The 72,089-nt window shown below is 41.2% G+C and overlaps 2 long non-coding RNA genes across 2 annotated transcripts; both read right to left on the bottom strand.

Moving 5' to 3' along the window:
• Nucleotides 1-30,531: 30,531 nt before the first annotated feature.
• LOC113894529 lies at nucleotides 30,532-63,387 on the bottom strand. The gene is made up of 2 exons (XR_003511611.1): nucleotides 63,286-63,387; nucleotides 30,532-30,769 (listed from the first exon to the last, which is right to left on the bottom strand). It is a non-coding gene; the product is annotated as an uncharacterized LOC113894529 (long non-coding RNA).
• On the bottom strand, nucleotides 56,091-62,025 carry LOC113894531. The gene is made up of 2 exons (XR_003511612.1): nucleotides 61,586-62,025; nucleotides 56,091-56,462 (listed from the first exon to the last, which is right to left on the bottom strand). It is a non-coding gene; the product is annotated as an uncharacterized LOC113894531 (long non-coding RNA).
• Nucleotides 63,388-72,089: the final 8,702 nt, after the last annotated feature.

Raw genomic sequence — 72,089 nt, 5'->3', positions numbered from 1 at the left:
TTAAGTTCCAGTAAGTAAGTAAGTCAGTAAAGTCACTCAGTCGTGTCTGACTCTTTGCAACCCCATGGACTGTAGCCTACCATGCTCCTCCGTCCATGGGATTTTCCAGGCAAGAGTACTGGAGTGGGCAAGGGAGCTAGTCTTTCATACTCTTACACAAGACCATCATCGACAAGTCACCCCAGTGACTTCTGGCTCTCTGTGCTGCATACAGGCCAGTTTCAATAGCCTAGGGTCTCAGTATAAGCCCTTAGAAGCAAAGACACATGGGAGCTGGGACAGAGATACAGAGAGAGTGAAAAATTCTGAGTGAATCTGGGGTTCTTCTAGCACCATCAAGGAATGTATCATAGTCCGGACAAACATGATTGGAGAGATGTAATTATGACTTTTGGAAACTCTGAATAAAAATGAGTTTCCTATGCCATGCAAGCAAAAACTGAAATAATCAGCTTTCCTTGGCATTGAGGAAACCACTCACTGTAGTGGAGACACTGGTTTGCTTTCGGTGCAAACTGTGTTTTATCTTTCCACGTTTCTGCTCTATGAACCTTGATCACTTCACTAACTACTTCTTCTAGTTTACAATCAGTCATGCACAAAGGTACCCCTGGCATCAGGGCAATCTGTGATCAGTGTGACTAGCAAGTATTAATTATTTGCCTTGTTTCTTCACTTGGTTGAGTCTTTTTGTGACCAAAAACCTTCAGGTGCTGCAAATAGCAATTGGTCATAAATATTCAAGTCTATCTACAAAGCGACTTTCAATAAAGCTACTACAGGTGAAAATCATACTTTGCAGTAGGACTTCTCTTTATCTTTGTCTCATATGTTTATCAATGTCAAATTCAATTTACATATCAGAACTAAAATAAATCCATATTGACATACCAGTTTATGTATCTGCTTTCAGCCTCGTCTAAAATTTCTTACCATCAAGGCATAGCACATGGCTAAGATTAAAACAGCAGTTTACATGGTTAATAAGAACATCAGAGTGATGCTATTTTCTTACTCAATTAATTGATTCTATCCCAAATAGAACCAGACAACATTAAATGACTCTCACTCAAATGTTACGTGTTGTGATTATGCATATTTTGACTTAAAAATTGTCTCATCCTTGAAGGACATAAAATTGTATCAAATTTACTCATCACTTATCTAAGAACACAGGAAACTGTAGTCCTTTAGAATTATTAGAAAGTTTAAGTGAGAAATTTAGGCTAATATTTGTTGCAATTAATATTTAATGTATCTCTAGAAAATATTATTCCTTCCCATGATGACTTCTCATGGGCCAAAATAAACACTAGTTGTGTGCTCATCTTTATTCCCCAAAATTTCCAGAAATGTTTTTTGCAACTTATAAGATAGTTTAAGAGAGGATTGCAAATGTCAAAATAGAGATAAAGAATGTTGGCAAACAATAAGGACAGGGAGAAAGTGAAGCTAGTAAAAGCACAAGAAAGCATGTTATAATGGTCTGCATAATTACTGAAGATTGAGAAGACTCTTGAGAGTCCCTTGGGGGGAAAAAAAATATATATAGTTTTTCTCTTTTGTTTATAAAACCATACACCAAAACACAGTTCAAAATTCATGCAAAAAAAAAAGTGTGACTATTTTTTTCAACTTTGGCTGTTATAAAAGAGTTAACAAATGCTTAATATGTGTCTATAATATGATACTGAACAATGGACTGGTTCAACATTAGGAAAAGAGTATGTCAAGGCTGTATATTGTCACCCTGCTTATTTAACTCATATGCAGAGTACATAATGAGAAACGCTGGACTGAAAGAAACACAAGCTGGAATCAAGATTGCCGGGAGAAATATCAATCACCTCAGATATGCAGATGACACCACCCTACGGCAGAAAGTGAAGAAGATCTAAACAGCCTCCTGATGAAGATGAAAGAGGAGAGTGAAAAAGTTGGCATAAAACTCAACATTCAAAAATCTAAGATCCTGGCATCTGGTCCCATTACCTCATGGCAAATAGATGGGGAAACAATGGAAACAGACAGACTATTTTCTTGGGCTCCAAAATCACTGCAGATGGTGACTGCAGCCATGAAATTAAAAGATGCTTGCTCCTTGGAAGAAAAGCTATGACAGCCTAGACATCATATTAAAAAGCAGAGACATTATTTTGCCGACAGAGATCCATATAGTCAAAGATATATTTTTTCCAATAGTCATGTATGGATGTGAGATTTGGAATGTAAAGAAGGCTGAGGGCCAAAGAACTGATACTTTTGAATTGTGGTGTTGGAGAAGACTCTGAGAGACCCTTGGACTGCAAGGAGATCAAACTTGTCAGTCCTACAGGAAATCAGTCTGGAATATTCATGGGAAAGACTGATGCTGAAGCTGAAGCTCCAATATGTTGGCCACCTGAAACAAAGAGCCAACATATTAGAAAAGACCCTGAGGCTGGGAAAGATTGAAGGCAGGAGGAGAAGGGGACAACAGAGGATGAGATGGTTGGATGACATCATTGACTCAAGGAACGTGAGTTTGAGTAAGCTCCATTTGATGGTGAAGGACAGGTAAGCCTGGTGTGCTGCAGTCCATGGGGGTCACAAAGAGCTGGACACAACTGAGCAACTGAACAATACCAACAACATATCTATTGGGGTAAAACCAACCACAAAACATATTAATTTGTTAGTTAGGATAACTTTTCAGGAAAATGTAAACCGATCAGAGGAAAACAGGCTTTCTGCAAAAGCAGTCAAAGAAAAAAATTGCTGTCTATAAGAGAAAATTAGCATCTGATTGTATAACTTTTATCTCACAAGTATAACATTACTTACCCACACTCGGAAGAAAATCAAATTCTATTAAAGTCAATGCTGAGTAAAGATTAACTGACAGCCCCAAAGCAATTATCTTAAAAAGACATGGAATTAAAAAAATAAATAAATAAAGGTTGAAATAGGCAGTTTTGTGGAGCCCCATGAAGGTAGCATAAATCATCCTGTGGAAAGCTGAGTGGAGGCAAAGGAGGAAGCAACAACAATGACCTTTTGGGGATTGGGAAAAATATGCTTATTTTAGCATGAGTGATGGAAATCTTTGGTGGCACTGTCCTGCTTGTCTCATGGCCCCTTGGTAGGTTAGAACATTAAAAAACCACATTATTGTATATACTCACACAAGGGTGGGCTTTATAATGAATAAGCTTTGTTGAACAGGAAAAGATGAAACCCCCAAAACCTTGGAAGAATCCGCTCTCTAAGTAAAACCTACTGTGGAGGAATCAGAAATTTAGCCTGAAGATTTTTGGCAAGCAAAACAAAAATAGAAAGTATATCTGTTACAAGATTCAAAGTATTCATGAAATAAAAATAAGCCAGTGGCTCAGGAGAATTGCAACTTTCCTTGATGCTATGTTCTTATAGGAATTTCTCCTAGGGGTTCTCATTTAAAAAAAGAAAGAAAGGAAGGAAAAGAAATCTTGTAATATGACTACAGTGACCTGTACAGTTTCCTTACTGTAAATCCCACCAAGGTTTCAGAAGGCTATTTCTCATAATATCAAAATAGCCTGAACAGATATTGCAGCAAGATGAAGTTCAGTTTTTTAAGCAAAAATCCTTCTAGGCAAGGTCTTGGACAAAGCTCTTCAGCTATTCTATGTGATCCAGGTGTATACTTAAGGATTTCTGAAAGAGAAGACAGAGTGGTGTATCTCAAACAACCCTCCCTGGATACCATCTCTCTTGCCTCATCTTTGTGTAAACATGGAGTAACATTCAGCTGGGCACAGCTCCTGCGTGTGAGATGCCTTGAGTTCAACTTGCTACTTTTCTGTGGCATACAGAACTGTGTGCTTGAGAGACCAGCAAGACAAAGGCAGGGAAATGAGCATTTATGAGAACTGAAAACAGAGATTAGACCAAGTGTCTGAATGTAAGTCTGCTGCATTTCCACCCAGAAGAGAGGTGAGGGGCAGGATTCACACAGATTATTTCCAGTCTGCTCATGAAGACCATGTGACCAGCTAACTAAGATCCTGCATTGTTGAAAAAAAAGATGGGACTCAGAAGATACCCATCTAGGACAAAAACAGATAAATACATTTTTAAATTTTATTTTACACAATTTTTAAAGCTTACTTCCCATTTACAGTTATTACAAAATATTGATTATATTCCCTGAGTGGTACAAAACCTCCTTGAGCCCATCTTAAACCCAATGGTTTATACCTCCTGTTCCCCCACCCCTGTTTTACCTCTCTCCTCCCAGTGGAAATCGCTAGTTTGTTCTCTGTATCTGTGACTCTATTTCTTTTACATTATATTCACTAATTTGTTGTATTTTTGTTCTTAGATTCTACATATAGGCAATGTCTTGCAGTGTTTATCTTTCTCTCTCTGACTTACTCTACTTAGCATAATGTCTCTGAGGCCATCCATGTTGCTGCAAATGCAAAATTTCATTCTTTTTTTGACTGAGTAGTATTCCATTGGAGATATATATATATATATATATCACACCATTCATCTGTTGATGGACACTTAGGTTGTTTGTGTCTTGGCAATCAAAAATTTGTTAAAAAATGCTTTGATCAATAAAAATTTTTCAAAAAAACAAAAATTTTAAATACTTTAGTAAAGCACCAGATATATGGGCTTCCCTGGTGGCTTAGTGGTAAAGAATCCGTTTGCCAATGCAGGAGATGCAGGAGATGAGGGTTCAATACTTGAGTGGAGAAGATCCCCTGAAGGAGAAAATGGTAACCCACTCCAGTACTCTTGCCTGGGAAACCCCATGGACAGAGGAGCATGGTGGGCTGTAGTCCATAGGGCTGCAAATAGTTGGAATGACTGAGCATCCACACATATATCAGTTCAGTTCAGTTCAGTCACTCAGTCATGTCCGACTCTTTGCAACCTCATGAATCGCAGCACGCCAGGCCTCCCTGTCCATCACCAACACCCGGAGTTCACTCAGACTCACGTCCATCAAGTCAGTGATGCCATCCAGCCATCTCATCCTCTGTTGTTCCCTTCTTCTCCTGCCCCCAATTCCTCCCAGCATCAGAGTCTTTTCCAATGAGTCAACTCTTCGCATGAGGTGGCCAAAGTACTGGAGTTTCAGCTTCAGCATCATTCCTTCCAAAGAAATCCCAGGACTGATCTCCTTTAGGATGGACTGGTTGGATCTCCTTGCAGTCCAAGGGACTCTAAAGAGTCTTCTCCAACACCACAGTTCAAAAGCATCAGTTCTTCAGTGCTCAGCTTTCTTCACACACACACACACATATATATATAGTCAGATGTATAAGTTTGGGTTATTCTACTTTCTAAAGGGCTGCCCAAAATAAACTATTTAGGAGATATACAAGCAAGTAATTCCATGAGGCAATTTGTTGAAGGGAATTATGCTGTATAAGCAATGTAAAATGACTGTCCTGTATTGCCATTCTAATTTACATTCCCCCATCAGTGAATGTTAGCATCTCCAGTCCACACCTTGGCCAACACTTAAGTGGAGGATAATTGTGCCATATCTTCTGAAAATAAAATGGATGTTTCTGTCTACTCAATGATTCCATTTCTAGGAATTTACGTATTTACATGCAAACATGATGAAATGTACCAAGTGAAATATCTGCTTCAGCATAAAGCTGGAAACAATCCTATCCATTGAAGCCTGAGTAAAATTTATTCATACAATGAATTCTACACTCCTAGAGGGGGTAAGTTTATATGGACTGCTGGGGATATATTTATTAGGTAAGGTGCACAAGTGTGCATGGCATAACTATGATGCATATGTATATGTGCTGAAAAACTACTGCAGCAAATAATAAATAAAGAGGGTGTGTGGGTAAATGACAAACCAGACTCAGCCCACCATGTTTCTTACCACCAAAATTTGTGCTCCTTCCACCCCATGAAAGCATGGATATGTCTGGCTTTCATTTTCAAGCCACTCAGCTAGTAGATGGTGTATAGGTTAGGTTTAGTCACTCAGTTGTGTCCGACTCTTGCAACCCCGTGGACAGTAGCCCACCGGGCTTCTCTGTCCATGGGATTCTCCAGACAGGAATACTGGAGTGGGTTGTCATTTCCCTCTCCAGGGGCTCTTCCCGACCCAGGGATCGAACCCAGGTCTCCTGCATCACAGGCAGACTCTTTACCAACTGAGCCACCAGGAGATGGTATATGGATACCTGTTAAATGACAAGCCCCATGCTCTATCTCCCCTTACACTCTTTCCTATAACCATTGCTATATCTTAGAGGGTTTTTTAACTGTCAGAGAATCAAATCTCCTAAAGGGCAGGATCGTCATTTCAAAGAAGCATCATCCCAACCTCTTTTGGGTCATGTTTTCTGGCAGAGATCTTCATTTGTTGCTATTATTGCCTTAGTTCAAGATGTATTATCACACCCAGGGCAAGCGCAACTGTTCAGGAAGAATGCACTCCCGTCGGATGGATGGTCTGACCTTTGATCTTAACATGAACATCCCACTGATGCCCTGGTCTGTCTTCAGTAATGACCCCCATCTTCTCATGGCATGATTCACAAACCCAGACAAGTGTGTTCTCACAAACACCCAACAAGCCTGATTATTCACAGTAGGTTTGCATTCAATAAGCCTTTCACTCACTGATATTATGCTTGCCCATATTATAGACTGCCTTATGAAATTATTAATTTATCATAGAATACTTGTATTTTTATAGGGATTATGTGCCGAAACCACGGAATAAGGAGAAAATCAGAGATGGTCCCAAGGACCCTGCACAAGGATCCAAGCACAAGATAGGGTAGTGACTAACGTGGGGGGGATATCTTCTATAAAGTGATAAGACAAAGACTATATTAGAATCATATTATAGAGTTACATAAAATCTTATGATAGTGAATTATTCACACTATAAGAGGAATGAGGGAAACCACTGACTGAAGGATGAGCAAACTCCCTTAGGGCACATTGGTGGATATTTCAATCATTCTTCAAAAGTCCACATATTTCTAAAATTCGGTTAAGCAGCCCTTTGACTTGGCCCTTTGATGCTAAAGTGTCTTTTGTCCTCAACATCTACACTGTCCCCCAAACAAGGTTGTAGTCTATTTACTTTACATGTACTATTTATTTTCATGTAAACTTTAACAATCAGAGCTCTTATTTTCATTAGTAGACGTCTTAGTCATTCTGGCTGAAATAACAAAGTATTGGTTGGCCAGAAAGTTGGTTTGAGTTTTTCCATAAGCTTCTCTGATATCTCACAGAAAAACCCAAAAGAACTTTTCCTGCTAGCCCGATGCCATAAACGGGGTAGCTTATAAACAACAGGTTTGGAGGCTAAAAGTTCCAGATTAGGGTGCCAGCATGGTCAGGTTTGGTCAGGGTCCTCTTCTGGGATACAGAGGACCATTTTCTCACTGTGTCTTCACACAGTAGAAAGAAATTGAGAGCTCTCTGAGGTCCCTTTTGTGCTCAGTCACTCAGTTGTATTTGACTCTTTGTGACCCTATGGACTGTATGTAGCCCACCAGGCTCGGCCCCTCTGTCCATGGGATTTTCCCAGGCAAGAATACTGGAGTGTGTTGCCATTTCCTTCTCTAGAGGTCCCTTTATACAGGCACTAATCCTTTTCATGAAAGCTCTACTATCATGACCTAATCACCTCTCAAAGACATCCCCCTCTAAAAACATCACATTTAGGACATTGCAACTTGTGAATTTTGGGAGGACGCAACATGAAATCCATTGCCGTTGAATACTTACCCTTGTTTGGGTGCAGTGATGTTTTAGTTCCATTCAGTTCAGTCATTCAAATGTGTCCAAGGCTTTGCAACCACATGGGCTGCAGCACGCCAGGCTTCCCTGTCCATCACCAACTCCCGAAGCTTGCTCAAACTCAGGCACAACGAGTCAGTGATGCCATCCAACCATCTCACCCTCTGTCGTACCCTACTCCTCCTGCCTTCAATCTTTCCCTGCATCAGGATCTTTTCCAATGAATTAGGTCTTTATATTAGGTGGCCAAAGTGTTGGAGTTTCAGCTTCAGCATCAGTCCTTCCAATGAACACCCAGGACTGATCTCCTTCAGAATGGACTGGTTGGATCTCCTTGCAGTCCAAGGGACTCTCAAGAGTCTTCTCCAACACCACAGTTCAAAAGCATCAATTCTTCAGCGCTCAGCTTTCTTCACAGTCCAACTCTCACATCCATACATGACCACAGGAAAAACCATAGCCTTGATAGACAAATCTTTGTTGGCAAAGTAATGTCTCTGCTTTTTAATATGCTATCTAGGTTGGTCATAACTTTCCTTCCAAGGAGTAAGCATCTTTTAATTTCATGGCTGCAATCACCATCTGCAGTGATTTTGGAGCCCAGAAAAATAAAGTCTGACACTGTTTCCACTGTTTCCCCATCTATTTCCCATGAAGTGATGGGACCGGATGCCATGATCTTCGTTTTCTGAATGTTGAGCTTTAAGCCAACTTTTTCACTCTCCTCTTTCACTTTCATCAAGAGGCTCTTTAGTTCCTCTTCTCTTTCTGTCATAACAATGGTGTCATCTGCATATCTGAGGTTATTGATATTTCTCCCAGCAATCTTGATTCCAGCTTGTGCTTCTTCCAGTCCAGCATTTCTCATGATGTACTCTGCATAGAAGTTAAATAAGCAGGGTGAAAATATACACCCTTGATGTACTCCTTTTCCTATTTGGAACTAGTCTGTTGTTCCATGTCCAGTTCTAACTGTTGCTTCCTGACCTGCATATAGGATTCTCAAGAGGCAGGTCAGGTGGTCTGGTATTCCCATCTCTTTCAGAATTTTCCACAGTTTATTGTGATCCACACAGTCAAAAGCTTTGGCATAGTCAATAAAGCAGAAATAGATGTTTTTCTGGAACTCTCTTGCTTTTTCCATGATCCAGCGGATGTTGGCAATTTGATCTCTGGTTCCTCTGCCTTTTCTAAAACCAGCTTGAATATCTGGAAGTTCACAGTTCACATATTGCTGAAGCCTGGCTTGGAGAATTTTGAGCATTACTTTACTAGCGTGTGAGATGAGTGCAATTGTGCAGTAGTTTGAGCATTGCGGCCAAACTTGAAGTTTGTGCCTCTTATCTCCCTTACCAATTTCTCTTACTTCCCTATCCCCTTCCCCTCTGGCAAGCACCTGTTTGTTCTCTGCAACTATGACTCTGCTTCGATTTTGCTGTTTGTCAATTTGTTTTGTTTTAGACTTCCCACATAACTGAAGTCATACAGTATTTGTCTTTCTCTGTCTTATTTAACTTCACATTATACCCTCTAGGTCTATTCATATTGTCACAAATGGAAAGATTTCATTTTTTATGGCTGCCCTATAGATTTCTTAATCCATCAAGAACATCACATATTCATGATGATATGTTCCATCAATATTTATATCCATATTATCACCACAGATATAATTTGTCTTTTGATTGTATTTTAAGTAGTGTTTATAATAATGTCAGATATGTCATCTTTGACAGAATGAAATTCCCAAAGCTTTACCCTGATTTATTAAAAAAGTAAACAATTGAACAACTATTGGGATGATATTAACTAATTTGTGTTTTACTTGAAAAATCAGATTGTGTCCTTTTACTATTTCCAAAATGTTTTTCTTCTAATGGAGTCAACATATTTGCAGCTATGTTTTCCATTTTTGGTACATATACAAGAAAAATTAAAAAACAAAGAAAATAAATTTAGAGCAATACTCAATTGATCTAAATAAAAAGCCATGTTTCACACCATCTCTGACTAGAAGTTTTAATGTGTCATATCTCTGCAGAGTCTGCAGCCAGTTATATCACCATGTTCTTCTTGGTGGATGGCCAAGTATCAACAAATACACTGGGCAAATTCCACAGTTGTCCTTAGCTTTCTAAAGAAATTTGAATGCACTGCATAATATTACATCAAACATTCACTTTTGTTTTTTGCTGGCAAAAATAAAAGTGTATCACAAACTGAGCAACAGAAAATATCAAACAATAAAATAAATAAGGTTAAAAATTGACCCTGAGGCTTCCCCAGGGGCTCAACAGTAAAGAATCCACCAGCAATGCAAAGACCGCAGCAGACGCTCATTCGATCCCTGTGTCTGGAAGATCCCCTAGAGGAGGGCCTGGCAACCCACTCCAGTATTCTTGCCTGGAGAATTCCATGGACAGAGGAGTCTGGTGGGCTACAGTCCATGGGGTCATAAAGGGCTGGACATGGCTGAAGTGATTGAGCACGCAAAAAGATCAAAGCTATCAAACAAATGTCAAAGTCACTGTAGCAAGGAAATAGAACTACTGTCTATGTGTTCTACCTTGTGCTGTTCGGTGCCTACAACCTGAAGTGTTGAAGGAATAGGTAGCATATAATTTGCTATGTTCCCCATGGATGCTGCCAACCAGAAAACCAAGTGGCTGGCAGCAGAAGCATCAACAAAGACTTCTCCCATCTCCGCCGGAGAGCAGGACAAATTAGCTGTCTCTCCTAGCATTCACATCCAAACACTTCATTTCACCAGCAGATGCCATGCATGCTATCCTTGGAAAGCAGGTGTTATTCTGCAACTGAGAAGTGAGATAGGTTATCACCACTTGTCCTTCAAATTTAACCACATGTTAGCTCAGATGGTAAAGAATCTGCCTGCAGTGCAGGAGACCCGGGTTCAATCCATGGGTTGGGAAAATCCCCTGGAGAAGGAAATGGCAACCCATTCCACTATTCTTGACTGGAAACTCCCATGGACGGAGGAGTCTGGGCTGCAGTCCATGGGGTCGCAAAGAGTTGGGCACGAGCGACTAACACTAAGAAGAGAAGTCTGTTCTCTGCAGCTAGCATTTTATGTAATTGTTTACATAAAACTAGCGTAATTAGCTGAAGGTTCCCAGAGTGAGTGATATACTGACATATGACCTCTTTTTAGACCAAGAAACCCCCTTTTTATTTTTTTTAAATTTTGGCTCTGTTGGAGAATAGTTGATTTACAATGTTATATTAGAGTCAGGTATATAGCAAAGTGATTCAGTTAAATCTATACATGCATTCATTCCTTTTTAGATTCTTTTCTTCTATAGGTTATTACAGAATATTGAGTAGAGTTCCCTCTGCTGCTCATAGGTCTTTGTTGCTTATCGATCTTATATATAGTAGTGTGTGTATGTTCACCCCAAGCTCCTGATTTATCCCTTCTTCCCCTCAATGTTTCCCCTTTGGCAACCATAAGCTTGTTTTTGATATCTGTAAATCTGTTTCTGTTTTGTGAGTAAATTCATATGCACCATTTTTAAAAAACTATATTTCACGTATGAGTGATATCATGTGACATTTGTTTTATTTCTGTCTGATTTACTTAGTGTGATAGTCTCTAGGTTCATCCATTTTGCTGCAAATGGCAGCAATGTATTTCTTTATTTTTTTATAGCTGAGTAAGAAACCCCCTTTAAATGAGATGTAGCTGTGAGCACAAAATGCTTTGGTCATTTCACCGAAGATGCTAACCTGATGGAATGATGGATTTAGTGCACCAGATTAGAGATGATGTTTTGAAAAGATGCCATGTACCTTACATAAGCAGTATAGGATGTTATGTTCTCCAGTAGGTAGGGTACATAGGTCAAGGAATGTAGGTGTGGAAAGAGTGGTCAGCATTCCCAATAACTCAGTAGGAAAATTTACGCTTCATTTCCTCATGGATCTTGACACTGTGAGTGTAGAGTTTCTTGTCCCAGTAGGAGGAAGATTTTCATGGGGTCACACCGGAAACATCTTCCCCAACTTAAAGTCTTTTTAAGACTTTAAATCTTAAGACTTTAAAGTCTTTTTAAGATTTTAGTCTTAAGACTTGGTCTCCTCATGCCTATAAATAGAAGGAAAAGAAAGGAATTTCCATTCTGGCAAATGTAATGGACCCCCATCGTCTTAAGTAGGTAGGCTTTATGCTACACAGACGAATAAGGAACACAAACATCAGGTGATCATTGGTCCCCCTGTCCAGTTTTATTATAATTGGGCAAATACAGCAACCAGGATTAAAAACTCAGAACAAGGACAGAGAAAGAATGAATAATTGTGAACTAATAATACCATCTATCACAGCAAATTAAACCAGAAATCTTTTGATTTGCTCTGGACTGAATTTCCTCCAGGTTCTACTTTGGGCTTTTAATTACTTTCCATTATCATTAATAGTTGCCTTACCAGAAGCATTAATTTCCCATTTATCCTCTTATAATACTAGGACAATGCCAGTTAACACTGCCCAGGCTCAGCATAACATTGCAGAAGGAGATTAGAATGCTGCCTAGATTATTAATTTTTCTTTATGGAATTACTTTCAAGACAAATTGAATTTCATTGTCTGAAATGAATTTTTATGTTTTTGCAGAGAAGGGACAAATAGGTGTCAGATGTTACAAAGTACGGGCGATGACATAATTGAAAGAAATCAAATGGGTTTTTATACATGAGACTCAATGTTATCTTTGAACGAGCTTAAGGAGGTTTCTGTCAAGGTCCGAACACATGATTCATCCCTGCAGAGTACAAGTGACAAAATTAGGATTACTGTTTCAGTGGAGAGATAAAGGAGGGTGATTCTCATCATCACAGCTATCTTTCAAATTCAAGAACAAAGACTGCCTTAGAGTGAAGAGAACTGAGGCTTCTCCAACAATTACTCCACCCTGAAATCTATATGAATCCACAATATGGGTTATTACTTATTATTAAATAAGCTTTCATTAAAAAATGCAACAGGATTGATGAAGATATACATCATAGAACACAGGAGGTGTCTTTTCACTTGAACAAGCTCTCTTAGGCTGGGTCAGTCCTCTCTGGGGTGTAACCTCCTTCAACATGAGGGCCACCAAGAATGATTGTTTGATTCTCATTTGGACAATCAGGCTCTCTGTGTGCAGTTGGAGGAGGATTGGTTGTGGATGACGAAGGAAGAAGAATTGAGAATTTCTCCCAAGTTTTTGGCTTGACCTGAATAGATATGATGTCATTTGCTGAGATAAAAGGGACAAAGGAAAGAAAAAATCACAGATCCATCATAAATATACCTTCCTACTTCTTTCTATATTGAGAGCTAGAAGTTTTGCTTTTTCATCAGGTTTTGATGATGGACTGTTTGAGAGGGAATTACTTGTCTTTCTCTTCTGCAATTCTCTGGATGGGACTGTCTGAAACACTCCAGGCAATGGTTCTGAAGCTTGTTCTCTCTTCTCTGCATTCACCAATTTCGCTCGGGCTATTTTTGTGGGTTTTTAATTCTTTATTTTTTCCTTTGAAGAATCCTGTAGTGATTGTGTTGTCTCATTCAATTTCAACTATCTCCTCAAGCTGAAATGTGTGCATAAATTTGCAAGACAGTATTTCAAAGGCCAGACTTACTGATGGAAAACAGAAGACAAAACAGAAGGTTTCTTTTTATACAAGAGAAGTTATATGAATAAAGGTGATGTATCTAGACACATGTAGGATCATAAGTAGCCTTATTTATGACAAGAAAAAATACTGAAATCTGAAAAAAATAATTATAACATCTGATTTTTGGAGTTTTCTTTTTATTTTTTATTGAAGCACAGCTGATTTACAATATTGTGTTAGTTTCGGGTGTACAGACAAAAATATCATATGACATTGCTTATATGTGGAATCTAAAAATATTTCAAATGATACATATAAAGTTATAAACAAGAAATGCATTTATGAAAAAACAAACTTATGGTTATCAAAGGGGAAAGGAGAGGGGGGATAAATTAGGAGTTTGGAACTAATACATCTGACTTTTGCTCCCAGATATCAATTCTATTGCCTTCCTTCACTCTCCAGTTTTGTTTTGTTTTTGTTTGTTTTCTCTAGATCTTCAAAGTTGCTCTTCAGTGAATGGTATTTTTCCTCCTTGATAATCTTTAATCTTTTCAAAGACTGTGGCCCAGGAAGCTAAATGTACTGGCTTTGAGCAGAAATTAGGATCAAACTATTCCCTCTTATCATCTAAAATAGAACCAGGAAATTGAACCACTGAGAGTGAAGGCACAAAGCAAGATCAGCAAACAACTGCTGACCCGACCATGAAGATATTATTGAAATTAGTCCAAAGATAGTTCACTCTCCCCGGAAACTGGCAGCCCTTCATATTCATCTAAGGATTGGCAGTCCTTCAAGAACTGAAAAAAATAAAAGGGAGAAAAGAAGGAAATATTACAATGTTCTAACAAGGCAACAGAAGGCTACTGTGGTTTATGAAATTCTTTATGTATATTAGAGAGTTTAAACTTGACAACAACCTTTTGAGTAAGATGTTAACAAGAGTTAGAAGCAATTGCAGAAGCTAGAAAAGTTACACACTTAGCAGTCAGGTAGGTCAGATTAAGACTCAGATCTATGTATCATGTTCCTGTCACTCTCTCTAGAGGAGAGGTGAATGAGCTACAGACCTTGATCTTAAAGGTATTGAAGAATATTGAACAACAACTATTTTCAGAGGAGGAGGTAAATTTACCACAAATTTGAAACTATCAAAAAAAAACCCAAAAACCCGAGAGTGTGTTAGGACATTCCAAGGATATAGAACCAATAGGAAACTGATAGCTAGCCATTTAGATAGGTGATTAAAAAAAGATAAATAGATTTATACACATACACACAATGGAATATTATTAGCCTTATAAAAGAAGGACATTCTGATACATGCTATAACATGGATGCACCTTGAGAGTATTATGCTAAATGAAACCACCAGTCACCAAATGGCAAATACTGTATGATTCCACTTTGTGAGATACATGGCATAGTCAAAATCACAGACAAAGAAGGTAGAAGAAGGGTTACCAATGGCTGAGGGAGAGGAAGGAAGGGGTGTTGTTATTTAATGTATAGGGCTTTTTGCACGATTAAAAATGTTTGGGATATGAATGATGATAGTTGCACAACAATGTGAATTCCGCCTACACTGCAGAACCTTGCACTTCAAAAGATTTTTTTTATAAAACAAAAAAATTTTCAAAAGCACTAAAGTTTGCAGCCTGAGCTGTTATGAGTAGCTAAAGTAGAAATTTGTACAAAGTACAAACAGAACAAGGCATGAGGGTCCCATCAGTCCTAGGTTAGACCCTGTCCAACCTTGCAGGGTGTTAGTTTATGAGTGCTGCAGCAGTGAGCGTAATGAATCATTTACCCAGTGGACATCAAGGACATACCAAGTGAGGTAACTTTAAATAATTGGCTTGGAGTGGCTAGTAGCTAGGAAGTGGCTTTTAGAGATACCCAAGGTTGAGAGGGTATTTTTTTAAACCATTTGCTATAGATGTTGAAAAGGTAGGGTTTGCCCTCTTCATGTCTACTCCTTCCAAATAGATGTATACAAAAAAGCTGGTTTTTTCCCCCCATTCCTCTACTCTTGCCACCCTGTTAGAACAAACAGGGATTTACAACCCTCTCATTACATGTAAAATTTGTACAAAAATATCTTCTATGAAAATGATTTGTAATCTGTAGACTTAATACCTGGGAGATGTCTTGAGATGTAAAATCCCATCCTTTGGGTTTTGGGGTTTTTTTGTTTTCTCCAATAAATCTGATCTTTAAAGTTCAAAAATAAATAAATAAATAAAGAAGAGAAACTAATATCACTGAATTGTACACTGAAGAATAAAGTAGATTTTTATGCATATTTTGACACAATAAAAAATGTTTTAAATGTTAAAAAAAAAAAGAAATTAAGATGAATAAATGGGGTCAAGAAAGGCCTCATAGAAGACTGTAAGAGCTGATCTAAAAAAACATGATCTAGAATTTAACCAAGAGGAATAAGCCAAAGGGATGCTCCAGACAGAGAGAAGGTACAAAGCTGAGGACTAAAACATCAAAGGACAATTTTGGCCATGTACCACATAGAGAGAAGTCTAGCATGGGACAAACCCAAGTCATTCCACGTTGAATGTTGACTGTGTATTATAGGTTTAGCCACTCAATCTTTCTAAAATTCACTCTCCCCAACAGTAAAATGAGGATAACAGTGCCTGCTTTATAAGGATATTTTAATAATTAAATGTGTTTAGGGATATTTATGGGCTTTCCAGGTGGCTCAGTAGTAAAGAACCTGCCTGCTAATACAGGAGATGCAATTTCAATCTCTGGGTTGGGAAGATGCCCTGGAGGAGGGCATGGCAACCCACTCCAGTATTCTTGCCTGGAGAATCTCATGGACAGAGGAGCCTGGTGGGCTACAGTTCATAGGGTCACAAAGAGTCAGACACAACTGAGAGACTAAACATCAGGGACGTTTAGTGTGGCATTGATGATGTCACATGGGAAATACCCACTCAATTATAGCTCTTGCAACACAATGACTATAAACAGTCTTCACAGAGTACATGCCAGATAAGCTTCCTGGTTGACCCTCACAACCTGTCTGTTGGATATCAGGGCCACAGCTGCCATGGAAATTGCTGAAATGTCCTGTTGAAGAGGGTGATCCGTGACTTTCCAGGTGAAAGTTTAGTGAAAGCTGTAGAAGGCCACCAAGGTCTGAAGGGGGTACTCCATCTCCTAGCAGATGCCTTCTGAGCTATTAATCAACCCCCTCCACTCCAGCCTTGATAACTTTCTGTTTAGCCTGAAGGCTGTTTTTCTTTCTCCAAACCAAGACATGGCATAAGTTACTGATTCTAGTTGTAGGGCCGGGTCAGATGATTCTAGGTGTAGGGCTGGGTCAGATGACCTCTCACATAGCAGGAAATACTGACCTAGAGGGGAATGTGCATCCCAGTAAGAAATTCTTAAGCATGACGCAGGCACTGAGCTTAAAACAACAAAACTACAAACAAGATCTCCAGAGTCCACATTCTCCTTGAGGGTGGAAGTTCTTCCCAGTACCAGCAACCTTAGCCTAGTTTTTGTCTAAGCTTCCTAACCCCATTCCCTACCTCTCCCTTTCATACCAACCTTCTGAAACTACTTCCAGGTCCTCAAATATTTACTTCTATTTCACATCTCCAAATAGTTGACGGTGAGAATTCCTTGGTATGGAACACTTGTCCACTCCCTTCAGCTAATTAAGTTCTATACACCCTTCCAAAGACCCTGAAGCTGGGAAAGATTGAGGGCAAGAAGAGAAGGGGGAGACAGAAGATGAGATGATTGGATGGAATCACCGATTCAATGGATATGAGTTTGAGCAAACTGCAGGAGATAGTGAAGGACAGGGAAGCCTGGTATACTATAGTCCATGGGGTCACAAAGAGGTGGACATGACTTACTGACTTGAACAACAGCTATCCTTCCAAAAACACTCAGCTCAAGTCTAACCTCTTCTCCAAATCATTTTCTTGGACACTCTTTTCCCATCCGGATTCTGATGTAGCATCTCTGGGCTTCTGCTGCTGCTGCTGCTAAGTCGCTTCAGTTGTGTCCGACTCTGTGCGACCCCAGAGATGGCAGCCCACCAGGCTCCACCGTCCCTGGGATTCTCCAGGCAAGAACACTGGAGTGGGTTGCCATTTCCTTCTCCATCTCTGGGCTTCATCACCCACCAACTGGCAATCCTGATATTCTCATGGTATTCTGTGCATGTTAACTGTCAAGTAACATCACATTGTTTTATAATAATTTATTTCCCTGCCTTTCCTTATTCCTTTAATTAAGGAATACTCCTTGATGATAGGAGCCAAGTTCCATTCATACCAGTTTCCTCAATGCCTAGTATAATGCATTCCATATATGTATGTTTTCCTTCAAGTTTTCCTGAGATTTAATTGATATACAGCTCTGTGTAAGTTTAAGAAGTACAGCATAATGATTTGATTTATATACATCATGCAATGATTATCACAATAAGTTTAGTGAACATTTATCACCTCATATGGATACAAAATTAAAGAAACAATAAACAATCTTTTGTGATGAAAATTCTTAGGATTTACTCTCTTAATGACTTATATAGCATAAGCAGTGTTAATTGTATTTGTTATGTTGTACATTACATGTCTAGTACTTATTTACTTTACAACTGATAGTTTTTACATTTTGACTGCTTTCATTCAATCCTCTCTCCCCTACATGCCCACAAATCTGATCTCTTTTTCTATAAGTTTGTTTGTATGTTTGCTTTTTTTTTTTAGATTAATTGACCTACAATACTATGTCTGTTCTTGTTACACAATATAGTGATGTTTTTCTATACATTTCAAAATTATCACCATGATAAGTCTAGTTACAGTATGTTATCATGCAAAAGTACTACTTCTAAAGTAAATAAAAACATTAATTATGTTCATGCATCATGACAGTACTTACAATAACCAAGATGCAGAAACAACCCAGCTGCCCAGGAACAGATGAATGGATAAAGAAAATGTGATGTATATATATAGATAGATATATATAATTCCACTGTACATATAGAATGGGATATTACTCAGCCATAAAAAGAATGAAATCTTGCCATCTGTGACAATATGGATGGGCCTTGAGGGTATTATGCTAAATGAAATAAATCAGACAGAGAAAGACAAATACTATATTTCACTTAGGTATAGAATTTAAAAAACAAAACTAATGAACAAACAAACAAAAACAGAAACAGAGTTATAGATACAGAGAAAACCAAGAGGTTCCCAGAGGAGAGAAGAGTGTAAGGGAAAGAAAGAGGTGAGGAAGATTAAGACGTACAGACTTCCAGTTGCAAAATAAGTGAGTAACGGGTGTGAAATGAACACCATACTGAATGTAGTCAATAACTAAGTAACATCTCTGTATTGAATGATGGTATATTTCATTCAATGCATTTTTAAAATTTCTATTGGAGTATAGTTGCTTTACAATGTTATGTTAGTTTCTACTGTACAGCAAAATGAATTATCTATACGTATACATATATCCCCTGTTTTTTGGATTTCCTTCCCATTTAGGTCACCATGGAGCACTGAGTAGAGCTCCCTGGGCTATACTGTAGGTTCTCATTAATTATCAATGAATTTTAATGGACAGATGAAGGGATAGACAACAGGAAGGAAGGGAGCAGGAAGGATGAATCTGTCAAATCGCCCGCCCCCCTCTACCACCTCCTACCACAATGGACAGATCTAGGTTCCCAACCAGTTTCCTCTTACTGAAGGGATCCACATCTTGCTTATCGGTGCCCTTCCATGGAAGCTTTCTCAGTGCTATAATTTTTTCTAAACAATCATCCCTTTGGACATCTCTTGATATGATATTACAGGAAAAGCATGTGTTCTGAACTCCTCCAGACATCTGTTTAATCCTTCTCCACTGCATAAAATCTCTCTGATGTTAGGAAAGTTGTTTCACAGGTTTGCCTCATTTTCCTCATCTGTAAAAACATTATTTATTATACCTACCTTGAAAATAAGAGTAAAATGACATGAAGAATGTTTGCGTGGTGGGGGTTTTTATTAGAGCCTAAAGGAATCAGCAAGGGATCTCTCCACCCTTGGAGTTATTATGAGGTTTTCTGTTTCATTCACTTTTTGAAACCCCAAGGAAGTTTTGTAAGTAAACATTGTAAAAATGTCTTCTGCTTCTCGCAATCATGCACCTAGAGCACTAATAAAATTAGACCTCCTCTTGGCTCAACTTATGACTCCCTCAGCTTAAATATTTCCTGCTAAATGGATCTCTTAAAAGTCCTCGGGAAAAATATTTGCATTAAATATGCCAAGAAAATGAATACATACCTACAATTTAACAAGAGCAAATTCAAATTAGTGAGTGAAACATCAAGTCTATAATAAATAAATAGGCATTGCATATGCATGCCTGGTAGAGGCAAGCAGTTAGCAGCGAGGTCCGGTGGAGCAGGGTTCCAAATTTGGAGCCTGACTCTGCTGTCACACATACTGATTTACACAAAATTACTTAATTTCTCTCAGCCTCAGTCTCCCCATCCACAAGGTAGAATCAACAGCAATATCTTTGTAAGAAAGGTAAGGTGAAGATTAAATGGAAATTTGTACTACAGCCATGACCAAGTGCCTACTGCTGCTGCTGCTGCTAAGTCACTTCAGTCGTGTCCAACTCTGTGCGACCCCATAGATGGCAGTCCACCAGGCTGCCCCATCCCTGGGATTCTCCAGGCAAGAACACTGGAGTGGGTTGCCATTTCCTTCTCCAGTGCATGGAAGTGAAAAGTGAAAGTGAAGTTGCTCAGTCATGTCTGACTCTTAGCGACCGCATGGACTGCAGCCCACAAGGCTCCTCCGTCCTTGGGATTTTCCAGACAAGAGGACTGGAGTGGGTGCCATTGCCTTCTCCGGACCAAGTGCCTAGAACACAGTAAATGCCCAATTGTTGTTCAGTCCCTATGTCCAACTCTGCAATCCCATAAACTGCAGCATGCCAAGATTTTCTATCTTGTCCTTTAAAAAAAAATACACAGATGAGCATCAAATAGAGATTCAAAGAAGTATATACTACCTTTTATCCAAAAGTCTATCCCTGGTTATTCATTTTAAGACAGAATTTTCAGCTTGCCTAAGGAAATCCGGGACTACCCTTCAGAGGTAGGGTGGTGGCAAATAAGCTTTATTTTTGTCCATTATTAGGAAATCCAGGTATGCAGTGTTTGGGGGAAGATATTTTTATTTAAAAAAAAAGTTTTTCCCCTTTGGAAAGAGTTGTTCAAAGGCAATAATCCAAAAGAAAAAAGGTTACAAGAACAATGAATTTCAATTAAGCACTAACTTATATAAGATTGAAAAAAAAAAGTGTAAGTTGACTAAATATCCAACAGAGTGTAAATTTTTTTTAAATGATTGTTCACTTGATAAAAATGCTTTGCCATTTTAAAAAGTAATCACTATGAAGGATATATTCTAACACAATAATAGAAATAGATTGAGGAGGAGGAGTGGAAAGAAAGCTAACATTTAACATTTATCACTGATTATATGTCAGGCACAGAGCTAAGCACACATATAGAATGAAGAGAAAGTGTGAAAAAAACAGAATTCAATATAGTATATATCCATTATTGTTATAACTGTAACAAAACTCTGTGCTCATGGTTGGGGGCTGTAAGAGAACTTAGAATAGTGCTTGATTTTCTAAGATGGTAAAGTGAATTGTTTTGCTTTTTTTCTTTCTTCTGTTTCCTTTCTACTTCTTTAATATTGGTTTTGTAATAAAGGAAAATTATGCTCTACTCTGAGAAGAAATCCATAATGAAAAACCATAATTTTCCATTTGAAAGAGAACAACTGAAAGGCTTTCCAGTTTTCCAAAAATACCTGATAAACAGATTGTTGAAAGTAAACCTCTTGTAATAAAAGGATTTTGTTGTTGTTATTTTTTAATTAGTAAAAGCATACCAATTCTGAGACTCCAAATAAAAACTGAGAATTACAATGGCCTCCCAGCATCCATGCCTGTCCTCCTCCAATTTCACTCAGTAGCCAGAGTGAAATTTTAAAAATCAGATTGTACCATTCCCCTAATAAACATTTCTCAACGCTTCCCACTGAACTTATAAAATAATCCAAGCTCCTTACCATGGCTCATGGTGCCCTACCTGACCTAATCCTTATACCTTCTTTAGATTTGTCCTTCCCATCTTCCTTGGGGTTCCCCATGTTCTAGCCACACTACCTCAGAGCCTTTGCACTTGCTCTTCCATTGTCTTAAGACTTTTCATTTTAATATTTTATCCACACTAGGTCCTTTACATTCAGAAAACTAAGATCATGGCATCTGGTCCCATCACTTCATGGGAAATAGATGGGGAAACAATGGAAACAGTGTCAGACTTTGTTTTTTGGGGCTCCAAAATCACTGCAGATGGTGACTGCAGCCATGAAATCAAAAGACACTTACTTCTTGGAAGGAAAGTTATGACCAACCTAGATAGCATATTCAAAAGCAGAGATGTTAGTTTGCCAACAAAGGTCCATCTAGTCAAGGCTATGGCTTTTCCAGTGGCCATGTATGGATGTGAGAGTTGGACTGTGAAGAAAGCTGAGCACCAAAGAATTGATGCTTTTGAACTGTGGTGTTGGAGAAGACTCTTGAGAGTCCCTTGGACTGCAAGGAGATCCAACCAGTCCATTCTGAAGGAGATCAACCTTGGGTGTTCTTTGGAAGGAATGATGCTAAAGCTGAAACTCCAGGACTTTGGCCACCTCATGCAAAGAGTTGACTCATTGGAAAAGACTCTGATGCTGGGAGGGATTGGGGGCAGGAGAAGAAGGGGACGACAGAGGATGAGATGGCTGGATGGCATCACCGACTTGATGGACATGAGTTTGAGTGAACTCCGGGAGTTGGCTATGGACAGGGAGGCCTGGTGTGCTGTGATTCATGGGGTTGCAAAGAGTCAGACATGACTGAGCGACTGAACTGAACTGAACTGAGGTCCTTTACATCTCTTATCTCCTGTCAGTCATCATTGAACTGCTGGACTCTTACAACATACCAGGCTCTAATTCAGTGGTAGTGGTCAGTAGTGTACAGGACCAGACCCAGCATTCAAGGAGATCAGGACCTTGTAGAGCACATGGGAGGTAGAGAAGCAGGCACAATTCACTGTGATATGTGCAATGAGTGCAGAGAAAACATAGGAGACTTGGCAGGGGGGTTGGAGTTTGCAAAACCAAAGTTTTCAAGATCAGAAAGGAAAAAAAAAAAAAAAAATCCATAGGAAGCAACATGCAGGCTGAAAGGTGAGCAAGAGAAAGCTAAAGAAGCAGCAGACAAATTGTCTCAGCCACAAGCACCAGGGAAAAGGGTGTCTCATCTAGGATCTGTGAGTGGTTTGCTCAAGACTCCAGAGCCAAGTGGGTTCACCCAGAACTCTGCATACACACGTAAGGGAGCTCTGAGTATTCTTATTTACCAGGTAGGAACTCTGGGATCTCAATCAAGGATGCTACACTCACACAAGCGTCAACTGTCAGAAAGAAAGAAAAGAAAAGAAGGAAGGAAGGACATAAACAAAAGAAAGAAATGATGCTTTGCTATGCGCATAGCTTTACAACCTTCCAATGCTGATGCCAATCGGATTTTCCTCTCATCCAGGTTTCTCAGGATAGTGGTGCTAGATCCTAAGGTTTCTGGATGGAATCCTAATAGACTCCCTCCTCCTTCTGGATAAATCAAGGGTGTCTGGATCAATCCACTCACCCAACCTGCCTCAGGGATAAGGAAACTCTAAGAGAGATTAGATGCTGTGCTTAATACCTAGTACCCTAAGGGAAAAGAGGACAAAGACTTGACCTTGGACTTTGAAAAGCCCTGCATCCCACCCAGCTCAGCTGCATCTTCTGAACTGTGTGTGGAGGGGGGTTGTATATAGAAGGATTAATTATGTTTTTCTTATTTTCTCACCATTTTATGCTAATACTAAAATAAGGGTCAGATTGGGGTGACGTGGAGAACAGAAACAACCCACATTCTCAACAATGAGCAGACCCTGGAAAGAGTCTGAAGTGCCAACAACCTGGTCCCTATCCTGCTACTATATCTGAAACTGCTATAGCAAAATACCACAGACTGGAGGCTTAAACAACAGACCCATTGCTCACAGTTTGGGAGGCTGGAAATTCCAAGACCAGAACGCCAACATGGTCAGGCCCTGGCGAGAGCTCTCTTGACTTGCAGACAACTCCCTTCTTGCTTAATCTCTGAATGACTTACAGTTGGAGACTGAGCTTTTGTAGGGCACTAATCCCATCATGCGGACCCCACCCTCATGATCTCATCTTAACCTGAGCATCTCCTAAGGGCCTATCTCCAAATGCATCACATTGAGGGATTAGAGCTTAGTCAGTCAGTCTTGTCCAACTCTTTTTGACCCCATGGACTGTAGCCCACAAGGTTCCTCTGTCCATGGGGTTCTTCAGGCAAGAATACTAGAGTGGGTTGCTATGACCCCCTTCAGAAGATCTTCTCAACCCAGGAATCTAACCTGAGTTTCCTATATTGCAGGCAGATTCTTTACCATTTGAGCTACCAGGGACACCCACTGGAGCTTTAGCATATGAATTTTACGTGATGTGTATGTGCTCCTCTGTCCATGAGGTTTTCCAGGCAAGAAAACTAGAGAGTAGGTTGCCATTTCCTCCATGAGGGGTCTTCCTGACCCAGGGATCAAACTTGCGCTTCCTGCATCTCCTGCATTGGTAGGCAGATTCTTTACCACTGTGACACCTGAGAAGACATATGAATTTGGGGGCATACAATTCAGTTCACAGCACCAGCTGACTCTAACTTTCTTGGAGTGCTCTACTTCTTCCCTTTTCTGTTCTTTCCATTCCCTCCCCCGTCAAATAAGCAATACAACACAAACAACAGCTATTTAAGTTATGTGATACTGTATGCCAGATACTGTTCTAGAAGCTTAATATATATTAACTCTTTTAATCCTTGCATAAGCCAGAGGTCAGAACCATTATTATCACAGTTTCACATATTATAAAATTGAGAGAGAGCAATTGAGAAACTCCAACAAGGTCAACCGAATCAATGTGCTGAAGAAGGAATCCTAGAGATGTGAGGGGCAGCTGGGTTAGGGAGATCCAGACTGAAATGAGAAGGGTGTTGCAGGCAGGGGAGGGGCCGTGAGTGGGGGTGTGGCCAGAGGCAGGCATAAAGCAGGTTCACAAGAGTGTGCAGATGCACCAACCACCTGGACCAACCCCCTTGGACCTCGCACTCCTTCCCGGTGCTTTGCATGGGCTCAACCCACAGCTCTCAAATGATTATGAGCTCTCATCTGTTATGAGATCCAAATTCTACATTTTCAGAGCTTCTTAGGAAGATCCATGTTTCCATGTCCTGAAAATAACTTGCAACTCCTTTCATAAAGTTATCTGAAAAGAGAAATCTATTAAGAAACTGGAAAAGGAGGAAGACAGGTCACCTTGAAGCTAACTTCCAAGGAAGTTTACTCATGGAGCTTTTAGGGAGGGTGTATCCATATTTGTGGAAAGGAAAATTGATGGCAGCAGTCCTGAGGATTGTTTCTCTGAAAGATGGTAATTGGCCAAGGAACATTTTATGAATGCTGCTCTAAACAGAATTGTCAGGGGAGGAGCCCCTGCAATTATGGCCACTGTGGATGAAGGATCTATATTCAAAGGCATCATTGTGAAGATTCGCGCGAAGGGGTAGAATTAGTGAAATAATAGAAGTTAATTTCTATTTTCCTCTATCTGAGTGAATGAGGCATATAATTAAGTCAAATCACCTTCACCCACTTACAAGTATGCTGAGCACGTGTGCATATGCACACACACATACACAGAACCTCTTCTGTGTCTGTATTCACAGCCACTCACACCAGAAGAGCATTGACACAAAAATAATCAGTTTTCTGTAGAAAGAATCACATCTTTGTTTTTTTTTTTTTTTTCATCCCACACTCACCACCATTTGGTGGCTTGACCTGTTCCTTTATTAGGAACTCATTCATGGTTCCTTCATGGTAACAATGGTGATTATTAAATTATTCCTGATGCTTTAGATAGCAGTTGTGGATTTCAGTGCCAACCACATCAAAAAGAATTATATAAGCTTAATTCCTTCCATGCATCTGCAATGATAATACTTCATGCTTGTGTGTGAGCTCAGTCACTTCAGTTTTGTCCGACTCCTTGTGATCCCATGGACTGCAGTGCACCAGGCTCTTCTGCCCATGGGTTTCTCCAGGCAAGAATCGTGGAGAGGGCTGTCATTTCCTCCTCCAGGGATCTTCTGATCCAGGGATTGAATGCTCATTTCCTGTGCAGGTAGGTGGATTCTTTACCACTGAGCCACCTGGGAAGCCCAATAATACCCTAAGGATGCAGATTTTTCCCAATGAAGAAACTAACAGCTAATATAAATGAAGACACCTTATCTCCAGGCTGCAGAATTGCCTCGATGAAAACACCTTTCCTGTGGGGAAAATTGCCTTTTTCTCTGCATGTTTACTCAGCTGGACATTCAGCCTCTGCTCATTTCTGAACTAAAGTATCTGGCAAAGCTGACAGATTCTGAGCCCCGAGGGGTTGATGAAGACCACAGACTCTGCCATGGGCAACTCAAGCTCCTGTGTGTCTCGGGGCTGGAACTAGAGTGAGGCAAGTGAGACAACTTAGGGATAATATTTAAGGAGGTGCCTACTGTCAGGTCCTACAAGAGTCAGGTCCTTATATTTTATACCCTGGATAGCTCATTTACCCTGCTCTCAGTCCTGATCTTTCTCCAGGTTTTGAAAGTTCCAAGCCTTGAGTCATACTTCTTACTGTGAAATCCCTACTGCTTTGGGGGGACATGATACGAGGCCACCATTTCCCTCTGCAATGCCCCTCCTCCTTCCCAAAAGATTTGGCTAACATTTTTTTTCAAATTTTATTATTGGAGTATAATTGCTTTATGATGTGTTAGTTCCTGCCATACAACAAAGTGCATCAGCTGTATGTATACACAGAGCCTCTCTCCCACCCACCACCGCCTATCCCACTATCTAGCTCATCACAGAGCATCGAGCTGAGCTCCCTGTGCTAAACAGCAGCTTCCCACCCCCTATTTTACACATAGTAGTGTATATGTGGAAGAAGGCAATGGCAACCCACTCCAGTACTCGTGCCTGGAAAATTCCATGGACGGAGGAGCCCGGTGCACTGCAGTCCATGGGGTCACTAGGAGTCTGACACGACTGAGAGACTTCAATTTCACTTTTCACTTTCATGCATTGGAGAACGCAATGGCACCCCACTCCAGTGGTCTTGCCTGGAGAATTCCAGGGACGGGGGAGCCTGGTGGGCTGCCATCTATGGGGTCGCAAAGAGTCGGACACGACTGAAGTGACTTAGCAGCAGCAGCAGCAGTGTATATGTGGAATCTAGAACTATGGTACAGATGAAACTATTTGTGGGGCAAGAACAGAAATGCAAATATAGAGAATGGATATGTGGACACAGTGGAGGAATGGGGTGTCTGACAAATTGGGAGCATAGCTTCCAGCGTTTTAACCCATGTCTTAGCACATCTTTTTTCTTCTTTTAAGAGACACTATTTGCTGGATATGGGCTCCTTCCTTTCTCTTTGCTGCTGATGGCACAGTTCTCTGGGGTAAGAACCAAACTGTACACCTCTGGTCCTTGGAGTACACACACCTTAGTCAAGGTTAGTATGAGGACAGTGCTTATCAGCCTTTTAAAATCATTACCATCATCTTCCTGGCCAGCTCCCTAACATATGCATTCTTAGTGGGGGCACTACGGAGTATTGAGTAAAGTTTCCTGTGCTATACAGTATGGCTTAGTGGACCTAAACTCTCTTTCAAGGAACTGTCCTAAAGTCTAGACTGGAGTCTACAAGAGATGAGCATGCTCACTTGGCCACAGTTCTAAAGCCACATCCTCCAATCATTTACCAGTTCAGGTCCGTCACTCAGTTGTGTCCGACTCTTTGTGACCCCATTAATCGCAGCACGCCAGGCCTCCCTGTCCATCACCAACACCCAGAGTTCACTCAAATTGATGTCCATCGATGCGGTGATGCCATCCAGCCATCTCATCCTCTGTCGTCCCCTTCTCCTCCTGCCCCCAATCCCTCCCAGCATCAGAGTCTTTTCCAATGACTCAACTCTTCCCATGAGGTGGCCAAAGTACTAGAGTTTCAGCTTCAGCATCAGTCCTTCCAATGAACACCCAGGACTGATCTCCTTCAGAATGGACTGGTTGGATCTCCTTGCAGTCCAAGGGACTCTCAAGAGTCTTCTCCAACACCACAGTTCAAAAGCATCAATTCTTCAGCACTCAGCTTTCTTCACAATCCAACTCTCACATCCATACATGACCACTGGAAAAACCATAGCCTTGACTAGACGGACCTTTGTTGGCAAAGTAATGTCTCTGCTTTTCAATATGCTATCTAGGTTGGTCATAATTTTCCTTCCAAGGAGTAAGCGTCTTTTAATTTCATGGCTGCAATCACCATCTGCAGTGATTTTGGAGCCCAGAAAAATAAAGTCTGACACTGTTTCCACTGTTTCCCCATCTATTTCCCATGACATGATGGGACCGGATGCCATGATCTTCGTTTTCTGAATGTTGAGCTTTAAGCCAACTTTTTCACTCTCCTCTTTCACTTTCATCAAGAGGCTTTTTAGTTCCTCTTCTCTTTCTGTCATAACAATGGTGCCATCTGCATATCTGAGGTTATTGATATTTCTCCCAGCAATCTTGATTCCAGTTTGTGCTTCTTCCAGCCCAGCATTTCTCATGTACTCTTCGTAGAAGTTAAGTAAGCAGGGTGATAATATACAGCCTTGACATACTCCTTTTCCTATTTGGAACCAGGAACTCCTTTTCCTATTTGGAACTGGACATTTGTTCCATGTCCAGTTCTAACTGTTGCTTCCTGACCTGCATATAGGTTTCTCAAGAGGCAGGTCAGGTGGTCTGGTATTCCCATCTCTTTCAGAATTTTTATTGTGATCCACACAGTTTATTGTGGTCCACACAGTCAAAGGCTTTGGCATAGTCAATAAAGCAGAAATAGATGTTTTTCTGGAAGTCTCTTGCTTTTTCTATGATCCAGCAGATGTTGGCAATTTGATCTCTGGTTCCTCTGCCTTTTCTAATACCAGCTTGAACATCTGGAATTTCATGATTCACGTATTGCTGAAGCCTGGCTTGGAGAATTTGGAGCATTACTTTACTAGCACGTGAGATGAGTGCAATTGTGCAGTAGTTTGAGCATTCTTTGGCATTGCCTTTCTTTGGGATTGAAATGAAAACTGACCTTTTCCAGTCCTGTGGCCACTGCTGAGTTTTCCAGATTTTCTGGCATATTGAGTGCAACACTTTCACAGCATCATCTTTCAGGATTTGAAATAGCTCAACTGGAATTCCGTCACCTCCACTAGCTTTGTGCATAGTGATGCTTTCTAAGGCCCACTAGACTTCACATTCCAGGATGTCTGGCTCTAGGTGAGTGATCACACCATTGTGATTATCTGGGTCACAAAGCTCTTTTTTGTACAGTTTTTCTGTGTATTCTTGCCACCTCTTCTTAATATCTTCTGCTTCTGTTAGGTCCATACCATTTCTGTCCTTCATCGAGCCCATCTTTGTATAAAATATTCCCTTGTTATCTCTAATTTTCTTGAAGAGATCTCTAGTCTTTCCCATTCTGTTGTTTTCCTCTATTTCTTTGCATTGATTGCTGAGGAAGGCTTTCTTATCTCTCCTTGCTCTTCTTTGGTACTCTGCATTCAGATGCTTATATCTTTCCTTTTCTCCTTTGCTTTTTGCTTCTCTTCTTTCCACAGCTATTTGTAAGGCCTCCTCAGACACCAATTTTTTTTTTTTTTTTGCATTTCTTTTTCTTGGGGATGGTCTTGATCCCTGTCTCCTATACAGTGTCATGAACCTCTGTCCATAGTTCATCAGGCACTCTGTCTATCAGATCTAGTCCCTTAAATCTATTTCTCACTTCCACTGTATAATCATAAGGCATTTGATTTAGGTCATACCTGAATGGTCTAGTGGTTTTCCCTACTTTCTCAATTTCAGTCTGAATTTGGCAATAAGGAGTTCATGATCTGAGCCATAGTCAGCTCCCGGTCTTGTTTTTGCTGACTGTATAGAGCTTTTCCATGTTTGGCTGCAAAGAATATAATCAATCTGATTTCGGTGTTGACCATCTGGTGATGTCCATGTGTAGAGTCTTCTCTTGTGTTGTTGGAAGAGGGTATTTGCTATGACCAGTGCGTTCTCTTGGCAAAACTCTATTAGCCTTTGCCCTGCTTCATTCCGTACTCCAAGGCCAAATTTGCCTGATACTCCAGGTGTTTCTTGACTTCCTACTTTTGCATTCCAGTCCCCTGTAATGAAAAGGACATCTTTTTTGGGTGTTAGTTCTAAAAGGTCTTGTGAAAGTGAAGTCGCTCAGTCATGTCCGACCCTCAGTGACCCCATGGACTGCAGCTTTCCAGGCTCCTCCATCTATGGAATTTTCCAGTCAAGAGTACTGGAGTGGGTTGCCATTGCCTTCTCCAAAGGTCTTGTAGGTCTTCATAGAACCAGTAATAAAACTAATCATTCGATCTCCGGCTTTCCCATGCCTTATTGCCTCATTGCTCATTAGGATATCAATTCAGGAGGGGAAAACAAGTACGATTTGTATGTTCCTTAACACTCTGACACATAACTTCCTCATGTTGGTTGTAGGTTTTCAAGAGCACACATCATGAGCTACATCGCCTCCACTATTCTGGAATTTAATATATTGCAGATAGTTAACACTGAAGCTCCAATACTTTGGCCACCTGATGCAAAGAGCCGACTCTTTGGAAAAGACTCTGATGCTGGGAAGATTGTGGGCAAGAGGAGAAGAGGGTGGCAGAGGATGAGATGGTTAGATAAAATCACTGACTCAATGTACATGAATCTGAGCAAACTCAGTGAGATAGTGGAGGATAGGGAACCCTGACATGCTGTAGTCCATGGGGTGGTAAAGAGTTGAATATGACTTAGTGACTAAACAAAACAACAAAACTGAAGATGGCGTGTTTCATTAAATATGTTTGGACAACTGATGATAGTTTGATAAATCAAATATTTCTTTGAACTTCAAACTGATGTTGAGAAATATTGATTTCAATCTTGACTCTGAGATACGTAAGCTGTGTTCTCTTGCATAAGTTCCTTCTGTTGTCCTCAGTTTCTTCATGTGAGGAATGAAGATCAGTGTTCTATATATCTGAAGGTCCTTTCAGCTCTGCTGGTCTAGGGTGCTGTGGAGCAAACACACAGATACGATGTAAGCTAAACATTGGGGATGTGATAGGAGGCAAGGAAAGAAATCCATGGGATGTCCATAGTCCTGAGCTACAAGTGTTTAGTGGGGCAATACTGCTTCTTCTCAATTTCTTAGGACCTGGGTAACAGCTGTGCGATTTTTCCCAGGAATCCTGGGGTAACTAGGAAAAGAGTAAAATGTGGGAGAAAAGGAAGGGAAGGAAAGGGAGGGAAGGAAAAAGAAAAGGGAGAGAAGAGGGGGATGACCATGGGAAGAGAGGCAGAGAGGGGACCACAGAGAGGCAGAGAGAAACAGAGAGATGGAGACAGAGTCAGTGAGTGGGAGAATCAGAGACTCTGAGAGATACAGACAGGTATACAGAGACAAAGACATGTATAGAAACAGGTGGGCAAGAGGAAGAGAGACCAAAAGGTAGCCCCAGAAAGATATAGAACATAAGAAGGTCACAGAAGGAATCAGAGAAAAAGAGAAACTCAGGACCTGCTGATGAGACACAGCCACTGAGAGATTTCCAGAGATGAACAGAGGGAAAAGAGCATTTAATAACCTTTGCAAATGATCATCACTCCGGATATCCTTCCCTCGCAGGTACTCTGGGAGAGGGAGGGAGCCTTGGCTCTCTCCATCTCTCTCCTCCAAGGCTCCAATTATGCACAAAAGACAAAGTTATTTGAGTTCTGGGTGCTGTTAAGGGCGCTCTTGCCTTCATTTACAACGTGCTAGAACACGATGTTCCCCGGGAGATGTCATGTACTAGAAACTCTCCACAGCCAAGAATAGCAGGGGCTGCCTGCCATCCTCCTGAAACCGTGGCACCGCCAAGAACGGGAGCATGTTCACACTTCAACTTCATGAGTTTGCAGCTTTGGTTTAATAGGCCCAACAGCACCAACACCAAACAAATCTCTCCCTGGCCTGGAAGCAGCCCCACCCCCAGGCTGAGCTCCTAAGAAAGCACTTGCTTAGACTAGCAAGTGCTGTGAGGAAGCAGCTGTGAGGAGCAGACGTACTATGGGGACTTTTTGATCCGTATCTTCTCTCAAAGGAGACTATGAGTTCTTGATTCTTCTTTGCTTTTCTGGATTTCAGGGGCTCCCAGCCTAAGTGGTAAGTGAAAGTGAAAGTGTTAATCACTCAGTTGTGTCCTACTCTTTGTGACTCCCTCTAGGCTCCTCTGTCCATGGAATTCTCCAGGCAAGGATACTGGAGTGGGTAGCCATTGTCTTCTCCAGGGGATCTTCCCAACCCAGGGATAAAACCTGGGTATCCTGCATTGCAGGCAGATTCTTTACTGTCTGAACCACCAGGGAAGGCAAACCTCAGTGATTGTTGTTATTGTTTGGTTGATCGGTTGTGTCTAACTCCTTGTGACCCCATGGATTGCAGCACACCAGGCTTCCCTGTCTTCTCCATTTTCGGGAGCTTGCTCAAACTCATGTCTCTTGGGTCAGTGATGCTGTCGAACCATCTCATCCTCTGTCATCCCCTTCTCTTCCTGCCTTCAATCATTCTCAGCATCAGGGTCTTTTCCAATGAGTCAGTTCCTTACATCAGGTGGCCAAAGTTTTGGAGCTTCAGCTTCAGCACAGTCCTTCCAATGAATATTCAGGGATGATTTCCTTTAAGATTGATTGGTTTGATCCCCTTGCTGTCCAAGGGGCTCTACAGAGTCTTCTCCAGCAACACAATTCAAAAGCATCAATTCTTCAGTGCTCAGCCTTTTTTATGATCCAACTCTCATATCCATACATGGCTACTGGAAGAACCATAGCTTTGGCTATACAGACCTTTATCGGCAAAGTGATGTCTCTACTTTTTAATACACAGTGTGTCTAGGTTTGTCATAGCTTTCCTTCCAAAAACACTTGAGGGATCTCAATTCCATTATTTTCAAAATATGAGTAATAAAACCTACCTTGCTTGCTTCTCATGAAGGTCTAATGAGTTAAACATGGCAATGTTTTTGCAAATGGTAAGAACTCAGTCATTTGCCCTTATTTTAATATGCTTCCAGTGTCATTAAAGTGAAAGTGAAAGTGAAGTCACTCAGTTGTGTCCAACCTTTTGTGACCCCATGGACTGTCGCCTACCAGGCTCCTCCATCCATGGGATTTTCCAGGCAAGAATACTGCAGTGGGTTGCCATTTCCTTCTCCAGGAGATCTTCCTGTCCCAGGGATTGAACCCAGGTCTTCTGCATTGAAGGCAGACACTTTAACGTCTGAGCCACCAGGGAAGTCCACAGTGTCATTAACTCAGGGCCAATAAAAATGAGTTCTTTCTAAGTTCTATGAGGAATAGTGCCTGGTTACACAGTAGGCATTTAATCCATATTTATTGAAAAAGGGAATATTCTTGGTCCCCTCCGTCGACTCTTTTCATCTGTCCATTCTAATACCTACCTGATTTCTGAATGTACGGTTTTCTCTTCCTTTTCAAGTCAGACCCTTGCATCCTTGGACTAGAGGATAAGAGTTCCCTCGCTTCTCATGATCTTCAGTGTTACCCTGGACCTGGGCAGTATTTATGCTCTGGTCTCATCAACACCACTGTCTCTAGGACTCAAGTTCCTTGAGGGGTTTTTGACCACACTGTCTTCCTCACTTCAAAATCACATTTCATATCAAATCAACAGCCAATGAAAATAACCTCTCTGTGTGTGAAACAGGCCATGAGAGAGGAAGAAATTTCTCACCCATGTTGGTTTCAGAGATTTAAAGGGAAACATTCTGCCCCTAGGGTCTTAGAGAAGTGAGAGGAAAAGGAAATAGAGCATCAGCCCCTGAAGGAAGGAGTAGAGTCCAGGTCACTCTGTCAGTTGCCCTTTCTACCTAATAGTGTCCCTCTCCATCCTTTTAAATGCAGACCTGAGTCTCAGAGCTCAGTCTCTTATACTTGCCAAGGAGACCAGCAGTGCCTCACCTGTGAGGATGAAGAGGATGTCCAAATATCTGGAAAATTCCTAAGGAGAAGCAGCACTGCTTTTGTGCCCTCTGACCACTTCCCCTGGCATAGCCCACAAATAAAAACGGCCTTGAAATTCAGGCAAATTTTCAAGCCTTCACTGCTAATCCTTTTTTAATTGACATAGAATGTACCCCCAACTATTAATGGAAGCACACTTTCCAGAGTGTAATTAAATGCTCTAATCACATTTCTAGCATTAAAAATGGTTTTAGGTCTTGTTTGGCTTTTTTTTTTTTTTTCCTAACGAGTTGTTTACTCTGCTGATAACTACAGTGTGGACGAAAGGGGAGATTCAAAAACTGCTCCAAATACTCAAAAAGAAATAGCTTTGCTATTGATAAAAATAATAACCTCTGGAAAGCAGGGGGTGGTGAGAAAGCCTAAATTTATTGCTGCTGTGTTGAATGCACAAATGTCACTTCCTTAAAGAGGGAAAATTAGTTTTTAAGCCTGGTTTAGCAGCCAGAATCTCAGGCTGTCTGCATAATATTGGATTTTCCAAGGCTTCTATGATGCCCTTAGGTGGGATGTTTTGCATGCAAATTGCAAATTATATAATGCTAAAGATGTTATATAAGGAAAAGATGAAGACTGGGTTCGCATTTCTTTTTTTTTTCTCTCTCATTCTCCTCTTCCTCTTTTCTGGCCCTTCAACTCCAGCTGACATTTATTGAGCACCTATTGTGTCTTAGATGCTCTTCTATCATTTAAAACATGTGACAATCATTTGAAAGAGAGAGAATTATTCCACTTTGGTGGATGAAGAAACTGAGGTTCAGAGAGTGTAAGTGGCTAAGCCATCCTGTAAAGAAGAGGTAGACCTTCATTCTCTAACTGCTGCTGCTGCCGCTACTAAGTCGCTTCAGTCGTGTCCGACTCTGTGCGACCCCACCAGGCTCCACCCTCCCTGGGACTCTCCAGGCAAGAACACTGGAGTGGGTTGCCATTTCCTTCTCCAATGCATGAAAGTGAAGCTTTAGCAAGGTAAAATATTAATTAGATCTGTTTTATAGATGAGTCATTAGAGAACTGTTAAGAGCAGAAGGAATGTCGTACGCAGTCAGCCAGGTAGTCAGAACCAAATAACTCACATTTATCATTAGGTTGAAATTTAGCAGATAGAACATTTTTAAAGTCGAGGTTCATCCAATTAAAGAATTGCGCATTCTACTCCCTATCCTGTGAGCCAAGCCCCAGTGAGAGGTCAGCTAACTAGTTAGAAACAGTTGCTTCCAGACACCATGATCCAAGCCTTTCACCCACCCATGACGGGGGTGAAGGTAGCGGAACAGGCCAGGGATTGGAGCCAAGAGGGTCCTTTAGTCTCGACCTGAATCTCAACTTCTCTGAGGCCTTTATTCCTTCCATAAGGGGCTGTTCAAATTACTCACACAGTCTCGATGAGAGACCAGCAAGGTTGAAGAACATTCACTATTTTATCTTAAACTTGTATTTGTTGTTGTTTACTTACCAAGTCATGTGGACCTCTTTGCAACCCCGTGAACTCCAGCCCACCAGTCTTCTCTGTCTGTAGGATTTCCCAGGCAAGAATACTGGAGTGGGTTGCTATTTCCTTCTCCAGGGGATCTTCCCAACCAAGGGATAGAGCCCACATCTCTGGCTTGGCAGGCAGATTCTTTGCCCCCCTAATATACTCTGGCCTAGATTTTTAACAATGTTGTGAGCTATTTTCTCTCTTTGTACTTTTGCATTTGCAGAAAGTTTACTTGAAAAAAAAAAAGACTTAAATATTTCAAGATAAACATTTAAATAAGGTCTGATGTTTGTAACTCTCTTACTTCTTCAAAAAAAGGGTGACCTGGGCCTCATTCTCAACATTGAAGAAATTCTAATCATGATTCCTGTGGGTCTACAGCAATCACACTTCACAGAGCAGCATTTAATCAATGTCTAAAAGAGAGAAGAATTGCAGAAAAATCCTGGATATGTGTGCAAGCCCACACCTCTCAGGGCAGCCCCCGCAGAAGGAGCACAGCCTTGTACATCGTCTGGCTATAAGATCACAGAAATCTCTTGTCTGCAGAGCTTCCAGCCAGCCTCCAGCCCCACCCTCCCCATCCTTCTGAAATCAATGTTCTGCACTGTGCCAGGATCACTGCAGTAAAACTCAGGTTTGAGCATTGCATGCTCCTGTGGCACCCTCCAGGGGCACACTGGTATAGGACAGCCCCCATCCCTGAGCCCATGTTTCTCCTCTAACTGTCAGTGATGAACAGTGCTGGCTTTGGTTGCAATCCATCTCCAAGTTTACATGAAAATTTGTTGTTCAGTCACTGAGTCGTGTCCAACTCTTTGCGAACCCATAGACTGCAGCACACCAGGCTCCTCTGTCCTCCACTCCTGGAGCTTACACAAATTTATGGCCATTGAGTCGCTGCTATCTAACCATCTCATCCTTTGCCACCCCCTTCTCCTCCTGCCTTCAATCTTTCCCAGCATCAGGGTCTTTTCCAATGAGTCATCTCTGCATCAGGTGGCCAAAGTACTGGAGCTTCAGCTTCAGCATCAGTCCTTCCAATGAATATTCAGGGGTGATTCCCTTCAGAATTGACTAGTTTGATCTTCTTGCAGTCCAAGGGACTCTCAAGAGTCTTCTCCAACATCACAATTCCAAAGCCTTACATGAAAATAAAGTGTATAAAGTCACAATCAAGAAAAGCAGACATTACCATTTAGGATTTCACCTCCATTGTTTGAGTATGACTGCAATGAAGAAGGAAAAGGAAAGTTTAATCAATGTGAAAACATAAATGCTTTGGCATCTCCATATCCCTGAGTTCCACGTTTGTGGATTCAACCAGCAGTAGATCAAAAATATTTGAAATAAAATTTCTAGAAAATTCCCAGAAGGAAAATTTGAATTTGCCACATATTTGCACATCACTTGCATTGCACTAGGTATTACAGTTAATTTAAAGATGATTTAAAGTACACAGAAGATGTGTGTAGGTTATATGCAAATATACACAGTATTATATAAAGGACTTGAGCATCCAGAGGTTTTGTTATGAGTGGTCCTGGAATTAGTTCCCCTTGGATACTGAATGATGGTAGTTTTTTCTTCATTTTACTTTTTAAATAAAGTCCTGGTACTCCTCCCCATGTGTTCATTGAATTTGGACTTGCACCTTTAAATGTCAGAACATCTCTAGGATGCTAAATCCAAAGATGTGAGTGATACGCAAAATGGGGGATCAGAGACACTTATCAAAAGGTACAGACTTGGAACCTGCCCCATCCCTCTTATTTTAGCTTGTGTTCTTGATTGCCATGCCATATGTCTACAGAAAGTGGAACAAGGGACACTTATGTTTAATCAGACCCTGGGGCAAGGCCCCCCATTCACAATAAGTGCAGTGTGCTGAACTCCCTATGCAAACCTGGTCAATCTCTTTCTCTATGTTGGGGCCTCAAACTCCTTACCCCTCAGTTTCTTTCCAGTTCTACAATTCTGAATCAATAAAAACCATTCATCTTTCTTCATCCTTACAGCCTTCACAGCCAAGAGGTAAAGAAAATGAATCTTTTTTTTTTAATTCTTCAAGATCTAAAGTACAACTTAGTTTCTTAAATTTAATTACAGCTTTCTTCTATTTTCTTTCCCATTTTTTTTTTTCTTTTGATGGTGCACCATGTGGGAACATGCCCCTTGCACTGAAAGTGCAGAATTTTAGCCACTGGACCACCAGGGAAGTCCCACCCATCCTCTTTCTCTGTCCTTTCTTATTTCTCTTTTCTTTCCTCCATTCTGGTCTCATCTGTTCTCTGATTTCTCCCCTTTGCATTCCCTGAGTGGCCTTTCCACCCCTCACTGCCCTTCAGATTGCAAGATGGACAAAGCTACTTCGTCAAGTGTCACAAGTATACTGAGTGATCTAGGAACCGCCAAGGACCTTTCTGGGTATCCTCATCTATAAACTGGGATGTTTGGGCCAAATAATCCTTTTGATTCTTTTCTCTATATAATGCTTTTAGAAGATTTTCCCCTCCACATGAGGACAGAATTGTTGATGGCACCCTTGTGCTCTTTTCTGCCTTCCCCAATGTCACCTTCTGCATTACCTTCCATCTTGCTCTGTAGATATGAGATTTCCCAGGACTGCTGAGTGGACCCTTCTACCTGGCAGGAGAGGAAATGAAGGCCTCAGACACTTCTTGGCAAGTGAACAGAGCAGCTAAATAGTGCCAAAAGTGACTGATGAGCAAGTTGCAATTCAGCAACCAGAGGAGCTTACGGGCACTTGAGCAGTTCTCAGACAACAGACTAAGGGCAATGAGCACCATGAATCTATTAATGATGCACCTTGTCATGGAAAATGAATGAGCCTTGACATGAGCTTTATAAATGAGGGCATAAAAGGGACAAAGAGGCTTTGATGTTGCAGACTTGAGGGATACTTCTGGCCAAGATGAGTGAAATCATGAGATGGGCAGGCAATGGTTTAAAGGAGAACACAGTTCAGATGAAGACATGTTTATGCAAAGAATAAAATGAACCATAAGCTCAGAAGCACTGCTTGTTCAAGTCTATTTTACGCCTATCTTAGTGAATACTTCTTGGTGACCATGGTCCCCATCCTCAAAGCCTTGGTAAATTCTTTGTTCAACAGCAGCTCCATTCATGGTGGAAAGAGTAGGCAGTTCTGATTCAGCCTGAATCTGATGTGAAATGTAAGGTCTCAGATGACAACATGAACCCTTCTTTACCTGTTCCTTGTAGGCTCCTCAGCCCTCACCTCCATTTGGGGCAAATATTAAGCTGATATGCACTGATTCATGCATTCCAGTTGGTAGAAAGTTGAAATGTTTCTATACTGTTTCTAAATAGTCATGGCCTGAACCCCAGGATATCCCCATCACTTGCCTTGTTCTTTCTCCAAATAGTCTCCAGAATTTCCCGGGATTCCACTAACTAGAGTGATTATCTGGTTCTCCTGATATGTTACCTGGATCTCCTGTTCCTAGGCTACATTTGCCTTCTGTCCCAGTCAGTTGGAGTTGGCGGCAAACAGAGATGGACTGCCCAGATCCTCCTTCACTGAAGCACTTACCATTTCTTTTCTTTAAATGTATTTTTAATTGGAGGATAATTGCTTTATGATGTTGTGTTGGTTTCTGCCATACAAACAGCATGAATCAGCCGTAAATATGCATATGTTCCCACCCTCTTGAGCTTCCCTCCCATGCCCTCGCCCATTCCACCTCTCTTGGTCATCACAGAGCACCAGGTTGAGTTCCCTGTGCTATAGCGAAGGATTCCACTGACTTCTCAATTTATCATAAGAAATCTCAGTTCAGTTCAGTCACTCAGTCATGCCCAACTCTTTGCGACCCCACAGACTGCAGCACACCAGGCTTCCTTGTCTATCACCAACTCCCAGAGCTTGCTCAAACTCATATCCATTCAGTGATGCCATCCAATCATCTTATCCTCTGTCATCCTCTGTCTCCTCCTGCCTTCAATCTTTCCCAGCATCAGGGTGTTTTCCAATGAGTCAGTTCTTCTCATCAGGTGGCCAAAGTATTGGAGTTTCAGCTTCAGCATCAGTCTTCCAATGAACATTCAGGACTGATTTCCTTTAGGATGGACTGGTTGGATCTCCTTGCAGTCCAAGGGACTCTCAAGAGTCTTCTCCAACACCACAGTTCAAAAGCATCAAACTTTAACACTCAGCTTTCTTTACGGTCCAGCTCTCACATCCATACATGACTACTGGAAAAACCATAGCTTTGACTAGACAGACCTTTGCTGGCAAAGTAATATCTCTGCTTTTTAATATGCTGTCTAGGTTGGTCATAGCTTTTCAAGGAGTAAGTGTCTTTTAATTTCATGGCTGCAGTCACCATCTGCAGTGATTTTGGAGCCCCTACAAATAAAGTCTACCACGGTTTCCACTGTTTCCCCATCTTTTTGCAAGAAATCTATCCAGAGCTTCATGTGTCTTCTGAGAATTGGAACCATGCTCTTCCATATCAAATAAATGAGCAAGATGTGGTTTAAGAGCCTGGCCATTTCAGCTCAGTGGAGAGCCTTCTGATAGGCAATATTTTCTCTAGAGTGTCCTGGGGACTGGCCAAAGTTCTGCTGGACCTGGATCTTGGGGTCACATCCCCCTGCCCAACCCCCCTTTCTCCTTCTTCTTGTCACAGTGAACACATACTAAACATTTGATACACCTCAGAAGCTGCTTTCAGAGAACTCAACCTACCACAGTGTAAAACCATTAATTTCAGTTGCTTTAACACCAAAGGACAGGCACTAGGCAGACATGTTTTTTGACAGACCCCCTAAGCCTTGCTCTCATCCCCATATCTGGTATTCCTTTTACAGGACAGGAGTTGGACTTGCGTGATGACAAATTGAGACCCTTGGCTATTAGTATTTGAGGCATCTTTTCCACATCTACTTATCCACTACTCCACTTTGTCCATTGTACAGGATGTTAACCTGCATTAATTGAAATTTATGTCTAAAATCTTCAACTGTACAAGAAGAATCGAAGTGAGGTCACTGATGATGATACTTTATAGACATATTTTATGCCAAAATATTGTGCTAACTGCAATGTTCTATTTTAAACCAGCTATCTGGGGGAAGGCTGATAGAGCCTCAGTCTGCTCATTGTTCCTCCCGAATGCAGCATTCCAATGCCCTGGCTGCTTGAATGAACCTTTGTGCACCACTGCTCTGAGCTTTATCTGCATCACACTGATAACAAGATTTAAAAAATACCACAATGTAGGGGAGGTTCTGAATTTGCTTCTTCAAGGGCATTTTCTTATAAGGATAATGAAAATATTGGCTATGAATATTTAACTCACACCATTCCTAATTTCTAACCCTATTTTAACATCTTTGTGGGTTGTTTTTTTTTTTTGTTTTTTTTTTCAGAATCATAGATGGAATAGCTGCACTCAGCACATGGGCAAGGGAAAAGCCCCCTGAAGACTCCTAAAAACCAAAAATGTTTGATAAGGATCATATACTTACTAAAGATCCATATTTCACTTAATAATACCTTTGAAGTGCTTTTATGTCCTTCTATGACAATGCTGGAGACATAAGATATGCTGATTTGATCCCTGGATCAGGAAGATCTCCTAGAGGAAGAAATGGCAACTTACTCCAGTATTCTTGCCTGAAGAATCCTATGGACAGAGGAGCCTGGCAAGCTACAGTCCGTAGGGTCACAAAAACAGTTGGACATGGCTGAAGAGCTCACCATTTAGTGGCACAGACAAGTAAATATCAACAGCAGGATTAATGCCTGAAACATTAGTAAGTGCTGAATAAATATCTGTTGGAATATAAAGTGAAAGTGAAAATTGCTCAGTCGTGTCCGACTCTTTCCAGGCCAGAATACTGGAGTGGGTAGCCTTTCCCTTCTCCAGAGGATCTTCCCAACCCAGGGATCAAACCCAGGTCTCCTGCATGGCAGGCAGATTCTTTACCAGCTGAGCCACAAAAGTGAAAGTACAAATAAAAAGTTACTGAGGCTGAGATATTTGAAACATTCTAGAATTTTGGATCTACAGAGAAGCTTCTAGAATTATTTATTTTACAGATGTGGGGAAAGATTCTGATAATGTTCCTGATTTTTTTTATGACCTTATTTATTTTTATGATTTCCTATTTCCAATTTGAGTACAGTTCATCCAAGTTGCCATGACTGATGTAAGTACCTGTTTCTCAGAGCAGCCACTTTGAAGAACCAAGTTAATTTTGATACTTCTGTTTGCTAAAACCAATTTCATTATTTAAATACTTTATTCTCTGTGAGCTTGTTTGGTTTCCACTGCTATAAAAGTAGTGAATAAACTGTGAGATTCCTAAAATTATAGAACTATGCGTCTATAGGTAGTTGGACTGGATTCTGATAAGAAAAGGAAGGGACTTCCTTTCCTACAGCCAGGGATATAGATCTAAGAGACTGATCCATCTCATCACTATGTTGTGTTGTTAGATATTTTGAACTTACTAAAGTGATGTGTTAGCAACATAAAGGAGAAGCAATGACATGGATACCATAGAGTATGAACTTCCCAGGTGGTGCTAGTGGTAAAGAAACTGCCTACCAATGCAGGAGACATAATAGACACGGGTTCAGTTCCTGGGTCAGGAAGATCCCCTGGAGGAGGGCATGGCAACCCACTCCAGTGTTTTTGTCTGGAGTATCCCATGGACAGAGTAGCCTATTAGGCTAAGTCCATAGGGTAGCAAAGAATTGGACATGACTGAAGTGACTTAGCAAGCACACATCCTGCTGTATATAACTTCAATAAAGCTCTTTCAACCATTTCCTCATCAAAGAGTCCATTACATTTTGGGTCTAGCCAATCTTGCAGATTCCCCAGGAGACCTAAGTTTCATCATGGAAAGAGTCAATAATGTGTTCCAAGGTTCAGAACCTCAATTTTTACCCAAGGTCCCAGGAACAATTTCTTGTGACTCCTATGACTTCCATTTACTTGTGACTTGGGAATCAGAGAACCAAGTTCAAACTCTTTCTAAACTTATTCTCTCAAAATATTTTCCGGACAGATCCAGATGTGAAGTCCAAAATCTTTAAGATATTGTTTTTTCCTTTTAATGTTAAATTTCAAGACTTGAAAATTATTTCTTAATTAGCCATGTTATTAGAAAGATATACTTAAGAGAGTAATACAAAAGAGCAGAAAACTCCAAAATAATTTTATTTTTCTTCATCCCTAGCAACCTATTTTTATGTTTGAATAACACAGGAGAGTGAGCTTGTATTTAATGACTACATGACAATCTGGGACAGGAGAGTAGAAAAGAGTTTCTAAAATATATTAATAAACATAATGATGATGTAGTATATGTTTAAGTAGATTTCAGAACTCATAACAGGTTTTCCTTTTGTTTAATTCTCACAATAGCCCTGAAAGGGTTGGCTAGGTGCATAAGCAAAATTTTTTTCCTGCTTGTGCTCAGTCACTAAGTCATAACCAACTTTGTGACCCTATGGACTGTAGCCTACCAGGCTTCCTCTGCCCATGAAATTTTTCCCAGCATAAATATTGGAGTGGGTTGCCATTTCCTCCTCCAGGGAATCTTCCCTACCCAGGGATTGAACCTGTGTCACCTTCATTGCAGGTGGATTCTTTGCCAGCTGAGCCACCAGGGAAGCCTGTAAAACAATTTTGTTGTTGTTCAGTCACTCAGTCGTTTCTGACTCTTTGCCAGCAATTATTCTCAAATTAAAAAATACATTTAAAAGTGCAAAAAAAAAAATGTTAATGGAAAAGTACAATAACCCAATATAGACAGAACAGCAAATAGTACAGACCTTCCTGAACAAAGCTTTGAAGAAAGAACACAAGGAGTTATGATGACTTGAGATGCTTACAGAGGGCAAAAGGATTATGAAACAAGTAATGGAAAATGTTGGGAAGACCAGCTCTGAGCATGTAACCTTTTGCAGATCTGAGGACTGTGCAGTTTCTTCCTTGCTTTTATATATTTATTTTATGTATAATAAGACTCTTGAGAGTCCCTTGGACTGCAAGGAGATCAAACCTCAATCAAACCAATCAATCCTAAAGAAAATCAACCCTGAATATTCATTCGAAGGACTGATGGTGAAGCTGAACCTGCATTACTTTGGCCACCTAATGCGAAGAACTGACTCACTGGAAAAGACCCTGATGCTGGGAAAGACTGAAGGTAGGAGGAGAAGGGAGTGACAGAGGATGAGTTGGTTGGATGGCAGCACTGACTTGATGGATCTGAGTTTGAGCAAACTCTGGGAAAGAGTGAAAGGCAGGGAAGCCTGGTGTGCTACAGTCCATGGTGTCAAAAAGAATTGGACATGACTTAGCAACTGAACAACAACAATGCCTTATGAAATCAAGAAAAAACAGAATCTGGTTAGTCCAAGTTCTTCCCAAGCACCACATTCATCATTAGTACCAAAATACTTGCTATTTTCTGTTTTTCAGGTCTTGGCAAATTTCTTACTTTATTCCTAAACACTTCCTTGAGATTTTTCTTCTGAAAGAAACCTCCTATTGAAGTCTTCCTGATACCCCGGTTAAAAGGTTATGACTCCCTCCTATTTGTTCCCATTTTATCTGCTATCAATCCTGAATATTCATTGAAAGGACTGATGCTGAAACTCCAATACCTTGGCCACCTGATGCAAAGAATTGACTCACTAGAAAAGACCCTGATGCTGGGAAAGATTTAAGGCAGAGGAAAAAGGGGATGACAGAAGATGAGATGGTTGGATGGCATCACTGACTGGATGGACATGAGTTTGAGAAAGCTCTGGGAGTTGGTGATGGACAAGGAAGCCTGGCGTGCTGTAGTCCATGGGGTCTCGAAGAGTCAGACAGGATTGAGCAACTGAACTGAACTGATCTACTTCTGTGCCACCATCCTAATACCAATTAAACTCTATCTGGGATTAAAGCACAAAGTAAACTTCACCTTTATTTGTCAGTCAGCATATTCTTTGAGAGCAAGGATGATATCTTTTTCAATTTTTACATTCCCTACTGCAGTTAGCATTGGCAAGGAATCAAACCCGGGCCTCCCGCGTGGCAGGTGAGAATTCTACCACTGAACCACCAATGCTCAATACCCAGTTGTGGATGTGACTGGTGATAGAAGCAAGGCCCAATGCTGTAAAGAGCAATATTGCATAGGAACCTGGAATGTTAGGTCCATGAATCAAGGCAAATTGGAAGTGGTCAAACAGGAGATGGCAAGACTGAACATCAACATTCTAGGAATCAGCGAATTAAAATGGACTGGAATCAGTGAATTTACCTCAGATGGCCATTATATCTACTACTGCGGGCAGGAATCCCTCAGAAGAAATGGAGTAGCCATCATGGTCAACAAAAGAGTCCAAAATGCAGTACTTGGATGCAATCTCAAAAACGACAGAATGATTTCTATTCGTTTCCAAAGCAAACCATTCAATATCACAGTAATCCACATCTATGCCCCAACCAGTAATGCTGAAGAAGCTGAAGTTGAATGGTTCTATGAAGACCTACAAGACCTTTTAGAACTAACACCCAAAAAGATGTCCTTTTCATTATAGGGAACTGGAATGCAAAAGTAGGAAGTCAAGAAACACCTGGAGTATCAGGCAAATTTGGCCTTGGAATACAGAATGAAGCAGGGCAAAGGCTAATAGAGTTTTGCCAAGAGAACACACTGGTCATAGCAAACACCCTCTTCCAACAACACAAGAGAAGACTCTACAAATGGACATCACCAGATGGTCAACACCAAAATCAGATTGATTATATTCTTTGCAGCCAAACATGGAGAAACTCTATACAGTCAGCAAAAACAAGCCCAGGAGCTGACTGTGGCTCAGATCATGAACTCCTTATTGCCAAATTCAGACTGAAATTGAAGTAAGTAGGGAAAACCACTAGACCATTCAGGTATGACCTAAATCAAATGCCTTATGATTATACAGTGGAAGTGAGAAATAGATTTAAGGGACTAGATCTGATAGAGTACCTGATGAACTATGGACTGAGGTTTGTGACATTGTACAGGAGACAGGGATCAAGACCATCCCCATGGAAAATAAATGCAAAAAAGCAAAATGGCTGTCTGAGGAGGCCTTAGAAATAGCTATGAAAAGAAGAGAGGTGAGAAGCAAAGGAGAAAAGGAAAGATATAAGCATCTGAATGCAGAGTTCCAAAGAATAGGAAGGAGAGATAAGAAAGCCTTCCTCAGTGATCAGTGCAAAGAAATAGAGGAAAACAACAGAATGGGAAAGACTAGAGATCTCTTCAAGAAAATTAGAGATACCAACAGAACATTTCATGCAAAGATGGGCTCGATAAAGGACAGAAATGGTATGGACCTAAGAGAAGCAGAAGATATTAAGAATAGGTGGTAAGAATACACAGAAGAACTGTACAAAAAAAGATCTTCATGACCCAGATAATCACAATGGAGCCAGACATCCTGGAATGCGAAGTCAAGTGGGCCTTAGAAAGCATCACTACGAACAAAGCTAGTGGAGGTGATGGAATTCCAGTTGAGCTATTTCAAATTCTGAAAGATGATGCTGTGAAAGTGCTGCACTCACTATGCCAGCAAATTTGTAAAACTCAGCAGTGGCCACAGGACTGGAAAAGGTCAGTTTTCATTCCAATCCCAAAGAAAGGCAATGCCAAAGGATGCTCAAAATACTGCACAATTGCACTCATCTCACACGCTAGTAAAGTAACGCTCAAAATTCTCCAAGCCAGGCTTCAGCAATACATGAACCGTGAACTTCCAGATGTTCAAGCTGGTTTTAGAAAAGGCAGAGGAACCAGAGATCAAATTGCCAACATCCGCTGGATCATGGAAAAAGCAAGAGAGTTCCAGAAAAACATTTATTTCTGCTTTATTGACTATGCCAAAGCCTTTGACTGTGTGGATCACAATCAACTGTGGGAAATTCTGAAACATGGAAATACCAGACCACCTGACCTGCCTCTTGAAAAACCTATATGCAGGTCAGGAAGCAACAGTTAGAACTGGACATGGAACAACAGACTGGTTCCAAATAGGAAAAGGAGTATGTCAACGCTGTATATTGTCACCCTGTTTATTTAACTTATATGCAGAGTACATCATAAGAAATGTTGGACTGGAAGAAGCACAAGCTGGAATCAAGATTGCTGGGAAAAATATCAATAACCTCGGATATGCAGATGACACCACCCTTATGGCAGAAAGTGAAGAGAAACTAAAAAGCCTCTTGAAGAAAGTGAAAGAGGAGAGTGAAAAAGTTGGCTTAAAGCTCAACATTCAGAAAACGAAGATCATGGCCTCTGGTCCCATCACTTCATGGGAAATAGATGGGGAAACAGTGGAAACAATGTCAGACTATATTTTGGGGGGCTCCAAAATCACTTCAGATGATTGCAGCCATGAAATTAAAAGACACTTACTCCTTGGAAGAAAAGTTATGATCAACCTAGATAGCATATTCAAAAGCAGAGACGTTACTTTGCCAACAAAGGTCTGTCTAGTCAAGGCTATGGTTTTTCTAGTGGTCATGTATGGATGTGAGAGTTGGACTGTGAAGAAAGCTGAGCGCCAAAGAATTGATGCTTCTGAACTGTGGTGTTGGAGAAGACTCTTGAGAGTCCCTTGCACTGCAAGGAGAGCCAACCAGTCCATTCTAAAAGAGATCTGTCCTGGGTGTTCTTTGGAAGGAATGATGCTAAAGCTGAAACTCCAATACTTTGGCCACCTCATGCGAAGAGTTGACTCATTGGAAAAGACCCTGATACTGGGAGGGATTGAGGGCAGAAGGAGAAGGGGACAACAGAGGATGAGATGGCTGGATGGCATCACCAACTCGATGGACGTGAGTTTGAGTGTACTCTGGGAGTTGATGATGGACAGGAGGCTTAGCATGCTGCAATTCATGGGGTCGCAAAGAGTTGGACATGACTGAGTGACTGAAATGAACTGATTGCAGTTAGTATCATTGCCCTGCACATGTTAAATATTAAATAAATATTTCTTTATTAAAATACAAATAAATAAATGGGTTTGAAGAAAGATCTCACATATAAAAATAGTTGTGTTCAGAATGAAAAAACTTTAAGTCATGATTTTTAAATCTTGCTTTAAAAGAGCTGAAGTCTAGAACCAGCTCTTGATCCAGTTATAGAATATTGATGCAGTTGAAAATAATAAATGATAAAACAAAGGCTTTAATTATGTTTGCAAACTGTCTGGTTACAGCTTGACCATTATGGACAAATACACAGTTACTGTCAGCCCCAGTAAACTGTAAATGCTAACTAAATATAGCAATCTGAATGGCATTGCACTATGTAAATAGTATTGATTTTTGTGTGTGTGTTTGTATTAAGAGTAAATCACTGTTAGAAAATAGCCTTTCTCGTCAAGCATTCTAATTTAAACCCTATTATTTTAAACATCCCCCAGAGCAATCACTTTCACATTATATTCCAGCCATGTATTCCAGGAGAGTATACTGAGCACATACACACACACACACACACACACACACACACACTATAATCCTGACAGTTTGCAGCTTGTCAGGTATGTTTATATAAACTCTTCTTAGGCCAACCCGCTCCCCCTCATTAACCCCCCTCCGTTCATGCCCACTCAAGTTCTCTTGTTGAACCTTTGCTGTCACTACCACAGGTTGGACCCAATATCTGTATTTGCACCATCAATTGATTCTGATTTCCCTGGCGGCTCAGATGGTAAAGCATCTGCCTACAATGCAAGAGACCTGGGATAAATCCGTGGATCAGGAAGATCTCCTGGAGAAGGAAATGGCAACCCACTCCAGTATTCTCTCCTGGAAAAACCTATGGATGGAGGAGCTTGATAGGCTACAGTCCATGGGATCGTAAAGAGTCGGACATGACTGAGCAACTTCACTCTGATTCTGTAAACTAATTCCTGGTTCAACTGAAGATAAGGAAGTGCGATAGTGATGAGCCTAGAAAGCTTGTTTCAGGTATTGGGGTGGGGGGAATCCCACCTTGAGCTCAAACTGGATATATATGAGTGGGACAACAAGAAGCAACCCTCCCATGAACAAAACTAGGAAAATATTTTTTCGTATGCCTTCGGGGGTGGTGCAGGGACGGGAAGAAATGGCCTTTGCGGTTATTCAGTCACCAACCCCATGGACTTGTGCCAGCCCTGGAGAAAGAGAGACTGTTCACTCTTAGCCCTGAGATGCAGGGACACAGCATCACTGCTTCAGTGCCCAGGGGAAATGATGGTGAGGACAAGGAGCTCCAGGTGCTTTGCCACTCTGAGGTGGGAGCACACACCCTGCAGTGCGAACAGTGTCTGGAGAAGCGGCAGCCTTGGGCAGAGACTTTGGTGTTCGATGCTGTGCAGAGTCCAGGGGCTCTGGGCACAAGGCCTCTCTGTGTCCTCCACATCTTCAATAATAGGAAATAGCCTTCATTTAGCCTCCTTGACCTTCCCTGAGTTCCAATGGGTAGATAGGAAGGGAGGGGATGGGAGACCAGGGGAAAACAGTCAAGGGCAGCCTTAGGGCAAGGGCCTGTTTCCCCATCAATGGATACACACAATATCTTTGAACTATTTTGCAGAGACTGAAATCCCCTCTGGGTGGAAGAAGTTAATGATTAATGATGGTATGCTGCCCACAAGCATGTAGACCCCAGATCAGCTGACCCTGAAGGTTGATGATACAGACTCCTACTTACCTCACCACCACCCGTAAGAAGAATGTCCATGCCTTGATCATTTTGGATATTTAATATAAAACTTCTATCTTCCCCAAGTGAGGACACATCATTTTGATGGCATGAGCCTGCTGTGACCCTCTGCCTGGCAAAGCAATAGAGCTACACTTGTCTGTGTGCTAAGAAATCCCTTCAGTCGTGTCCAACTCTTTGTGACTCTATGGTAACTCTATCTATGGGATTCTCCAGGCAAGAATACTGAAGTGGGTTGCCATGTCCTCTTCCAGGGGATCTTTCTAACCCAGGATCGAACCCATGTCTCTACACCTCCTGTATTGCAGGTGGCTCAGACAGCAAAGAATCTGCCTGGATTGCAGGGTTCCATCCCTGGATTGGGAAGATCCCCAGGAGGAGGAAATGATAGCCCATTCCAGTATGCTAGCCTGGGAAATCCCATGAACAGAGGAATCTGATAGTCTATAGCTCATGGGGTCACAAAGAGCTGGGCACAACTGAGTGCCTCTCACTTTATTTCACTTCAGTATTCCATTGTGTATAAATGTGCATGCATGTGTGCTCAGTTGCTCAGTCGTGTCCGACTCTTGTGACCTCATGGACCACAGCCCGCCAGGCTCCTCTGTCCATGGGATTATGCAGGCAAGGATACTGGAGTGGGTTGCCATTTCCTCCTCCAGGGGATCGTCCCAACCCGGGGATGGAACCTGTGTCTCCTGCGTCTCCTTCATTGGCAGGTGGATTCTTTACCACTAAGTCAGCTGGGAAGCCCCTTGTGTATAATATATATATATATATCTTTATCCATTCATCTGTAGATGGACTTTTAGGATGCTTCCATGTTTGGCTATTGTAAATAGTGCTGCTATAAACACTGAGGTGCAGTAATGTTTTCTAATTAGAGTTTTCATCTAAATTTTATCCAAAATTCTTAAGGGCTCTAAGAATGCAGGCTTGGGAATAAACCAGAGAAATGGCCATTACACAACTTAATTTGGACAGGCCAAATGATGAATCCTGGAGAGATTCTTCACATAACAATAGTTGAAAGAACAACTGTCCTTGGGGAGAGAAGAGAAAGCTTATTATTTAAGCTTTATATTATCATTTTTATTATCTTCAAGCTCATTTGCACAAGGAGACTTGCAACCACTGGTGCAAATACAAGGAAAAGCCAGTTCTCATCATCAGCATAGACCAACAATCAGGAAAACTGCCTCAGGAAGCAGTGATCTTGCTCCCATTGGAAGTATATAAGCAAGGAGACAAATCTCATCAACCACGTACAATTAACTTTTGAGCCCATGGAAGAGGGCTTATATAGAAGTAAAGGAGACTCATTCAGCATGACTCAAGAGAGGAAAAGGGCTAGTCAGTTGAAGGTACAAGGAAATAGACTTTAGCTCATTAACAAGGGCTTATTACCAACAAAGCAGGAGGTCTTACAAGTAAGGGAAATAGCTCTTTATCACCAGGCATGTTCAAGCAGAGTTTAGCCAACTGCATAACAAGGTGGTTTTGCTTTGGATAAAATTAGAAAAATACCAGAGTACTGTGTGCAAAGTATTTTCTTAACAGCTAAACCCTCTTATCAGATGAAGCAGTGCTTAGAATTTCAGTCATGATTATGATGTGGACACTACTAATGATAACAGAGAAGACTTCGCAGCACCTCAGGTCTCCCACCATTCTAAGCACTTTATTTTTTTAAATTAGAATAGAATTGCTTTACAAGGTCATGTTAGTTTCTCTTATACAACAACATGGATCAGCTGTAAACATATATATATATATATCGCTATCTCTTTTACACATGGTGGTGTATATATTTCAATGCTACTCTTGCAATTCATTCCATCCTCTCCTCCCATTCTAAGTCATGTCACTCTAAGTACTTGAAATGTACTCACTCTTTGAATTCTCACACATCCATATGAGGTAAGCATCATTATTATTATTTCTGTTTTTCAGATGAGTAACTGAGGCACACAGAGCTGAATTAACTTGCTTTAGGTCTCATAGCTAATAATCGGGATCATACCCGGCAAGCCCATGCTATCCACTGTCTTAAGTAACATGCCACATTAGCTACAGTGGAGTTGGGAGACTGAGAGACCCACCCATCTGCCTCAGCAACCTTGAGATATCTCCAATAACCCAGTTCACCTCAGAGAACAATTTGGACAAACCTGAACTAAAAAAGACTGTAATGGCTCTTCTGAATTGAATTTCTACATGAAGAAATTCACATAAATGCAAAACTCAGAAGACTTGGGCTCTGTAAAGCAAAATGACCTTGTCTCCTTCTTTAGCTGGACCATGTCCCCCAGGAGGGGCCATTCCTCAGCAGAGAGAAGTCTCTGAGCTGCCTACAGAGAAAATGCATTGCCTATGGCCTCACTTTTCCCCCCAAGTTCTCCAGGAAAGAGAACTTGCCTCATAGAAAAATCTCTCTTCATTTTGGGGTCGCAGGTTAACAAAAAGGGAAGGAGGGGAGGGAGGGAGGAAAGAAGGGAAGAAGAAAGGTCACAAAGCAATAAGGAACAAGAAAGATACAATGACAGATAAAAAGAATAGGAAGTGATGCATGATTCTGAGTGCTAAATGTCAGCCCTCTCAGAGGGTGGCGAAAAGCAGACTTTATTCATGTGATACCCTTACCTAGAATAGTCCCCTAATTCTACTCTCTCTTCTGTCTTTTGCTAGAACTGGGAAGACACATGAGCCAAGGGTCTTAACAAGAATCCACACTTTATTCCAAAGCTGCCATATGCTAGGCCTGAAACCAAACTCTCTAGCATATGTGCCCACGAGCAACTGACTGTGAATGATGACACTGAGACATCCAGCACAGAACAGCTTTATGCATTTGTCTTCAGGAATTCCCAAAGCCTCTGCGGGCATCATAAATCCCACCATCTTGCCTTGGTCCTCTTTGGGCACTGCTGTACTCAATTCATAGACCCTAGGGCTATAAATGCTTTAAACCCTCTAGGAATTTCTCATAAATTAATACAGCCCAGCAGCTTTACCAACAGTAAACAAACACAGAATAGAGCAGGATATGAGAGTTGAAGGGATTTCAGAGACCATAAAATGTAACTTTCATTTTTCAGATGAGGAAATTAAGCCTCAAGGATAAAAAGTCACTAGGGCAGAAACTTGAATTTCTGATCACTATTCCATCATTTTGGGTTGAGTTTTTTTGCTCTGTCATTATTCCACATGATATGTAAGTCTCTCCAGAGCATTCTATGTTTTCTTTAACCCTTGCCTTATACAGACTATAAGGCACATAGCCTACATATCCTATATATATCCTGTATATGTGTGTATGTGTGTATAATGTATATCTCCTGTATATCCTGATATATTCCTAATATACAGGCTCACAGATGAGATTCAGTCCATGTTGCTGGCCAGCCCTATGTTCTGTCTATTTTGAAATAGAACAAAATTTACAAGATGTTTATTTGGCCAGAGACAAATTTCATCACAGAGGAACCCTCGGTTCTTGCTGATCTTTGTATGTTGCAAGTTTTGCTGAAGGTCTAAGTATGCTTTCTCAGGATGAATAGGTAATTCCTCATGCTGTTGATTCCAGGATAGAATGATCTCTGATGCCTGCCTCTACTCAGTACACAGTTCTAGACAGAGCTGACTGTTCTCTCTCCTTGTTGGTTCCTCTTAACATTCCCACTCTCTCTTCTCTCTCTCTCTCTCTTTTCTCTCTCTCTCTCTCTCCCTTCCTCCCTCATGTTCTTATCCTCTGTGCTTTATCTCTGTATCCACAAGTAGGCCTGAATGTCATTGTTTAGTCACTATGTCATGTCTGACTCTTTGTGACCTCATGGACTGCAGCATGCCAGGCTTCCTTGCCCTTCACTATTTTAAATTCATGTCCATTGAGTTGGTGATGCCATCCAACCATCTCATTCTCTGCCCCCTTTCTCCTCCTACCCTAAATCTTTCTCAGCATCAGGGTCTTTTCCAGTAAGTCCGCTCTTCACATCAGGTGGCCAAAGTGTTACAGCTTCAACTTCAACATCAGTCCTCCCAGTGTATATTCAGGGTTGATTTCCTTTAGGGTTGACTGGTTTGATCTGAATATGCTGAAATAAATATTTCAGTATATAGTGGAGGGCAAGGCTCAACTTAGACCTTGAGCTTAAATTGCACCTCTAATCATCGTTTCCAATTTTCTTTCTAATGAAGTCGGGGCAACTGTGAAGAGTGCTGCTTACAGAGATAAATAATAGCATTTTTTGATTTTAACCATAGAATTGTACAAGTATCCATGAAATCTACTGATATAATAGCATTAAATTTTAAATAAATGCATACCTACATGCATAATAAATGGATAGCTCTTTTTCACAGTAGAATTCCAATTAATAAGTGAATAAGGGAAAGGAGAAATCTAGAATCACCAGAAGCCAAACACCACAGTAAAAAACATCAGAGATAAGATGCATGAGTTAGAGGAAGAGAATCTGAGGAGAAAGAGGACTTGCGTAATCTCAAAATATCTCACCCAATATGTTTTTTCAACATCAAAAGAAAAGATAACAATTTTGCAGTAGGAAAGCTTGAGAAATGCCAAGTCAACCAAGTGATCAAGGTAATCAACCCTCGTGATGAGTTATATTGACATCATGGACCCCTTGATATGGTCCCTGGAAAACACTACATCATTTTCAGGGCATTCTTGGCAAAAACACATAACCACTCCAATGTCATGAAACCATTGCTCAAATTCACACTGAGAGACAGTCTGCAAAATAATTCATCAGTACTCTTTAGAAATGCCAAGGCCGTGAAAGACACTGAAAGAATGAGAAACTGTTTAAAATTGGAGAGATCTAATGGAGAAGGCAGTGGCACCCTACTCTTGCCTGGTACTCACAGTATTCTTGCCTGGAAAATCCCATGGACAGAAGAGCCTGGTAGGCTGCAGTTCATGGGGTCACTAAGAGTCAGACACAACTGAATGACTTCACTTTCACTTTTCACTTGCATGCATTGGAGAAGGAATTGGCAACCCACTCCAGTGTTCTTGCCTGGAGAATCCCAGGGACGGGGGAGCCTGGTGGGCTGCCATCTATGGGGTCACACAGAGTCGGACATGACTGAGGCAACTTAGCAGCAGCAGCAGCAACGGATATTAACAACTAAATGCAATGTAGCATCTTGAATTGGATCTTAGAAGAATGATATTGAAAAATTTGGTGAATTTTGAAGAAACTCTGTAATTTAGTTAATAATATTGTACCAATGTTAACTCCCTGGTTTTGATAATTGAACTGTAGTTATATAGTTATACAAGACATTAACATTGTTAATACCTGGTAAGGCATACAAGGAAACTCTTTGTACTATTTTTGAAACTTTTTTCTAAGTCTTAAAATTCAAAATTAAATAGTTTTTAAAAGAGTATTCTACTTTGATTTTCATCCTGTCCTTGTACCTTGCATGTGTCTTCTAGAAGTATTCCTGTCCTTGGTCAACATACTAAGAAAATAGCAACCAGTCGCAACACTGATTTCTTGGACAGTTCATAGCAAACTGGACAGGAAGGTTTGATTCTAATTATTTAACCCAAACTACTATGTATAGATGCCATGAAGTAAGATCAAACAAATAATGGGATTTATACTTAATACATGCCTCTCAAAGCCTCAGCTTCTTATGATTGTGATGAAAGAAATGCTTATAGAGGGAAGAGAAAGAATTCAGTCCTCACAAATCAGTTGCATTTTGGAGTTAGATGTCCCTTATAACATTTATTTGCCTTTGAAATACATTTGTTGTTTATCCCTTAAGCTCATAGCTTTTGTTGTATCTTGATTTCCATAGCAACAATCTTTACCAATAATAACATTTTCCAGGAATGTAATCCTTATGTTTGGCAAGAGTTATATTTCCAGAAAGATGGAGTAACACATGCAGCTGGGCCATTTCTACAGTAAACTACATTTAGGATCATGTTGTAAAAAGAGATGTGCATAATGGGAACTGTATTTCCATTTCTTAGAAAAAGGCCAAAGATTATCCTACAAGGACAGACAAACTCTTGATAACTATTATTCATTGAGTGTCTTCTGGATGCTTGATACTTGACCTGTATCATTATAATTAATTTCATGTCGGAACTTTGAGATAGCTATCATTATACTCATTTTTAAAAATGAGAAAACTGCTATTCAGTCTAATAGGTAGTGGGAACCAATAGTCAGATACTGATTCCTCTGCCTCCAAACCACACAAGTCTCTTCCTCATAACAGGAAGTCCAAGACATCAAAAGTCTATTATCTTTAGCTAGAGAGTCATGATGCCTTAGCCAGGTGAATGCCTGAAAAATACACACAGACTTTTTGTCTGAGAGTATTGATGATGTTGTTTGTGCTGGCGGTGTCAGAATTATCTGAGCACTTGTTTTTATCCAGCTGATATCACAAGGAACAGTTCTGCTTCCTGTTCAAAAAATCCTAAGGACATCAGGAAGGCAGACTTAACAAGCCCTCTTTGGGCACCTTCCAGAGGAGTTGCCATTTACGCTGAGTCTTGAGAAAAGAGTTCTACAGCCAGACAAGTGTGGGAACCACATTCCAAGCTGAGAAAACAACACGCAGAAAGATACAAAGGCATAACTGGGAAGAACTGCACATATACAGTATAGATCAAATAAAGGGACTCACGTGGTGCCTACATGCAAGAAACACAGAGTTCAGTCACTACTGATACCTGGATAGAACTCGCAATCTCACTAGAGAGACCCAACCTCTAAACAGGAAGCCGGTGAGTTTTAAAAAGAATAGCAAAAACTCATCTCCCGCTACCCTGTAAAACGCCCCTCAAGCATCTGACCCTCTCCTCACTTTTTTCTACATCTCTAGCATATGCGTGTGTATTAAGTCACTTCAGTCGATCTGACTCTCTGCAACTGTATGGACCACAGCCTTTCAGGCTCTTCTGTCCATGGGATTCTCCAGGCAAGAATACTGGAGTGGGGAGCCATTCCCTACCCCAGGGATGTCTCTAGCACATTACTGCCTAATTTGAAAAATAAGAGCACCAAAGGCTGTCTACTTCTCAATGTTTATTCGGTCAAAAACCTGATGGTATATCTTTTATTTTTTAGTGAAGATAGCGTATATATCTGTTATTCTTTTTTTAGTTGTGCTGGGTCTTCATTGCTGTGAGCAGGCTTTCTCTAGCTGCGGCCAGGTGGGAGCTGCTCTTCTGGTGGAGGGTGGTCTTCTGGCTGTAGGGGTGTCCCTCGTTGCAGAGCACAGGCTCTAGGCACATGGACTTCAGTAGCTGCCGTGTGTGGGCTCCAAGTCAGTGGGCTTCAGTAATTGTGGCACATGGACTTTGTTGCCCCATGGCATGTGGAATCTTCCCAGACCAGGGATCGAACCCGTGTCTCCTGCACTGGCAACCGGATTCTTATCCTCTGTATGACCAAGTGAAAGTGACAGTGAAAGTCGCTCAGTCGTGCCGGACTCTTTGCAACCCCCCATGGATTATACAGTCCATGGAATTCTCCAGACCAGAATAATGGGGTGGGTAGCCTTTCCCTTCTCCAGGGGATCTTCCCAACCCAGGGATAGAACCCAGGTCTCCCCCAGGGAAGTCCTAAAGCTGTTATTCTTGCCAATCAACTTCCTTGATATAGAAGCCTGATTCAAGTGAAAGGATTTGTCATTTTTACTCTGAAAACTCTACCCCGCCATCTCACTCATGTGTTACGTCACCTTCAGCAATGACAGAACAAATACAGAGCAGTGGGAAATGGACCTGCTGTTTATCATTAGCTATGTGTCTTAAGCATTGACCATATTCAGTGAATATTTATTGGATGCCCACTCTGCACCAGTTTCAGAGGAATCATCTTATGTAATCTTCACAACCACTCCAAGAGGAAAGCTCTAGGTTTACTGTTTTCAGTTTAGAAGAAGAAAGTAAGGCCAAAAAAAAAAAAGATTAAGTAAGCTGTCCAAGAACATCAATAAACAAGCAGTAGAACCGAGAATTGACCTGAACTATATCTGACAACATGCAACAGCATGTATATCTGTCTGAAATCCTTGAATGATTATCCTAGGTCTGAGGCATGACCCTGGACTCTGCAGACTGCCCTAGTTCTAGGTGAAATTGAGGATGACTGTCATCAATAAACCATACTCTAAGCCCCAAACAAATTTTAATATGAGTACTCTTAACTTCCTTTTAAAGAAACATGTGATCTGTCAGGAGCAGCCGTGGACATTTGGAGCTTTCATTAAAAAAAGAAGAGAATGAGGTGCTCTAAGGGGACATCTTCCCAATACAAAGAGGCCATCTGGCTAGTGGCACAAACCCGCTGGGACCCAGGCATCGCTGCATGCTGGCAAAGAAAGCGAGATCTCATGTCCCCCAAGGCTATCACAGGAGGAACACTGTGGGGAAGCAAACTGAATGTGGGGCAAAGGAAACATTTCAAGTGAAATGCTTCAATTCTATCTGTCTTTTACTTTACTCTCTTGCACACCTGTGGTGCTAAGGACTTAAAGAGTTTGAATAACTTGCCCAAGAAACACACAGGTAATATGTAACAGAACAAGTGCTCCCAAAAGCCTTCTATTTCCTTGTCTGTTTCTCTAATATCAGAATTGTCCTGCCTTTCATCTGATGCTTGCAACCTTACAGGAAAGCTGAGGGGAGGCTCAGAAGCCATTCTGTTATGAATAAGTCCTAGCGTGCCTCAAACCTCATTTTGTCTCACCTCTTCCCTCTCATAATAGGGACATAATCCCTCCTTCTAATGGGTTTGAGGAGCTTAAATTAAGTGATAGATGTATTAGCATGATGAATAGCACAGGACAAGCTCAGGACACAAAAAAACTCAAATTGATATTTGGATTCTGATAGAGCCATATATCCCTCATTAGTATACATCTTGGAAAAAGAATAACAGTAAGATTAGGAAGGTAAGGAGGAAGAAGAAGATCAAAATTAGGAAAAAATAGCAAGGAAAGTAGGAAGGAGAAAAAGTAAATGCATTGACCAAGGAGCACCCAACCAGCTGAAGCTCTCCCAAGACCTCTCATCCTCCTTCTCCACATTGTTACACTTTCTTCTTCTCTCTGGGATAAATTTAAAACCTGCTCTCTAGGGAGTTCCAGGAGCCATCTTTACTCATTGCTTGAAATAGTTAAATAAAGCCTTGCTGAGATAATGGTTGAGCAAAGGTTTGGAAAGTATGGGATATACTTTGAAAATTTATGGTTTGTAAAAAAGAAGAACGGGCCAGAACTAGGGTTACTTGAAGCCAGACTATGTAACAGCACTGTGAAAGGTCGTATTCATCAGAGTTCTCAGTTACAAAGAGTAGAACCTGACTCTGGTTGATTAAAGTAGAAAGTAAACTTATTAAAAAGCTATTGGGAAGACCATAGACTTGCCAGGAGTCTGGACAACCAAAGTTTGAAAATGAACAAGAACAAAAGATGGCGGTTTTCATCACTGCCACCAGAATTCTGGTGAGTGAGAATCTTCTGGTTAATGAGGAAGCCACATAGGCTTGGCAAGAGACATTTAAAGATCAGTGAAAGTAGATTATCAAGTTCAGACAGTTCTCTTCTCCTTTGGCACAGATTGGAACTGAAAATGCCAGCTCCCACTAGTGTGACCTCTTTTATGTTCTAAAGGAAAGGTCACAAAGCTCCAGCTGGGAAATCAGAAGCCTTCAATTGCAAGTGCATTGTGGCCACTAACCATTTGGCTGGTGACCCTGAGAATCACGTAAACTCGGTCCTGTCCAAGTTCTGCATTTTCCAGGTCATGATAGTAACCCCCAACCTATTCTTGCACAGGGCTGCTGTGAGAAGTAAATGGGAATAAAGATATGAATGGTCTTGAAAACTCGTAAGTCTCTGCACAATGCTAAGAATCTTCCTCATGATCATTAGTTTTTTAATTATTGCTAGAAAGTGATATTGTTGTCGCTGTTGTTCAGTCACTAAGTACTGTCCAACTCTTTGCCACTCCAAAGGACGATAGCATGCCAGGCTCCTCTGTCCTCCACTGTCTCCCAGAATTTGCTCAAATTCATGTTCATTGAGTCAGTGATGTTATCCAACCATTTCATCCTCAGTCACCCCCTTCTTTCTTTGCCTTCAATCTTTCCCAGCATCAGGGTCTTTTCCAATAAGTCAGCTCTTTGCATCAGGTGGTCAAAGTATTGGAGCTTCAGCTACAGCATCCGTCCTTCTTTACCACCAGACACATCCACAACTGAGCATCATTTCTGCTTTGGCCCAGCCACTTCATTCTTTCTGGAGCTACTAGGAATTGCCCCACACTCTTCCCTAGTATCATATTGGACACTTTCCAACTTAGAGGGCCCATCATCCAGCATCATATCTTTTTGCTTTTTCATGCTACTCATGAGGGTCTCGCAGCAAAAATATTGGAGTAGTTTGCCATTCCCTCCTCTGGCAGACCACGTTTTGTCAGAACTCTCCACCATGACTTGTCCATCTTGAGTGGCCTTGAATGGCATGGCTCATAGTTTCACTGATTGCTGCAAGCCCCTTTGCCACAACAAGGCTGTGACCCATGAAGGGGAGAAGGTGATATAGCACATGTCAAAAGCAGTCTCAAGGACAGTCACCCCAGGGTCAAACTATGGCTCCATCTCTTACCAACTTGGTGGCCTTGGAAAAGCCTAGTTGACTTTTTTAGCCTTAGTTTCTTCATTTAATAGGTGGGGAGAAGACGGACTTTTTCACAAAATTAGCATGAAGGTCAAAAGAGATATTACATGTGACGCAGTGCCTGGGACTCAAAAAAAAAAAAAAAGTAGTAGAGATTATTAATCAAAATAGTCATCAAGACAGTATGGTACTGGCACAAAGACAGAAATATAGATCAATGGAACAAAGTAGAAAGCCCAGAGATAAACCCATGAACCTATGGACACCTTATCTTTGACAAAGGAGGCAAGAATATACAATGAATTAAAGACAATCTCTTTAACAAGTGGTGCTGGGAAAACTGGTCAACCACTTGTAAAAGAATAAAACTAGAACACTTTCTAACACCATACACAAAAATAAACTCAAAATGGATTAAAGATCTAAGTGTAAGACCAGAAACTATAAAACTCCTAGAGGAGAACATAGGCAAAACACTCTCCGACATACATCACAGCAGGATCCTCTATGACCCACCTCTCAGAATATTGGAAATAAAAGCAAAAATAAACAAATTGGGCCTAATTAAACTTAAAAGCTTCTGCACAACAAAGGAAACTATAAGCAAGGTGAAAAGACAGCCTTCAGAATGGGAGAAGATAATAGCAAATGAAGCAACTAACAAACAACTAATCCCAAAAATATACAAGCAACCCCTACAGCTCAAATACAGAAAAATAAACTACCCAATCAAAAAATTGGCCAAAGAACTAAATAGACATTTCTCCAAAGAAGACATACAGATGGCTAACAAACACATGAAAAGATGCTCAACATCACTCATTATCAGAGAAATGCAAATCAACACCACTATGAGGTACCATTTCACGCCGGTCAGAATGGCTGCGATCCAAAAGTCTACAAGCAATAAATGCTGGAGAGGGTGTGGAGAAAAGGAAACCCTGTTACACTGTTGGTGGGAATGCAAACTAGTACAGCCACTATGGAGAACAGTGTGGAGATTCCTTAAAAAACTGGAAACAGAACTGCCTTATGACCCAGCAATCCTACTGCTGGGCATACACACTGAGGAAACCAGAAGGGAAAGAGACACATGTACCCCAATGTTCATCGCAGCACTGTTTATAATAGCCAGGACATGGAAGCAACCTAGATGTCTGTCAGCAGACGAATGAATAAGAAAGCTGTGGTACATATACACAATGGAGTATTACTCAGCCATTAAAAAGAATACATTTGAATCAGTTCTAATGAGGTGGATGAAACTGGAGCCTATTACACAGAGTGAAGTAAGCCAGAAAGAGAAACACCAATACAGTGTACTAACGCATATATATGGAATTTAGAAAGATGGTAACAATAACCCTGTATATGAGACAGCAAAAGAGACACTGATGTATAGAACAGTCTTGTGAACTCTGTGGGAGAGGGAGGGGGGGATGATTTGGGAGAATGGCATTGAAACATGTATAATATCATATATGAAATGAGTCGCCAGTCCAGGTTCGATGCATGATACTGGATGCTTGGGGCTGGTGCACTGGGATGACTCAGAGGGATGGTACGGGGAGGAAGGAGGGAGGAGGGTTCAGAATGGGGAACACATGTATACCTGTGGTGGATTCATGTTGATATATGGCAAAACCAATACAATATTGTAAAGTTAAAAAATAAAAAAAAATTCTTTAATTAAAAAAAATATGCATTAGTAATAGTAATAAGACTAGATCAAGCTTCATCTTCCCCTAGTTACTACTAATCCTCTCATCACCTATGGAAATTGATTACATTTGATTCTAGAACATCTCTTGAATTATTGTTTGTAACTAATACCTATTTTTTTATTTATATTTTGTTGCTGTTGTTGTCATTGACTTACCATCTCTTAGAGTTCTGTTTAACAGGATTGATTTTTACCACAACCAAGAAAGCTAAAAAGCCTTCAAGAATCCTTGCCCTTCTTCTGTATCTGTCACAGCAAGTAAAGGGTTACCAGGGACTGAAGACTTGCTGAAGCATAAGGCATCTGACCTTGTCAGGAACCCTCGGGCTTTTGCCAGCACTTCTGCTCGTCTCTGCACACAGCCCTCCATGGAAAAGTACTGCCCAGACTCTATGAATTATTAATCTCATCATGACATCAAATACCCAATAGATAAAAGGAACCAGTGGCCTCCACAATGAGATTCTCAGAGAAAGCCAAGAGTCTGTGATATCCTTTTGACCACAATCAAGATTTTTTCTGCTCCCCCCTGGGGAAGAGGACAACCTCCCTTATTCTCCACTGCATCCTCGAGAGCCATCAAGTGCTGTAAAATACAGCTGATTCCCTTGGGGGGCTGATCTAACCCTGTTTTCAGTTGATGATGCCACACCAACTTTAAATATTTCTGTTTTGAGTTCAAGAGAACTGGAGCATAAGAAGGGACTCAAGGTCTTTTCAGTTGTCTGTTTTCCCTTCAAGGACCAGTTGCTGGATCCAACCAGATCAAAATTGCCAGAGAATAGAAAATGCTTGACACATGGAAAATTCCAGTGGTAAATGTCTGTAGGTCATATTCCATGTTAATCAACAGGGCTTTCAGCCAAGTTCTCAGTAAGGCTAACCTTTGAAAGAATGCATTTGTTTTTTTTAAGTCAGAGAGAAAAAATGGCAGGAAAGAAAGATCGTGGCTCAAGAAATTTGAGCTCTGTAGCCTTGAGCTTTCTTTCCAAAGCATTTAGTGAGCATAGGTACTCTGGAGCATACAGACATGCCCAGCAGTGAAAACCACCTACCACTTACGTAACGCCAAGTGCATATCAGATTCTGCTAGGTGGTTCACTCATAATGTCTAATCTACCCTCACAACAACCAAAGGATATGGGGTTTCTGACCCTTTTGCTTTTGAGGAAACTGATGTTTGATAATAAGACATGCAATGACTAGGATCAGCAGAGTTGAAATTTAAACCGAGATTCGTCTGAATCTAGACATCCTTAAGAAACATAATTTAGCAGGAGAGCCTGACTGCTAGTGCCCAAACAATATACAATTAGCAAGACAGAATTAAATCTGCAACAGCTAGAGAGTATCTAAAACTGTAGGGAGGGGATAGAGTGAACAACTGCTCTGGTTTGTCCAAGACTGATGAGTCTCTCAGGATGCAAAAATTTCAGTGCTAAAGCTGAAGCCATCTGGGATAAACCAAGATAATTAACCACCCCAGATGTAGAGGATCAGGTACTAAAGGACAGCTTGTACCCAGGTGAGAAGTTTGACCTTTGTCCTGTAAAGAACAAGGTGACTGACAGACACGTGTCTGTTTTGAAAGGGGAGGGAGACAGAGAGATAATTCTGGCTGCTGGATGTATAATGATTAGAGATGATGAGAGTTGTGGGCTTGAAAAAGAAGGAAGACTAGGAGAAGGGCATGAAGAGGTGGGAAGCAAAAAAATGACATATTTCCTTTTAGCTGGAACACTTCAATTCTAAGATTAGACTTTCAAACAATGAAATCTAATCTCATCAAAACAGAAGTCTACATGATATACTGATTAAATAGACTAGAACATTTTAGCCTATAATTCCATACTTACTTGTTACAGGTTGAAGTATGTTCTCCACCATCCTCAGTTCAGTTCAGTTCAGTTCAGTCCCTCAGTCGTGTCTGACTCCTTGCAACCCCATGAATCGCAGCACACCAGGCCTCCCTGTCCACCACCAATTCCCGCAGTTCACCCAAACTCATGTGCTTCGAGTCAGTGATGCCATCCAGCCATCTCATCCTCTGTCGTCCCCTTCTCCTCCTGCCCCTAATCACTCCCAGCATCAGGGTCTTTTCCAATGAGTCAACTCTTCTCATGAGGTGGCCAGAGTATTGGAGTTTCAGCCTCAGCAACAGTCCTTCCAATGAACACCCAGGACTGATCTCCTTTAGGATGGACTGATTGGATCTCCCTGCAGTCCAAGGGACTCACAAGAGTCTTCTCCAGCACCATAGTTCAGAAGCATCAGTTCTTCAGTGTTCAGCTTTCTTCACAGTCCAACTCTCACATCCATACCTCCCTTTAAAAATTGAAGTCCTAACCCCTGGTACCTGAGATTGTGACATTATTTGGAAATAGGGCTGACTCACTGTACATATAATTAGTTAAGATAGGGTCATATAAGCAAAGAATGGACCTCTAATCCAATATGACTAGGTCCTCATAAGAAGACAAGATACAGGGAGGATGTGATGACAAAGTAGACATTGGAATTACACAGCTGCAAGTCGAAGATGGTCCACAAACCCCCCAAATCTAAGAAGAAGCAAGAAAAGATTCCCCTACATGTTCCAAAGGGAACCTGGCTCTGCTGCCACCTTGACTTAGACAGACCTTCTGGCCTCTAGAACTGTGAGACAATTTCTTTCCTTTTAAGACACCCATTTTGTGGTACTTCAGTACAACATCCCTAGGAAACTCAGTCGTGATTGGCTCTTGGCAATCCTATGGACTATATACCCCACCAGGCTCCTCTGTCCATGGAATTTTCCCAGCAAGAATACTCGAATGGGTAGCCATTCCCTTCCCCAGGGGTTCTTCCTGACCCAGGGATCAAGCCTGGATCTTCTGCATTGCAGGTGGATTTTTTTACCATCTGAGCCACCAGGGAATCCCCAGGAAAGTAATCCAGTAGCCCAAATATGTACAGACTGTTTTACCAGTAAGATGTAGAATGGAGATAGGGCAGAATGTCAAAAAATCTGCTAAGAATCTTCTAGAAAGCAGGTACGAAGCTGAATGCTGTCTTGGGACTTTTTCAGTGAATCAGGACAACAGTCCCCCCTAACAATCCAGGGGGATTTTTAGGTGGGAAATTGAGACCCAGAAGGAAGTGGTAGCTCATTCATTACTACACAGCCAGGAAGTAGCAGACCCTGTGTTTGAACTCACATGTTGCTGCTGCTGCTAAGTCACTTCAGTCATGTCCAACTCTGTGTGACCCCATAGACAGCAGCCCACCAAGCTCCCCCGTCCCTGGGATTCTCCAGGCAAGAACACAGGAGTGGGTTGCCATTTCCTTCTCCACTGTATCTGACTTCAAATTTCTCCCTTGAATTTCCTAAAAGGAGTGACAGGGAAGCCAAGGCAGTGAGCCAGCTGGCACTAGAGAACCTGGCAGAGTGCTAAGTAATTTACAAAACATGAGAAAACACAGTTTTGAGGGTACTGGAGTTGGAATGGAGGGGCAGACAGAAGGACTTCTTGCCCTATGACTCTGTGACCGTTTAACACGATGGCATCTTTATCAGCAGGACTTGCCTCTCATCCTCCTTTGGGCTCTGGAACACAGTGGGAGGCAGGGACAAAGAGTGTTAAGAGAGAGCTGAGAAGTCTTTTCAGAAGCTTCCAGGCCTTATAAGGAAGAGATTTCTTAATTACTTTCTAGATGAACATCTGATTATAAATATCATTTGCAAGCCCCACCTGCCTTGGATGTCTTCTGTTTTTAAAGTTGATGTTCGAAGAATGTTAAAATCCTAATATGTATCTTCATCTCCCATGGAAAACAGAACAATGATTATTTCGGGCCTCAGGAAGTTGGGATCCAGTCACAGAATGCATCATTACCCTTATATAATCCAGAAGAACGAGGAATAGACCCAGTGAGAAATCTCAGAGGAAAACATGCCACCTGCAGAATCAGCCTGAGTCATTGCTCCAAGTGAGAGGCTGCATTTAAATCAGGATTTAATTTTTTAAAATTTCAACCAATGACCCTTTCACCCTGACAATGAGGCTGTCATCTTTAGAGATGAGCCAGTATGTTTTTCTCTGTGTGTTAAAGATTTTCTTGCCATAATATTCATAGCATAGAGGCAAGGCCCCGGGTCTGAGGCCAGGAAATATGATGCCAGTCCCCACTGTGTGATTTAGTACATCATGTTCCTCTCTGAGTCTCAGTTTCCTTATCTAGAAAATTACTTTTTTTATTTTGATTAATTTATCTGTCTTCTGGTTATACTTCCCTGTCACTCCCTCCTTTATCCCATCTTATTTCATGCTCAACTCCCCATGTTTCCATTGTCATGATGGAGACAATGGAAGTTGAGAATTTGGTGACCAGATATAGGAAGGACCCAAATTCATTCATTCATTCATTTTATTGAGCACTATATGTCTCAATCAAGTGCTAGGTTTGGAACTACAAGAATAGAGCATCACTTTAAGCCAGTAGGATCCTACAGTCCTGGTGAGGAGAGAGAGAAATAAATGGTTAATTATAAGTTAGTATTATATGCAAGGAAACAAATATAATGGAAGCGGTTATTACAGGGCTTTAGCCAGCCCATTTGGGGCATGAAACGTTCTCCAGAGGAGGGAAATATGGGGAAAAGAGGGAGAGAGACATATTCTAGGAATAAGGAGCACTGAGAATAAGAAAAAGTTCAAGAGTTCAGTATTTATAAAATTTTAGGGCATGTGGCAAAGGCAGAAGTTGTTGTTGCTCAGCTCTAAGTCTTGTTCAACTCTGAAACCCCGTGGACTGCAGCATGCCAGGCTCCTTTGTCCTCCATTGTTTGGAGTTTGCTCAAATTCATGTCCATTGAGTCAGTAATGCTATCTAACTATCGCATCCTCTGCCACCCTCTTCTCCTTTTAAGCCTTCAGTCTTTCCCAGCATCCGGGTCTTTTCCAATGAGTTGAGTCTTCACATCAGATGGCCAAAAAGTATTGGAGCTTCAGCATCAGTCCTTCCAATGAATATTCAGGACTGATATCCTGTAGGGTTGGACTGGTTGGATCTCCTTGTAGTCCAAGGGACTCTCAAGAGTCTTCTCCAGGATCACAGTTCAAAAGCATCAATTCTTCGGCACTCAGCTTTCTTTATGGTCCAAAGCAGAGGAAAAGAGTCAAATGGCAAAATGCCTTGGTCCAAAGCAGAGGAAAAGAGTCAAATGGCAAAATGCCTTATGGGTCTTTCTTGTTTAGGAAAACAAGTGACTTACCAGTCATGGTCCACGTAATCACTTTGGTGATGCTGCCATTTCCAACCGTGAGTCCAGAATTGTCCTATCCTTGAGCATGAAGGACATCATTGAGAAGAGTGATAAGAACTACTGCATGATGTTCCAAAGGATTAGAACCAACTGATAGCGGCTACAGAAAAGTAAGAATCTTAAACAATCAATGTTATTACATTGAAAGAGGATGTCTAAAGGAGAAATAAATTCTCCATCAATGACTGGTCTATCACATGCTAGAAATGCATCATGGTTGGACAGCATACGCTATAAAATCTCTTCCAAACCAGTGAAGCTTAATCTGTGTCCATTTTCCTTCCCAGTGGACAGTCACTGAATCATTTATAAAAGAGAACACAGACTAAACTGATGCCACTTCTAAGAGTTTTCACCAACTTCTTTTTTTTTATAAAGTCTTTCTTCCCCACTTACTCAATATGGGATTCATCTTCAGAAGCTTTCTATCCATTAGACAAGTTGTATTTATCTAACAATTGCTGCTGCTGCTAAGTCACTTCAGTCGTGTCTGACTCTGTGCAATCCCATAGACGGCAGCCCACCAGGCTCCCCTGTCCCTGGGATTCTCCAGGCAAGAACACTGGAGTGGGTTGCCATTTCCTTCTCCAATGCATGAAAGTGAAAAGTGAAAGTGAAGTCGCTCAGTCGTGTCCGACTTTTAGCGACCCCATGAACTGCAGCCTACCCAGCTCCTCCAACCATGGGATTTTCCAGGCAAGAGTACTGGAGTGGGTTGCCATTGCCTTTTCCATCTAACAGTTATGTAACTTTATATTTCAGTAGTACAAACTCAACAGCAGTATTGTGATTTAACTAGAGACTTCTGAACATTGAAACTAGTCTAACCATCTGGGGACTTAAGATTGGAAACCTCCAGAGAATATAATCTCTAAGGTTCCCTCCAGCAATGAGGGTCTATGACTAGGGATTTGAGTGAGAGAGAGGAGTGAGAAGTCTGATCCCCTCAAGATTTCAAGGACATGTTCTAATAAAAGAAAGCACAAGTGAGTATGTATGTACTTCAGTGAGGAGGGAGAGCCATTGAGAGGGAAGATGTCAAGAACAGTGTGCAAAAGCAAGAAGCATGGAATTACGTGGACAGAGGATAGGGTGCATGGGTATGCAGATCTGGCCATGGACTGACTACTTATTGGCAAGTATTTCACCTCTCTGGGTGTCACTGCCTCTTTTGTATATCGGGCCACTGATTCTTAGCCTGAAAGTGCCATTGCAAAGATGAAATAAAACAGTGTATGCAACACAACTAACTATCCTCGGCACGCAGTAGGTTTTCAAAGGACAGTGGCTATCATAAGACAAGGATGCTTCCATCAAGAAGTTTAGACACCAAGGAGCTCTTTAATTTGTTTACTGCTCGGAAAGAGGAGAGTCTTTATTGCTCTAATGACAGTTAGATGACTTTAGGAGCTGCTGAGGGATAGTGTGCCGTTGTCACTGTAGATAATAAAAGCAGAACAGAGAGGAGAATTAATGAGGAAACCAGACAAATCCAAAATGCTGGGCCATCATCTGTCTGGACTGCATCAATGCAGGGGAGGGAGGGAATGACGTAAGTGTTTATTTCTAACTCTCTCTCAGAATGCTGAGTGTTTTCAGTCTGGCTTCTGCATTTAGAGCTCCCAACACACCTTGATTTCAAACTGCATCCCTTTTTAAATCTTCTGTTGCTGTTGTTGTTGGCCTGAATCCCTAAAACACCTGTGTGCATAATTATGTTCCTGGAGTGTGGGTAGGAAGGTAATAACCATATGCTCCTCCAGAACTAGGAAATGTGGCACAGAGATTGTCCTCCTAAGAGTTAAACTAAAAGGTCAGTACCCTTAAAATAAGATCCCAAAGACAAGGCAGCAGGATGCAGGCTAAGCTCAATGAAAATATTAAGGTGTCTATGGAAAAATTATTTTGATCAGAAGGAAACTGATCAGCTTGGAAACAGAGAACCAGAGAGGCAATGGGTCCAGTGTGATCCAAGCCCTCTCCAAGATCTTGTTGCTTATCCAGTGTATTGGAATCACCTTGAGGACAAAGCCCCAAATTCCTCACATGGCTCATGAGACTCTACATCATTCACCCCAGCACGTTTCTCCTCATCTTACTTCCCCTCTTCAGTCCACTCTCTCCCTGGCCTTCTTGTTGCTTATGCAGTGTCTGTTCTCTCACCCAGGGCTTGTTTTTACCTAAACTTGGCATGGCTTTCCTGCCCCTTCACTTCACTGCTTAAAGTTAACTGTACCTTATCCTTCTTGAACATCTTGTTTAAAATCCTACAGGGACTTCCCTAGTGGGTCAGTGGTTAAGACTCTGTGCTTCCAATGCAGGGGGCATGAATTTGCTCCCTGATTGGGGAACTAAAATCCCACATGCTGTTCAGCCAAAAAATAAAACATAGCCAACAAAGAGTCAGGGACCCAAAACATGCTTATAGCTTGTGAAATGGCCAGACATTGTCCTGGGACCTAGGAAAACAAGGCAGAAAGAAACAAGCAAAAAAGTCAGGTGCAAAAGCTAACAAACATGCTAGGAAGGGCTGGTTTAAAAAGTTGAAGGAGAGATTCAGTCTGCACAACATAAATGGGTGAAATATTCAATCTCGCAGATTGTGAAACTGCAGCAATATTTCCTAAGCAAGGAAGAAAGTCATCCAGAAGAAGCTTATTTATTGGAGCAGGGTTTCCTAGTCATGAATCTGGCTGGCTAAAGCAAGTGAATATCTCCTAGAATACTTATTCACTGTGCCATTTAAATCTACTTAGTAAATTTTTTAAATTGTTTTCCCCCAGCCTCTCATTTTCTGAGACTTTAATCCTAGCAATGGAGGTTTGTGACGTCGTTGGGTCTTTAAGAAAGGGAAAATGATAACTCAGCTTCATTCCAATTTGGCAGAAGCATCCCAGATGGAAGTTGGAGATATCAGATGATCCTATGACTCTCAGATCCAGTAAATGCCCTTTTCTCTGACTGCACTCTCACTAAGAAGGGTTCTGATTATAACTTGGCTGTTCCCACAGTTCTCTAGTGAAAGAAAGATCTGGAAATGTGGACCTGGACTTTCTGTCTTCCTATGTCAATATATTTTTCAGTGTGTGTGAGTGATACCCAAAGCCCTACTGAATAGTTAACTTGTGGTTTTTTTATGGTTTTGTATGTTTGAGTCTGTCATACTATAGCAAGAAGCTCACTTGAGCATCTTGATGGAGATAGGAAGGATAAGCCTATGGACATTTACATCAGGGAAGAATGGAAGGAGTGGGGAGGGGATGGACTTTCTTGGTTACCAGCTTCTGGTTGCCTCCTAATTACCATCTGGTTCTATGTGGATCATCTGGAGAAACATAAAGAATGTGGAAAGTGTGTGTGTGTTTGTTTCACTATTCCAGAATTTTCTTTGGGTAACCAGAAGTGGGAGGAAATGTGGTTGGAATTCTGAAGGATACCACCAGACCTAGAGAGGAAGAACAGTCCATTTTCCAGTTCAGTCCCTCTGAGGAGCTGGGGTTTGGAGAATGGACCTGAGAAACAGACTCCTAGGACCCAAGGTCCAGGGTACCCATGGTCAGCCTTGGTGCAGGGGGAATACAGCCATCCTCCTCAAAGGACACTAAGAGTCGAACAAGAAACTGGACAATCAAACAATCCAGTAGGCAAAGCTTGAGTCAATAATAATTCAAAGGTCAAAAATGAATAGTGGTGCAAGTGTCTGAGAATCTGAAGATCTTGACACATGTTACAGATGAATTGGCATCTCGCTTATCCTTCTCTTCCCTCACTAAGCATGCAGACACATCCAGATTCTGACTTTGCATGTTGCGTGTCACTTGACACTGCTTTCCGATGCCACAAAGCACAGTGACCTGGGAAAATGATATTGGTGGAATCATTTTTGTTTCTTCAATATTAGGACCCCTGCCCTCCTCTCTTCCAGTTCCTATTTATTGAGCATGTAATACATGCAAGGATATTTCAGGAATTTTCTAGAAATAAATATATGAGATTCCTGCTGTAAAGTGAATTCATGTAAGTAGGAGGATTGCATCATGATTGGATGATGGTAAGAAGGCAATCCATGCTTAATTCTATGTGGAAGAGTTTTATAAAGGTGAACATAAGTATAGGTGGCAAGTTTCAGGAGAAAGAGGTCAGAGGAGATGATGTACAACTTTAGGAATAAAAACAGAATGTCGAGAGACTTCCCTGGTGGCCCAGTGGTTAAGACTCTGCGATTCCACTGCAGAGGACACGGGCTCAATCCCTGATCAGGAAACTGAGACCCCACGTGCCCCGCAGTGTGGCCAAAAAAGCCAAGAAAACAAAAACCAAAACAAACAAACAACAAAAGCCCAGAAGGTCAAGTCCTTGGGACTTTTAGGAATGTCCCAGAACGACGACAGGATCTAAAGAAAACAATCAAGTTCTAAGAAGTCTAAAGTTGTCACACATCAGTTCCTTCACTAAAGTTCAGAGTCTTATTATTTCCATCACTTTCCTTGTAGGAAGTGAAAATAAAATCCTACATTCAAAAGAGATCCTGGTACTCATCCTTGACAACACAAAAATAAGAAATTGATAGACTTAAAAAAAAAAAAAAAGAAAACATGATTCAGAGAACAACTGGTGCTTGGCAGAGGCCATTAAGAAGAACACTGGAAAGAAAGAAGTCTCTTGGACCTATGATAAGAAACCAACATGAGGACAGGAAACAGCTTTGGCTTGAGAGGGAGCCCTGGGGATGAGCAATGTATAAGCCCAGGGGCTCCTGGATAAATCCTACTAAGTTCACCTCCTAGGGCTGCTGCTGCTGCTAAGTCACTTTTAGTCATGTCCGACTCTGTGTGACCCCATAGATGGCAGCCCACCAGGCTCCCCCGTCCCTGGGATTCTCCAGGCAAGAACACTGGAGTGGGTTGCCATTTCCATCTCCAATGCATGAAAGTGAAAAGTGAAAGGGAAGTCACTCAGAGAATGCCAAAGAAATATTTGGAGTGAAGTCACTACCCCTGTGTTCTGAGGATGCTCTCTGCTAGCTTCCGGACCAGGGAGTTTGGAATCTTGCCATAATCCCTGAAGGCTCTTGCTTTGTTTTCCACTCCAAGGTTTTGAAAACCTTTCATCCATACTTCTGGACTTGGCCTGTTGCCGTAGCAGAGCCTCGTTGGCTGTTTAATGATGGGCTAATGAGGTCTCTGAGCGTCCTAAAGGAACGCTTTTGGCCTGCAGCTTTCCCTTTAAGGAAGGGCCTTTGAATCCAGGTCTGCATCAAGCATGAATCAAGCTTTCTGTCTGTTTCTGATGAAATCCACCTCCGTATCCCTCGTTCCTGGAGGGGATTTTCTCCCTGTGTTACACCTGCAGCGC

This window comes from Bos indicus x Bos taurus, chromosome 6 (genome assembly GCF_003369695.1).
Source record: "Bos indicus x Bos taurus breed Angus x Brahman F1 hybrid chromosome 6, Bos_hybrid_MaternalHap_v2.0, whole genome shotgun sequence".
In the NCBI taxonomy this organism is placed as follows: domain Eukaryota; kingdom Metazoa; phylum Chordata; class Mammalia; order Artiodactyla; family Bovidae; genus Bos; species Bos indicus x Bos taurus.
The sequence above is the reverse complement of the archived record's forward strand: the minus strand, read 5'-3'. Positions and strand labels throughout refer to the sequence as shown.